The sequence below is a fragment of the Xiphophorus hellerii genome, chromosome 23, assembly GCF_003331165.1.
Source record: "Xiphophorus hellerii strain 12219 chromosome 23, Xiphophorus_hellerii-4.1, whole genome shotgun sequence".
In the NCBI taxonomy this organism is placed as follows: Eukaryota; Metazoa; Chordata; class Actinopteri; order Cyprinodontiformes; family Poeciliidae; genus Xiphophorus; species Xiphophorus hellerii.
Window position 1 is genome coordinate 29,017,991 of NC_045694.1, and position 72,089 is coordinate 29,090,079.

Below are 72,089 nucleotides of genomic sequence, written 5' to 3' on the forward strand. Positions count from 1 at the left end.
ATCGTAAACTATTGCTAATATGGATAAGATTAATATATTTTTTTATATTTTTTGTTAATAATAATTATCAATAAAAGTTGGTTATGAACCAACTTTTATTGATAATTTTTTTTTTTTAATTGATGTTGATTTTACATTATGTCAAAACAATAAGATACGACATGACGATCAGGACCCGATGGAACCACAGTGCATCAACACTTAGGGCTGCTTGATGGCAAAATATGTACTGTAATTGCGATACTGTTGCTGATTATTCTGATTACAACAAACCCACATTTTCCAAACTCTCTCTTTTTCTCTTTTTTTATGTCTTTGCTCTTTTTCCCAGTGAAAGTCTCTCCAACAAGTGAAATATATTCAAATTTCCATTCATCGTACTTGAAATGTCATAGACTATTAAATACTCCTTTGTGGCTGCTATATTTCACACATTAATGTTGAGATGATCATAGCTATTTATTATACTGTGCAGCTCTGCAAGATGTTGTTCCAATTATAAGGCCAAAACCAACTGACCCTATTAGGTTTAACGAGGAAGTCAGTGAAGGCTGTGATAGCTACCATTTATTAATGCAACCAACCTTCAGTCTGTCATCTGATGATGAAAAATATTCTCAACTTCCAATCTTTAGTCATCATTACATAGTTGACTTATTTGCATGCCACAATTATGTGTGGAAATTTTTAAAATTTGCATAACAATTTGTAGCTGGAGTTAAAAAAAAAATGAATTGAGGAATAATTGTCTTTAGGGAACTTTCACATTTTCCTAAAAGTCTCTTTGAGTCTCTTCCCAGGGGCAACTGGAATCCCAGGGGACCAATCAAGGGATTCAGAGGAAGTCTTCTTGATTGGTTTCATCTCAAGTTACCCCAAAGAAATAGCAAAGAAAAGAAAATGAAAAGTTTTGCAGTCATTTTTTGCCACAGTATCTTTGGTATACCTGGTTTTCTTGTGACACATAAAGGTCAGGGCATCTCAGTGGAGCAATATTATCTCTGAGTGGTGACAGGATGACATATTGCTCAGAAAAGAAGTTACAATAAAAAGGTTCAGTTTCTTGAATATGAAGCATCAATAGCACTGTCTATTATTGGATTTTATCTGCTCATTTTACCTGAGACTGAGTCATAACACAGAGCAAACGTTGTAATAACAAAGACGATGTTTTGTGCAACAACATGTTGGGTTGGGTGGTCATACTCTGGTACAACTACCTGGAATGTGAGGTGGATTTAATGGCACATAGCTCACTGGGTTTGACAGCAAACACTACTTCTTGTTTTCACAAATGTTAAAATTCGTTTAAAAAAAATTGTAACATTTTACATAAACTATTTTAAGAATATTTATTTAGTGAAGACTGATTCAATTCTGGTTTTAAATAAAGCATTTAAAATTCTCACTAGAATTGCTCAGATGCAGTCCAGAGTCATTGATAAACCTTGAACAGCCGTTTAGCGAGACGCCAAAAATAAGTTTGACTTATTCCATCTAGGCTTTGGACATGATGACTAGTCTTGCCTAAGGCCACCTGGAGTAAACCAATCATATAAACAACCAGGGGAACAGTGAGGAGAGATGATAACTGAGTGACAGTGAAGGCAATGGCCAGGGTTGGTACAACAGATACACACACTGCCTGGGAGAAAAAAAAAAAAAAAGAAGTCACCACCTGGGATTTCTGCCATTGAGCTCAATTTCTCAGGATGCATTTAAACCCGGCCCATCAGCGAACATAAGAAGGAGGAGCTGTGAGCGGTGATGTTGATGTTCTGCTCTGTTTTAGAATTGTAGTCTGCCTCTATATGTAAATATATATAAATGTATAGGGTGTAGTTTGGCAATAGCATTCAGTCCGTGTTGACCACACTTCCAAATATTGGGCAACAAAAGTCGAGCAAGAAGAATGTTTATGACAACTTATTGCTGCTAAAGACATGGCAACCCTAATCGCCAAACCTCATCCTAGCACAACTTTTTTTTATAAAAGAATTTGAGTTTTTTTAAGTTGATGGGTGTCCATTAAGCAAATGTAGTTTTGTACTTTCAATTTACACAACTCTATGGTTAATAAAAAGGCAGCTGTGGTCCACGTCCCCAGCTAGCAATCGTATCTCAACAGCCGAGGGTCCAGACCCCTCGGTACGAAGCAAAGCGCAGAACCAAGGAGCTGGTTTCTACCAGGCTAATGTTTATTCAAATAAAATAACTTTAAACCAAAAGCTAAGACCATTTTGTAAACAATTTGAAATGATGGTCACAAACAGGGGCCATGTTTTTTCTGTCCCTCCCCTCCGTCCTGCTAGAGTCTCCTCCCTAAAACAAACTCCTCGAAGTAATTCAAGACAAGATAACGCTGCTGTAATAATTTTCACAATGGCATCCTTTCTGTCCTGCCAGACTGTAATTAAGTCACCTTAAATGTCACTACACACAAACACACACACACACCCCTACACAATGGTTTTTCAGAATTAAACTGAGACCAAACTGGGCAGATTTAATACTAACCTGACCAAGCATTACTTTACTAAGACAATAAAAAGTTTGTTTTGCGGTGACGCAGCAGTTTGGTGGTGCTGCAGTTATTACTCAGCACCACCAGAGTCTTTTTTAGAGATTTACAGGAGGAATATTCCCAGTGGGTGTTCTCAGCCCTCACAGGGAGAGCAGAACACTGCTGACACGCTTTCCAGGTGGAGAACTCCTTTTGCTCTCACGTGATGTAAAATGAGCCGAGGCCCTGCGGAGGAAATCAAAAGCAAAGAGGCGGCTGAAAAAGAGACAGGATCACGGTGCGAAGCGATGCGGGGAGGGGAAAAAGAGGAGTGGGAGAGGGGGGAAAAAACCCCCCGAAGAGACAGAACAAAACGGGATGAGAGTTTTAGGGACAAAAATCAAGAAAATAGAAACGAAACGAGAAAAAGACGCAAAGGAATGAGGAGCGATAGGAAAAGAAAGGAGAGAAGCATTAGGGAAGTAAGATGTTATTATCGTCTGATTAGGAAAAACAAGCAGTCTGAGGAGTCATCATGTGGCTGGGCCAGAGCATGGACACACACACACACACACACACACGCACGCCCACGCACGCACAGCCATGATCATCATGGCTGTGTGCTTCCAGTCACAGGGCTGGGCTAATGATGCCCACACTGCTGGCAGGACAGAGGGCCAACACGTCACACCTGATGTGTGTGTGCCTTAATGAGAAGTCATCGGTTCTGTCTGTGGGACATTAGAGACACTGGACACACAAACGTAGGTTGTACAGCAAAGCTGTGAGTCTGGACTGAATAGTGTTTCTTTCCTTTGTTTTTCTTGTCAGATTCTTGTCGGTATTGTATAATAATAATAATTAAATTGATATTTTATAATGTATCAATAAAGCATTTTGAAGTTGTACTAATACTGAATTCAGTGTTTTCATAGATATACAGGGTTTCTGCGTATTCTAGACATTTAATTTCACAATTTTCCAAATGTGTGGAAAAGGAAAGCTGAGAGGAGGAATACTTGCATTTCCAAGCTTTATTCCTTCACCTATTTTGTTTTTTCTTTCCCTCAATTATTTTTTGTTTATGTTCCATCCTTCCTTCTCTTCCACCTCCATCTTTTTTCTTTCCTTCCTTGATTCTGTATGTTCTTCCTCACTTTAGTCCTTCCTCACTGCCAATACTCCCTGTTGACTCTATCTATCTATCTATCTATCTATCTATCTATCTATCTATCTATCTATCTATCTATCTATCTATCTATCTATCTATCTATCTATCTATCTATCTATCTATCTATCTATAATGTGTACAAATTCTTTATAGTTTGATTTTATGAAGAGTTACAGGTAGCTTTATTTGTAGCCTATGCTACTTACACTGGGGAAATAGTTTGACAAAATATGGATTATATATATACTGTACATACATATATATATATATATATGTTTTTGTTTTTTTTACCCAAATAACCAATCCAATAAAATATGCCAATATGTATCATGTACTGAACCATTGTTTGATACTTTTTTTTGTTAAACCATAGTTTTAGTCAAAAACACCCCAACTAGTTTCTATCATTAGAATATTTCTATCATTTTGTTTTTAGTTTTTGTTTTTATGTATATAAAAAACACTCATCAAATGCATTTATTAGGATCCAGTTGCTTGTGGGCGGGGCTTGATTCGACTTTGTTGCTGGGAAACGTGGAACGTTTAGCTATTCCATGACATTCATTGATATACGTGACATCATAATGACAATATGTTTATATTCAGAAAGATCTGAATATAAACATCTTGTTTATTGTTGTGAACGCATCTTTTGAATCACTTCTGTCCGTTCAGATAAACACAGCTTGAAGAAAAATCGTTCCTCAAAGAAACTTTGTGTTGAAAAGTAAATCTTTTAACTATGGAGTCTGTCAGCAAAGACTCACCTGTGGAAGCTAGCAACTCCGTTAGCAAATCAGATGAGTGTAACCTTGTAAACACTTTGGAAGAATTTCCAGTACCGAGGAGAGAAGAGTCCGAAGACCAAGACGGCAACATGTCAGCGAAACCTAAAGCAAAGACTGCCAGGAAATTCCTATTTGGTCCGACGATGGCAAATGCTCCTGAAAATCCAGCTTGTGATCAGGTCATTGAAGGCCACGACCAGCTCCCAAAGAAATGCCCAATTTCCGAAAGTCTTCAAAGCGACACGCCCGTTGGAGGAAACCTTTCTGATAACGCCGGCGCTGTTCCTACGATGTCAGAGTCTGAGTTTCATGACATCTTATGGGCCAATGAAGACAAGATCTTAGAACTTCAACAGGAAAACACAAGATTACTAGAAACCATGAATAGTTTCGCATTCAAGGTTCGTCAACTGGAGGCAGTGTGCCAGCAGGCCAACAAGATGGCTAAGCAGCTGGAGTCTGAGCTGACCGATGTAAGGAAGAAAGCCCTAAAAGTCAAAGCTGCGTCCGTCCACCCACACAAGGAAGACCCAGAGAAAAAGGCTTTAAGAAATGAAGTGATGAAGTTGAGATTTCTTTTAGAGGAACGGCAAGCTGAACATGAAGATGCGCTCGCCGCTCTGTATCATGAGCGGATCATGATAAACAAAGACTGTCGAGACGCCGTCAGAAGGGCCAACCAGCTGGAAGCATCTCTGACCGCCATGAAGAACAAGGCCAAGGAGACGGACATCGGTTTAGGCCCGAGGAAGGAAACGGAATCTAACCAACAAGGTCCAAGACGGAGAACTGGAGATGGAACTTGGAAGAAGAAGGGAGGGGGAACCAGTTAGTCGTCTAGAGAGACTCCAGAAACACCTGAGACAGAGCAGCAGACCGGAGTCACAAACAGCCACCAATGAAGATCAGCTGGCTGCTGAGGAAGAATGGATTCAAACGGACGAGCTGTAAAATGTGTTTGCATGAAATAAAATAAATAAACAAATAAATAAACAAACAAACAAACAAACAAATAAATAAAATACACACATGCATACACGCACACACTCACACCCCTACACGCACACAGACATAATAATCCTGCCACTAGGGGTCCACAGTGGTCCTTGTGCTGGTCCCAAGCCCAGATAAAAGGAGAGGGTTGTGTCAAGAAGAGAATATTCATATTCATATGAACCCCACGCATGTTATTGTTTATATACAGAAATTTCAGGCATGTGCACAACACTGGACTTTTCTTTTGCTTGTTATTTATTTATTTATTTACATTAAGCCATGTTGAATTACATCACTCATCTGTATAAATATTAGTTTTATGAACTTTATCTCTTATGGTTATATTTGTATTATTAATAAAGTATTAAATTTAATACCTTAGATTTGTTGACAATTGCTTATTGTCAACAAATAAGCAATTTCCCCTTGTGGATCTATAAAGTCTATTCTATTCTATTCTATGACAGGTCATCCCGCCGCGCTGCCGCTGTAGAATAATTCTGTTAGCGAAATGAAACCTGGAGATGGAGGTGTTATTCATTTTTTCATTCATTTCTGTGTCACAGAAAGGCAAAATTAACAGAAAAACTGTTGAAGGATAACTCAAAACCACTTCTGTGTGCCGGCTACACTATGCACACACACCCACACACGCACACACACACACCCCCACCCACGCACACACACACACACACACACACACACACGGACTCGTTGCCATAGTAACTGACAATAACACCACTTCAACACCAAAAAAAACCACTCCAATATTTCCCACACAAAGAACAGAACATTCAGTCCATCACAGTAATATGTTTTTAGGCTTGATTATTAATAAGTGATAGCTGTGGTAGATCAGCTAGCGCTGCTACTAGCTAATCTAACACAGCTAATCTAATTAGCTCATTAACCAACTTCCACATCACATCTACATGTTACGGTCATCAAAGTCAAGTTAGCATAACTGAACTACTTCCCTCTCCCACGCTATTTTTTTTCCTTAATTAAAACATTTTTTGACCTTGTTATCTAGTTGTCATAGTAGCAAAGCCCTGCATCTGTTTTTTGTTTATATATCAGACGTACATTTAAGATTTAATGCAAGATTTGGAAGAAACTTTGTGTTGCAATAGAACAAGTAAATCTTTGAACTATGAATTTAAAAGATTTAACTCTATAATTAAATCTTTTGTGTTTAATTATAAAGTTAAATACTATGGAATATTAGTATTTTTGTTGTCACTGGAAATAAGCTAAAAATGTAAATGCTGTTTCTAATTTCTCAGTGATTCTTGAGAAGTGGGACAAAATGGGTTTAAATTTTCCCCCAAAATTCTTAAATTATTCCTCGAGCTCATGTATACAAATATGACAAATAATGTTTCGGAAATGTAAAGATGTTAAGGTGCAAGCTCCCAGTTGCAACGTTTCTTTTGAAAATTGCATTTTTAATGGACCTGACCCTGAGCTTTGTCATCACCATCTGACAAAAATAAATCTAAAATAATTTTTTGATGATACTATTAGTTTAATTTTTACGAAATGAGCCAAATATTGCAAATATTTTCAAATTAATTCCACAAAAACTTTGATTTTTATTGCAAAAAATCACAGAAAGTATCACAAAATCCTGGAGAGACTGAAAAGACGTTCAGTAATAATATTTAATTTTTAAGAATTCATTGATATTTTAACAGAACTGGTTTTATCAATACATTCTGGCACAACTGGCCCTTTAAGAGCCTTCATGATCTTGATTTCTGTTCTAAAGTATCAATTTACAGTAAAACATTCAATTTTATAAAGCATCACAAAGAAGTTTTCAGAAGGGTGATGACATTTCAGTAACTTTTTCGATTTCATTACTGCAGTCCTGCCCTCAAACCGGAGGCCGACGCCCCAAGTTCAGGTTGTATAATAATAAAAAAGTCACAGAGTTTGTGCCTAATGCTGGCAGAAAACTTTGAAAGTGACTCGCGAGTCAAAGTGTTCCCCCACCGCCTCCTGCTCTTTCAATATGCAAACAAGTTTGGTGACTCATGACACAAGACTGTAGAAAAACAACAAAAAGAAAAAGTTTGTCGACCTCAAGAATATTAAATATGGGCAGTGGAAGGCGCGCTGAGTGACTATCAATACTTCACAGGAAGTTACAGCAGAGCTTCAGCATCAGGGGAGTTTAGCTTCAGCCAATTTACTGAAGAATAAGCAGCTGTGGGAGAAAGAATTATTTTAGTTTATTAGTCAAACTGACATGTTTCAGACCGCCATATATTTGTATTATTTATTTTAAATGAACAGAAGCTGAGTAATGCTTATGCCATCATGATTTCATTGTTGATTATAGGCTTTCTAACCAACTTTTTAAAAATATTTCCATACTTCACAAAATCGTGAATTAACTGGGATAAACCTTTTTTTTTTTTCAAAAGCTGTCAATAGCCACCTTACTATCAGACCTGGATAATACAGAAATAAACATAAAGTTAGGATTTGAAGTCGTTTGAACTGTTTATGTTTTGGTTTCGATGACTTCTTATTTGTTTCTTTTTTTATATCTGAGCATTTTTTTCATCCTTTGCGTCAGTTCATTTATTAATCTCTGCTTGTGATTAAAAAAACAAATCAACAACGATTTGTTTTTGTTTCTTTGTCTTTCCCTCTTTTCTCTTCTATTTTGCGTTGCGTATCGTTCCCCTGCTCCTTTCCCAGCTGCATCCTGTAATTAGTTCTTTTTGTCACTTCCATCTCTTCCTCAGTATTTAAACTCTCCAGATCTATTTTTCTGTTTGCCATTTTTCTGGTTCCAGCCCCCAAATCTGACTCTTCCAAAAGTTTTTGTAAGTTTTCTTTGTTTATTAATGATTACAATCTTTGCTGTGCTGCATAGCTCTCTGCATTTTGTCCTTCCTCACCCTAACTATGTCAGCGTTTATGCTAAAAGACTCCATAAGCAACATATCAAAACTCAGTTTAAAAAATTAACTGTTTGGATCCATCAGTCTGGAAAAGGCTCACAAAGCAGTTTTTGAGGTTTCTGGACTCCTATTAATATCAAGTAAAAGCGGGAAATAAAAGAAGACGCATTCAAGAACCTAAAAGAACACATTACAAAACATTTTTTGGAACTAACTGGTGTTTTAAATACAGAACGCCGTGGGGACAATCGAACATGGTGGAGGTAGCGTTACCGTACCGCGTTGCTATGGTAACCCAGAAGGTATGCCCCATGTCATACAGTTTGAAAGACAGTTTTATCTGATACTGACCAAATGTATGTAAACTTTTGAATTTGAGGAAAGTTAGAAAAAAAAAGTAAACAAATAAAAAATTCTAAAAAAAAAATATTCTCGCCAAGTTTTCTGCCATTTAAGTAATCTGAATCTGGAAAGGTTTGGTGTGAGTTAACTGAGAAAAATAACACGTCTTTTTATTTAGTGTACATATCTGGTTTGTTTATCGTCAGGTGGTTTCTGTGACAGCACTCAGAAAACAACACACAACTGTACCAATATTAGAAAATGTAATTTATACTTTTCAATACTTGAGTATTTTTAAAAGTAAGTACTTCAGTAGGTAAACATTTAGCTGTAGATGAGTTAGATGTTACCATAACTCACTACTTTAGTCAAGTTCTACAGTTGAGTTCTTCAGGTGATTTCATTACCACCAAATATAACATGTGATTTAAAAAAAAGAGCAAAGAAGAAGATATTTATAAAGGAGGGAACCATTTTTAACAGATGTTTATCTTAATACAGTTGCCATGGAGATATAGAGTCCTGCCTTTGTTAAACATAACATTGATTAGTTGCTAAAAGCTGATTCCGCACCATTCGGTTTTGTCGACTTGCATTAAATTCTGAATTTGTTTCAACTCACTCAGCTTCTAAAGTCTTCCAAAGATCCAAAGACCTGTAAAGGTTTACCACTTTGTTTGGAACGACAGTGTGCTTTGAGGACCCCCTCTCCCCCCTCCTGCTTTAACGTGGCATGAAACAAGTCTTTTTTCCCTAAAAAGGTTGAAGTAATCATCAGTGGTAATTGTATGTTAATGAAGGGCAAAGAGCCTGCAGGCTAAACAGGAACACAGCAGAGCGTCAGGAGGTGAGCCGGGGATCTGCTCCCCATCTGCTCCGCCACTCAGAGGCCGCTCACTTCCACCGCGGTGGACAAGGAAGGACGGGGGAGCATCTGGATGTTCCTCCACCGCCAGTCACTTCCTGTGTGTCTGGCCTGAGTGTGTGTCACGGAGCCAGATGCTTACGCAGCGGGAGCCCCGTCCCCTGACAGCCAACAACTTTCGCTGCTTTGAAAACCTTATGGCCGACAGAGCCGGGTCACATTGTTAGTTAAATACTTCCCAGTTCTCTAGGGGTGCCCTCTTTAACCTGCCCCACATGCTGCAGGGACGCCTTTAATTGGCTTCCTTTAGACGGGGCAGCCAGAGCCGCTCGACGCAGCCAGCACCTCCACTCAGAAAGGCTGACAACGTGTTCGCTTCGGTTTTATAGCCGACGCTGGTTATCTTTGAATTCTGTAGGTTCTTGGGTTTTATCAAGACATTTTTATCGGGTTCTGAAATGATTTAGGTCCAACTCCAGGTTAACAAATACACAGTAACATCTTCTAAAGCAAGGATGAGGCCAGTATACTGCATGATTCAACAGCCTGTAGGAGAACCTTTAGCAGCCATGACCTGAATGACTTTCACACTTTGTCAAACTGTGTCAATGTTCTGCTGATGTCAAAAAACACTTTCTTTGAAATTACGGTGATTTTAGAAATGCAATTAAAATCCCACGTGAATAAGTTTAACACAATGTTATCAAAAATCATGCCGCGCCGTCATCCTGCATCTACTTCCTGTTCTCGTTTTCTTTGTGGTTTCTGCCAGTGGCAACATCCAGTTGTTGATCATGTGATGCAGAAAAAGTGTTTCCGCTGCAGTTGTGCAAAATAAAGTAATTTTGATACAGCAAAGCTTATCGCTTTTACAAAACAGTTTTTTAAATCAAAATTGGCATGTTTCTGTAAAGCAAATAAATTTTAAAAATGTAACATTTTGCAATCACATGGTCAATGGAAACACAGCTACCGTGTCCCATTCTTCTTTACAACATTGCTAAAGAAATTCACAACAGCAATTCACACAGAATCTTTTCAGCATGATCTCACAGACAGACCACTGCAGAAAAACAATCCCTGCAAACTACTGTCAGGTTCAAGTCTGAACTTTGACCCAACACTCAGCAACAAATCTAGAACAGAAAACCTGAAATGGAATCAAACCAGAGTGTTGGACTGGCCTAGACAAAGTCCCGTTTCAACACCCCGTTCATTACAAACTTCAGCTCTTGTTACAGTAAGTACATACTGCAAAATAAATGTCTTATTTTAAGCAAAATGATCTGCCTGTGGAGTAAGAGAATTTCACTTATAATAGTTCACAGTTATAAATAAAATAGTTTCAGAATCCATAAAATCTCAATTGAAGTAGTAATTGCTTAGATTTAGTTTTCATAATGAGATTTTTTAAAACTAATTTATGATCTGCTTTTGCTTATTTTGGAGAATTTCTTTTAATGGGGATGAAAAACAATATAGATGTGCTTACTTCCTGTACACTACAAATCATATGAGGGAATAATTCTTAAATAGAGAAGGCTTGATTTAAGACGGTCTACAATTAATTTTGAAAAGACTGACCATGGGAAAATAACACCATTGAGTTGATCACGAAGATCTCAGAGATGAGAAACGGATGACTCCAGCTTTGATATTTTGTTTTATTTAAACCTGTACATTAGACCCATAGTCAGAAACAAAACAACTCAGAAATGCACAGATTTTGACGTTAATGTCAGTTTTTCTACCTTGGTTTGATAAGCAGAGCAGAATGGCTTTATCTTCCTGGAGTCGGACCAGGGATTTGCTTTTGTGTCGTTTTATCCGACTCCCCTGCAGAACAGGAACAAGGCTGAGATGGTTGGAACGGTCCGCGCCCTCACACCAATCATGTTTGCTCACTCGGTCGGCAGAGTCCAGCTGAGCCCGGCCGCGGAGCCGAGAAAAGGCCGAGGTTGTGACACGCCGCGATCAGATACGGCTCAACCATCAAGGCACCAGACGCTGACTGGTTATCAGGACTGCGCCTCAAGGTCAGTAACTTATTGTAACTCAATCTTTGTTTTTAAACAGACAATGACAACATAGAAAAAATCTGACATTTGAATCTGAAACATTTTCAACCTGGTCTAAAATCGTTTGTTTTTTTAGCGTCCGTTTGTTTGTTTAGTCTAATTTTGAGGCTAAACAAAATTTTCCTAATTTTGGAATGCCTAACTTTGAGAGTCAGATTTAGCTTAATCTTTGCCTTCCTTTGTGTAACCCAAGAGTGTTTCTTTCTACACCAGTGAAGCCAAGAGCGATTGGCACCAGGTGGAAGCCACAGAACTGATCTTCAGGGTTAAACTACCTCAGTGATCTGGTTTAAACAAACAGCACAGAGTTATTTAATCAGTGTGTGTGTGTGTGTGTGTGAGAGAGAGAGACACATCTGTATGCAACAGTCTGTGCAGGGCAGAAAAACAGAAACTACAGTCACAATCATGAGTAACAAGTGGTTAGCCTTTGTTAAGTCTTGTTTTGTAAAGTCTTTTTTTTTTTTGTCCAGCACAAGCACAGAAAATCGTCACAAATTATGCTAACAGATCATATATATCCATAAGAAAATTTATAGCTTATCAAAATATGACTTTAAGCAGCGTAAAATGCAGAGCAGCTTCACCCGCTCCTACCTCCACCAGCGTTTTGCTGGGGAAAGGATCCCTGGCATGCAGGTACGTCAATGTACCAGTAGGTGGCTCCAAACAATCAGCTGACCACTAGTGCATATTAGTTTTGCATGAAATTCATTAATTGTTTTAGCTCATACATTTGCTTTTTGGTTCAGCTCTTTCCTTCCCACAACAGACTGAAGCTGAACACATATTACTGCAGACAAAACGCAAATCCGTCTGTCCATCTACGGTTTATTATTAGTATATGAAAAATTTATGAAACTGTATGTTCCCGGATCCCTTTATAATAGCGTCTTCAGAGACCTGATTCACTCAAAATGATCCTGCAGTCATGATCTAAATGTGTTTGTAAGCTGATTATGGAATTTGTTTGTTAAATCGAGAGAATAAAGTGAAAAACAGGAGGAATTCCATCCTGACGTCTCTCATTAAAGCCGAGGTTCCCAAACCAGACACCCTGATGAACACCACAAAAAACGATCGGTGACAACGAGCAATACACAATATACTAACCATACTCTAACCCCACTAACTGCAGCTTTAAGATGCTTCACTCTGTAATAATTTACATAAAACATTGTTTCACTTCTGCTGATAGAAAGAAGGCTATGAAAAATACTTTCAAGGTTCTTATGTTCTCATATATCGCAAGTGTCAAACTCAAGGCCCGTGGGCCAAATCTGGCCCTCTGTAGCTTTTTACTTGGCCCCGTAGATTCTAGACTAAACATTAAGTGAGCATAAATATTATGTTTTCAATCAAATCAATCCAGTTTTAATCTGTTTACTGCCAAATTATATCAGTCAATCAATCCCTCCAGTTTTTTGCGAATTATCATGGATATTCAAGCAAAACCAACAAATCACCGCACTTTTTTCTGCTAATAATTAGATGTTTATTGCAGATTTTTCTCAAAATTGTCAAAACATCGTTACAAGTAAAGCTGCCTCAGCTTTAATTGATGTCAGATTATAATCCTTGAGCTATACAGCGAGTAATAAAAAGTCGCATTTCCTGTCATAATAAGCGCAAATATTGCAAATAATTCCAACACTTTGATTTTTATTGCATCCTGAAATCCCAGAGGGACTGAAAATTTGTTCAATAATGTTATTAAATTTTAAGAATTCACTGATATTTTAACAGTTTGGTGAGCAGGTGTTATCAATATATTGTTGCACAACTGGCCCTTAAAGAACATTTAAGATCTTGATTTGGCCCACAACAAAAATGACTTTGACACGCCTGTCTCATATCAGAGCTCTTAAAATGAAATCAAAATCGTTTAAAAGTTTTACGCCACCCATAATGGTCCCCACATTCGAAATTAGAGTAAAAAAAAACCAACACATTTTTATGTGGGAACGAAACAGATCAACGCTGCATTTTAGAGAAAAAGAAAAGTAACAGTAGCCGTTCTTATTTGTGCTGTGAGACTCCAGTGACGCCATATTTCATTGTCCTGCAGACGTAACGGGGCTGCTGGGGATCATGACAGCTAATCTTTGAGCAGGTGTGGGTTTTGGACATAGAAACGTAGTAAATCAGTTAAATCTTGCCGTCCATGGATGATGCATGACACAACCAGAGAGGTACATCACTCAATCTGTCGAGACATTCATTTGAGCCAAACCCACTCACACTCACTTCTGCTGTTAAACTTTTAAGCCATGGCTGACAGAAGAGCCCTGAGGTGTCTGAGATTTGTTGTCCAGTTTCATTTAGGCAAAAGTAAAATCGGGTGAAGGGGGAAAAAAAACAAAACAACAGCAGCACCCTCATACCACAAAACCTTTACCGCTACCAACATATCCTTCTGAAAGACGAGGCCTATAAAAGCTCTCAGACGTTTTTTTCCCTGGTCTACACTTCAGCTGTCACACCACTCACAATGTAATTTACTGCATCACCACTGCTGCTGTCAACATACATCACCTGGCAGCTCCACCTTCACTCCTGCTGCAGCCTTTCAGAACGCGGCCATGAAGCTCTGCTGAAACTCAGCAAAAACCAAGTCAATGCTGCAGGTTTTCTACATCAGTTAGTCCTAAATGTGGCTCAAAGAAAGCTTGACATTAACATTCATATGCTGAAATGAGAAAACACCACTTTCCAACTTATTTAATCAACAAAGTACGTCAATATCTTTAAGTGGAACGTTAGTAAATCGTGTAATATTGATATTAAGAGTTGTAGCTTGAAATAGGGGAACCAGTGGGATTTATAATTGCTTGGCTGCTAACTACATTTAACAATACAAGTCAAACACAAAGTATTCCTCTCCATTTTATTCATTAAAACGCTAAAACAAAAATCTACACAGTGAGATATTTTACAGTAAAATGTGGGCTGTGGTGTCAAGAGATACAGAACTGCTCATAATTAGGGAAAGAAAGCATCTTTTACCCAGCTGTTTGTCTGGCAGCCATATTGTGCTACTAAAATAACATTTTCAATACTAACCAGTAGCTGTGTTTACATTTCAAATGTGATCAAATCTCTGTGGATATTCTGCTAATGTAAAAAAACAACATGTTCATAATTGTGGTTTTTGTAGTAAATAAGAAATGAAATTAAATTTTTTTTCTTTCGAAAAATTTTTATTGTTACTGTAAACATTAAAAATTACATTATTGCAGTTATACAGAAATTTTTCAGGAACTTACAAAATCATTAGTTCAGACTAAAAGAAGCTAAGAACAAGAATATAAAATACAAAATCTCTGTGGATTAAAAGTTGAGCAGGACCGGGGTGACTCCTTCCAAAGTCCGGGGCCGTCCCGTCCTTCCAGACAGCACTTGGTGCTCAGAGGGGAAACCTGCCCTGAAGCTCCTTCCCTCCTGCCTCACCCGGAGAGCCAGGCCGCCGCTGCTTGGACCTCTGCTCGTGGAGCGCCGGCTCCTTCGTCCACGGAGGCGCAGGCGATTCTTCTTGGTGGCTGTGTCCTTGGCGCGCCACCTGCAGCCCTTGATGTTCCTCTTTTTGCTGCCGCCATCCGGATCACAGCCACGGGGGGCATCTGCCTGCGCCTGCTCACCAACAAGTTTCTGGAGGTCCAAATGGCGTCTTTGATGGTGGCGAGGGTGAGCCACATCTCAGCAAAGTCCTTTTTCTTTATTGTCAGCTGGCTCACCCCGTACAGCACTAGCTGTGATTCGAGGACCTCCCTTGCTGGCAAGTGTGGGAATTGCAAGGAGCCGGCTTTCGCCCACAGGTCCACAGCAGCGCTGCACTCCCACAGCAGGTGCCTCACCGACTCCGGCGCGCCACAACCGGGTCGGGGGCAGATGGCCGTTGCAGACATGCCGCGGGAGTGCATGACGGCTCTGACCGGCAGGATCCCATGAGCCACCATCCATGACAGGTCCTGGAGTCTGTTTGGAAGGACGGGATGGCTCACGTTGCACCAAACGGTGGAGGCGTCTCCATACAGGAGGCCGCGCACTGGAGTCACTGGTTCCCGGTCCTGCACAACAGAAATAATAAAACGATGATTAGTTAAAATCTTGCTCTCTTCTCCTTCTAGTTTAAAACGTTCTAAAAATTTCCGTATAAAAGCATATGCAGGAGGGAGGTTAAAAGCTACTGGAGTTCTAAAATCACTTTTTATCATTTTTAATTTTCTAAGATAGGACCCGCACCAGAATCTGGTCATCTTGTTTGTTTTGTTGTTACTGGAAAGGTTCATGGCTTGTTTCAGGTGAGTACTTGTATAGTGGCTGCCTAAAAACAAGTAAAGGTCTGGGACTCCTTTTCCTCCTTTTTCTTTGGGTTTGTACATTATTTCTCTTTTTATCCTTTCCCATTTAGAGTTCCATATGAAGTAAAAAATGGCTCGTTGTAGTTCTAAAACCACTCTCCTAGGAGGAATAAAAACAGCACTGGTGAGTAAAAACACTGGTAAAATCACAGCTTTAACTATTAAAATCTTTCCTTCTATTGTAAGGTTCCTCATCCCCCAGAATCCCAGTCGCTGTTTTACTCTTCTTGTTATTTCAGTCCAGTTTGTCTTTCCTTCTCCATGTTTGTCAAATTTTACTCCCAGTATTTTTTGTTCTTCTTCCGTTACTTGAAACTGACATCCTAATTTTTCATTCTCTTTCCATGGTCCATAAAATTGTGCTTTTGTTTTTTCTTTGTTTAATTTTGACCCTGATGCTTTCCCGAACCAATCGGTTAATTGAAAAATCCTATCTATTGATAAAAGATCTGTACATAAAATGTTAAAATCATCCATGTATAAAAGACATTTCGCTACCTGCCCTCCACTCCCCGGTATCGTTACACCTAAAATCTGTGGGTCCCTTCTCAAGATCTGCGCCAGCGGCTCGACGCAGGCCACATAGAGAAGGGCGGATAACGGACAACCCTGACGGACACCGCAGTTCACTTTCACTGCTTTTGTCAGAAACCCGTTAACCATAAATCTGCTGGAGATGTCTCGGTACAGCAGTCCCACCCACGCTACGAACCTCCCAGGAAAACCCATTTTTTGCAGTACCTGGAAGAGGTACTGGTGCGAGACCCGATCAAACGCTTTCTCGAAATCTAGATTTAGGACTATCAGCCGAATGTTTCTGTCTCTCGCAAAACAGATGGTGTCTCGGATCAGTACCAGGCTGTCCGTGATCCTCCTTCCCGGGACGGCGCAGGCTTGATCCGGGTGGATTAGATCCCCCAACACTCAACGCATCTTGGCTGCTAAAAGTCTACTAAAAATCTTACAATCAACGTTTAAAAGGGTAATCGGTCTCCAGTTTTTAAGATCTGTTTTGTCTTTGTCTTTATATAAAAGTGTAACTATTCCTGTTCTAAAACTATCGGGGAGTGTGTCTTGTTTGCTAAAATCAGTAAAAACAGTAAGTAAATCCGATGCTAAAATGTCCCAGAATGTTAAATAAAATTCTATAGGGAGTCCGTCTGAGCCTGGAGATTTTCCTCTTTTAAAACTTTTCAAAGACTGTAAAAGCTCTAAAAGGGTAAAATCCTGCTCTAAAAAACTGCTGTCTTCTATACTTTTCTCAAGGAAGTTTAAAGTTTCTTTTATATTTTCTTCTTTGACCATTTTTTCTGAGTATAAGTCACTATAGTATTTTTCAATTACTTTTTTCTTTTCTTCTATGTTAGAAACAATGTTTCCATTTTCTGACTTTAAATCAGAAATAAAACTTGGATTGTTTATAATTTTCTTAAAAAAGTATCTGTTACATTTTTCTCCTTCTTCTATTTCTCTTTCTCTGCTTCTTAAAATCACTCCCTTACTCTTTATTTCTGCTAAAATGTTCATTTCTTTTTTTACTTCTCTTATTTCTTTATTAAAATCCATTCCCTGTTGGTTTAAAAAGTAATATCTTTGTAGTCTTTTCTGCAGCCCCATCATGCATCTCTGTTCTTTTCTCTTTTTATTTTTCCCTGCTTGTCGAAAGAAAGTCTGGGTCCTACCTTTCACCATCTCCCACCACTGTGCTCGTGTTTCGTACAGGTCTTGGAGGGTCTGCCACTCGTGGTACCGCTCCCGGTACTGGCCGACCAGAACTTGGTCCTCCAGCAGGGAGCGGTTGAGTTTCCACAGACCTCTCCCAGTCATCGCACCTGAAGGAAGTGAAAGCGTGCAGGACAGAAGGAGGTGATCAGAAAAGAAAGCCGGTGACAATCTAGCATCAGTTAGGGCGCAATCCCTGATGAAGAAATAATCAATACGAGAGGCCATAGAGCCGTCACCACTGAACCAGGTGTGGCCCTCCTCTCCAGGATGCATAGTTCTAAAACAGTCCACTAGTTTAAAATCCCTAACGATTCTTTGTAATAAAAGTGATGTTTTGTCTACCTTAAAATCCTGTCTATTTCTTTTCCTATCTTTTCTAGATAAAATGCAATTAAAATCCCCCCCAATTATTAAAGGTTTTGTTCCCAGCATGTGGGGCTGCAGTTCCTCTAAAAAGTCATACCTGTCGTGTTTGTCATTAAAGCCATAAATATTTAAGAGGTTAAAATCCTGTCCGTTAAAAGTCAGATTTGCTAAAAGTGCTCGTCCCTCTCTCACCACGGTGCTCCCCTTCACCAAGATGTGCGGGTTGTTTATTAAAATGGCCACGCCGTCATTTTTATTTCCATTGGAGCCGCTCCATATAGACGGCCGTGGCCACAAGTCCTGCCACCGGGTGTAATTCTTTAAAAACGGGAGTGAACATTCTTGTAGTAAAAACACATCTGACTGTACGGAGCTTAAAAAGGATAAAACACTCTGGGCTCTAACTCGCGACTTCACACTTCTAACATTGATGGTTGAGAAGGTGAGAGTCATGAGTATGATGGCTAAAATCAAGTACGACATTTTAAAGGATTAAAACAAGATAAGACTAAGTTCAAACCATGTTAAAAAACGGGCGGTCGTTAAAACAAGGCGGGTTCAGAGACTGTCCTGTGAACAGAGCTCTTCCTTCCCACATGGTGGTGCAGGTCGGGCTGGAGCTCCATTCCCCCTTCGGACTCTCGGTGCCGGCCGTCTTTCTAAAGCCGTTACCTTGTTTGGGTCCTCCGGGGTTGATTGGTGAGCAAAATCTAGGAACGAGACCTCATTAGATGAGCCAGCGAGGAAGGCTCTGGATTCCTCTCCGAAAGAACCGAAGAGTTCCTCGAGCCTTCCTCTCTTCCCTACCTTGGGGGTAAGGTCGGGAGGTGACTCAGATGCCGGCCTCTTAGCCAGCTGGGCGTCGGGGAGGGGGGCATCATCGCTGCTGTCAGTCTGTTCTTCCTCAGAGTCCGAGCTAGCTCCGCCTTCGGTTAGCATCTCCCCCCCCTCACTGGATGTTTCGGTCTGGGGGGGGGCTTCCTTCCCCTCCCCGCTTCCCGCCCTCTCCTCCTCTCCTCCAATCAGAGGACCTGGCGGGAGATTTGAATTTTCCGACCCAGCTGCTTCCACTCGCTCATTAACCGTTTCCGTTAACGTCTCTTTTCCTCTTTTCAATTTATTTGCAAACGATTTTGGACAGTCTCTGAACAAATGATCCTGTCCACCACACAAATTACATTTCCGCCCGTTCGTACATTCATCAAAAGTGTGTCCCACTTCTCGGCATTTACCGCAGAAAACTTTTTCACAAGTTTCGGCCAGATGACCATGCTCGCCGCACTTCCGACACAGTTTGGGTTGGCCTTGATAGTGAATGTAGCCTCTGTTCTCCCCCAGGACTATCATTGAGGGGAGATGCTTCAGGCCCTGGAAGCCTTGGGGGTCTTCCCATTGTTTAATGGGGACCCGCCAAGCACAGTTCCAGATGCCGTCCACATCCCGCACCTTCATAGCCTGGCCTCTCACAGTGCAGTATCTACCCAGCCATATACAGATGTCTTCAGCACTGACAGTCTCATTGAACATCCTGACAATCACCGTTTTCAGGGAGTTGTCAGTCAGTTTCTCGACGTCAAACGCTGAAAACTGGGTCTTAGCATTTTCAAACCGTGTCCAAAAATCCTTAAGAAGTGCGGCAGAGCAAAAACTTACGTCATATCCCTTGTTGAAAGGCAGGGTAAGGATACAATTCAGGTCATCTGGCCGAAACTTCAACACCTGTTGGATTAGTTTTCTGGAAAAGTCCAATCTTGTTACTCTATTTTCTTCTTCTCTTTCCTTAAATAAAAATCGAACACTGTGGTGCCTCCGCATGCCGGCATGGCTAGCCGCCATGGTGGAGGCACCACCAGTTAAAGGTTTAAAACCTTTACTAAAACCAATAAATAGTTAAAAAACACCAATAAATACAAATAAAAGGTAAAAGATATTTTCCACTACTTAGTGGTCAATATCTCACCTGGGGACTAAATTTACTGAACCTCTAAATCAGTGGCAACAGCCAAGTCACAAAGACTACCGCTCTCACCACCCAATGGAGGGGACCGCTGTCTTAGCCAAAAGGCCGAGAAGCGATGTGATTTTAATGAAATTAAAATCACATGTTAATAAGCTTGTTTATGTGATAAGTCAATAAAAGACGTGGCAGCAAGGATGTAAACAAATACATGAGATACAGTCATGTTTCAGTTATGGTGCTACGCTAATCATCTATCAGCCAATCAGAGGAGTCGTTGGCATCATATTAAGGCATTGGAGCAACAAATTTTGGGGAAATTGTAGTTGGTGATTTATAAGAATTCAAGTATCTTGGGGCGTGCTGTGGTGGCGCAGGGGGTTAGCACGCCCCACGTTTGGAGGCCTTAGTCCTCGACGCGGACGTCGCGGGTTCGACTCCCGGTCCCGACGACCTTTGCCGCATGTCTTCCCCCCTCTCCTCACCCTCCTTCCTGTCTGACTACTGTGAAAAAAAATACGAGCCACTAGCGCCGCAAAAACTCTTCGGAGAAAAAAAAGAAAAAAAAAAAAAAAGAATTCAAGTATCTTGGGATCTTGTTCACGAATGAGGGAAAAAGGGAGCAGGAGATCGACAGGCGGATTGGCGCAGCGTCTGCAGTGAAGCGGCTACTGTACCGGTCTGTCATGGTGAAGAGAGAGCTGAGCCAAAAAGCGAAGCTCTCGATTTACTGGTCGATCTACGTTCCCACCCTCATCTATGGTCATGAGCTTTGGGTCATGACCGAAAGAACAAGATCGCGGATACAAGCGGCCGAAATGGGTTTTCTCCATAGGGTGGCTGGGCTGTTCCTTAGAGATAGGGTGAGAAGCTCAGTCATCCGGGAGGGACTCAGAGTAGAGCAGCTGCTCCTTCACATCGAGAGGAGCCATTTGAAGTGGCTCGGGCATCTGGTCAGGATGCCTCCTGGACGCCTCCCTGGTGAGGTGTTCCGGACACGTCCCACCAGGAGGAGGCCCCGGGGAAGACCCAGGACACGCTGGAGGGACTATGTCTCCCGGCTGGCCTGGGAACGCCTCAGGGTTCCCTTGGAAGAGCTGGAACAAGTGGCTGCAGAGAGGGAAGTCTGGACCTCCCTCCTGAAGCTGCTACCCCCACGACCCGACCCCGGATAAGCAGAAGATGGATGGATGGATGGATGGATGGATGGATGGATGGATGGATGGATTTATAAGAGCCATGGATTCAACATGATGGAATGACACACAACTTTTTGTGAACTGTGATGCTGAGGAGCTCTGGAGGAGTCGCCTGACCATTGTAAAAAAAAAAACTTTCATCCTCTTACTGCTTCTCACTCAGTAACATGTTTTTGTTTAGACCTTAGCAAAAACATGGAATGGAAACATGGCAATTAAAAAAAAAGTATGTTTTTTAATAAGTGTTGGGATGAGGTGTTTTTTTCGACCTTATCAAAATTGGTTTATTTCACAAAACTGCAATGGAAACTTTTTTTTTTTTGCATCACAAGTCACATGATCAACAACCAGATGTTGCTGGTGGCGCAAACCACAAAGAAGAAAACCACAGGAGGTGGTAGGAGGATGATGGTGTGGCATATTTTTCATATGAACAAACTTATTCATGTGTGATTTTATTTTTTTTATTATTATTTAATGGAAATACAGCGATTGCAAAGTTGTGTGTTTTTTTTTCCACTAGCAGAATACAAACAAAGTTTTGCGCACATCTGTAATGGAAACTAGTTTGACTTTTTCTTTTTAGAGCATCCAACAGACTGAGCAGTCTTGACTAAATGTTAGAAATTGTGTTCATAAAATGAAACTGGAAAATGTTTTGAGTCTTAAAACAATAAAATGAGCTGCAGTGACTTTGAATTAAAATTGTTGTTTGGTGACAGAATTCTGGTTTGTACAGAAAAGCGATGTAACCAGAACCTCAATGCATCAGAACCTCAATGCATTCAGAATGTTAAGATGATTGAGAACCACTGATCTGGACAAACACTTTTTTATATATTTTTCCGGAGTTGTCCAGGATACACAGAAGGATGAACTGCAACAGAAAAAATAAAAATGAAGAAATCCAGAAGAACTGTGATACAATGTTTTATGACAAACTCCATTTAAACAGCTTATGTCCTACATAACGTTCTGCCTGGTATCTGTGAGCTGAGTGAGTGGGAAACCCAACACGACGCCTTTCTTTCCTCCTGTTCTGACATACAAAATATATTTTTCATTTTTCACCCTTCGGCAAGATATTAACAGGAAGCATGTTAAAATATTTTGTGGTGTGTGTGTGTGACAGCCTGTTTGGTTAGCGTCCCAGCTAAAGCTAGCGGCGCTGTCAGGTTGGCCTCTGGGCGATGGGCCGCTGCAGGACGGGACGGCTCAGCAGACGGGCTGACAGGCTGGCAGGTGTCGGCTCGGCGGGATCCGGCTCCAGCCAGACCGCTCATTCGCCGCGGCGCTAGGAGAACAGGTGGCTCCTGCCGACTCATCACTCACACACTGCCGTGCAGTCACACACAGAGTCATGGTCGCAGGGACAAGTATGAAACACGCCTTGCTTTAAGACACACAGTGAAGCGTGAGGGAAGGTGCAACAAGTGTCCAAGCGCGGTTGTGTGGCGTCAACATTATGTTGGACAGGATGAGAACATGTGACTTTTTATTTAGCTTCACGCGACGGTGATGCTGCCCAAGCATGAACGATATGTATTTTGTGTCTGGTAACCTTCGCTTGTCATAATGTGAGCCATCTCTGATATCGTCTGACGACTGTTGTAGAGGAGCTAGTCTGTAGGAAACTAAATCATTATTTTCCAAAACAGACCAAATGGGTTCTCACAACCCTGCTTAGTCCGCTTTGATCAAACTCTGGTTTGTTTTTCTAAAAAGACCAGAATGTGCAATCACACTCTGATCCAGACCAAAAAAACAAACAAACTCTGGTCCAGCTAAAAACCTCGGTCTGGGTTCGGTTGTGGTGAACTCTGTTGCAGTTAGAATCCATTTGTGAATACCAAGTGGACCAGAAGCCACTCCAAAAGCACACTGTAAAAAAAAACGGCCTCATTTTACGGTAAAAAACTGGCAGCTGAGTTGCCAGAAGTTTACCGTCTTTATACGGTAAAAGTCTGGCAACCAAAACTGCCATTTTTTTACCGTATTCCTAAAATACGGTAAAATTCTGGCAACCAAAGCTGCCAGTTTTTTACCGTATTTCTAAAATACGGTAAAATTCTGGCAACCACAGCTGCCAGTTTTTTACCGTATTTGCTAAATGCAGGATTTCACCGTATTTTTGAAATACGGTAAAATTCTGGCAACCACAGCTGCCAGTTTTTCACCGTATGTTGTAAATGCAGGATTTTACCGTATTTTTAATATACGGTAAAATTCTGGCAACCACAGCTGCCAGTTTTTTACCGTATGTTGTAAATGCAGGATTCTACCGTATTTTTAAAATACGGTAAAATACCGTACTTCCTAAAATATTTTAAAAAAAATAAAATGTGGTTTTGCCGTAGTAAATACGGTCATGCTGACTGAGGCATAATATCTACATGAGTGAAAAACACATCCAGACTGTATGATATATTGACATTTTATTGTAAACCCTCCCCCCCAAAAAAAACTTATGGTAAATTACTGGTCTCTGTTCCTACCAGAATTTTACCATACAAATTATAGTACAACAACCAAGGAAGTGTAACTTGTCAAGCATTTCTATACAGAAAGTTATAAAGAAAATAATTTCTAATTAAACAAAAATACAGATTACGAGTAATCCACTTAAAGAAACAATTTCTATTTAAAAAGTCAAGTTAAAAAAAGAACTGATTCTATTTTATGTCCAGTTTCCTCACGGTATTACTGAGATCTGGAAAACAAAAACAAAACAAACAGTATGTGTCCACATAAGAGATAACATATTGTAGAAGACAAAATGGTGATAAAAGGATTCTTGTTCTGGGTTGAGAGTCACAAGTCGCTGAGATCAGACGTTGCTCAGGATGGTTGTAGTCTTCCCAGTCACAGGTTGAAATTGAGACTCGCATGTTGTCAATCGGGTGTTTCCTCTCTGCTGGAAAACAAAAAGAAAAAGTTAGAAAGATGCACTACATGAACATCTTATTCGCTTAAATGTTTGTTTCACCTTTGTTGACTTGCATATGGACACAGGTACTTCAACCAGGTGGTGTGATCATTTCTGACTGAAAATTCAGTAGTTAAACCTTTGTTTGTTGTCAACAGGTGTGATCCTCTGGTCTGCAACCAGACAAAATACACAAACTAAAAACAAATATAACTGTTTTAGGCAATTTATGAAATAGATACTCACCATTTATCTGAGTCTCATGAAGGCCAATAGGTTGTCTTCAACCATTTATGTAAGTTACATTTCCTGCAAGCTAGCAGAAACAAAGCTGTAAATGTGAACACTTTTCATACAGGCAAACAAATTGATACAGCTGAGACAATTTATGCTAGGTTAGTTTTTCTCAGTCACTTTTGGTGCATTTCTCGAGTCATTGTTGGCATTTACAAAACAGTAAGCGCATTTCTCAAAACAATTTGTAGAAACAGGAAAAATAGCATTTGTTTGCTTTCAAAATCCTTAGTTCAGCTCTTAAAATCCTGTCTGTTAACATATCAGTGACTCAAAATAATAAGTTATAGTCTCTCTATGTACAGATAAGACAGTCAAATCGATTAGTCATGAGAAGAGACTACAAAAGGATCATTTACGCCAGTGTTTCTCAACCCTGGTCCTCAACGCCCCCCTGCTCTGCATGTTTTAGATGTGCCTCTACTCCAGAACAGCTGATTCAAATGATTGGATGACAATCAAGTACTGCAGAAGCTTGTTAATCATCCAGAGATACAATTCAGGTGTGTGGCAGAAGGGAAATACCTAAACCTGCAGGACAGGGTGACGCTGAAGACCAGGATTGAGAAACACTGATTTACGCTTTTGCTATAATTTATTCATGGACCATGCCATGGTGATTCAGAAAGAAAAAGACAGAAATGCAGAGAACAAAAAAAGTAGAAAAGGAGCCACAGGACAATCTCCTCAAGGAAAACTGTACAGTGCTGTAGAAATTACATTACATTTTAATTTCCATAGTCACTTTGTTCCTTAACTCCACTGAGGAATCTTTTTTCCTCAGTGGGGTTAAGGAATGAACAGTAGGGTGGGAGGACCTCCATCAGCATCATGTTGTGGGTCTCAGCCATGTCCTGATGTTGGACTGATGGAAACTGGCAGATGTCCTCAGCCTCTTCTGACTCTTCTTCTGCTTTCCTCCCAACTATTTCCTCCTCAGCCTCACTCCTCTTCTTCTCTCTGGCTGTTCACTCTGCCCAGATACTTGTTCATCAGTTCTCAGACATGTAACATTGTGTTGTGTTCTGACTATATAGAGCATAATGTTGCCAACTGATGGTTCACAAGATGCACCTCCAATCTGTTTCAGAAAACTGGTTGATCGTTGGTTGAGCTAATGGTTCATACACTGACCTGTTAGAGAAACTCAGGACTCACTTGGGAGCAATTTACCAATTCAGGACAGATTTAGAAAATAATAGAATATAAATTAATTAATATATGATTCACATTATGACAACTTTAAGACTTATGCATGTTAAGACTTACACAATGAACTGATGCTATTTTGGAAGTTGAGAATTCAACACAGACACGTTGTTGTCCTGTTGTCCTCATTTTCTGTATACACCCTTTATCCTCCGGGTCAAAATGACCCGTCTTCAATAAACCCCCAATATAAGCAGCTTAATTGAATTTTAAACACCAAATTCTATCTTGTATATTGTCACTCACCACAAAATGTGTGAATACTTGACTTTTCCCTCTCCACTTGAATTTCTATAGCTTAAGAAAAAAAATGTGCAAAATGAGTTTCGAATGCATTTTTATTCATCACAGTGACTAATTTTCTTTTACTTTTCTCCAGTGAACAAGAGGATGTACAATACAAAAATATGAAAAATAACATAACCCATTCAACTAATTGGCACATGTAGGGCAGTATGCAAGTGCACAGCCTTTGCAGATATATTTCTTACACCTGCAGCACACAGTATGTGTTTTACAGTCTGAGGGCAGAACTGACATCTCTTCCTCTTACTTGGCTTAGCTGAGGAAGTGGCTGTGGTAGATGGATCCTCAGGTTGATCAGGAGCTGCTGCACTCTGAATAGCTTTCACAACTGCTGCTGAGGCTTCTGTGTGGGGGACATGCTTCCTTCTTTCAATGAGTGGAGTTACAAGTGCCTTTCCTAGCTGCTCCAGGAACACCCTCTTCTTGTTGTGCTTATGAGACATCCAGGTTGGGTTGATCTCTATCCAAATCACAAAGGCATTGTAGGAGGACACATCAATGATGTTGTGGAAGATGACCAGGGGCCAGCGGGCAGTCATTCTTCTGCAGCTATATGCTCCAATCACCTTATCTAGGTTGTCCACACCTCCTTTGTTTCGGTTTTATTCCAGGATGATGATTGGCTTCCTGTCCTCACGGTCACTAATGTCGCCGTCTTTGTGCAGTGTGCTCAGAAGAACTACATTCTTGTTTTTCTTTGGGAGGTAGGAAACTAGAGTGGTGGTGGGTGTGAAGGCAAACTTTGAGGAGAAGACCTCTCTCTCCTTTGACCCAAGCAGTGCAGGTGGGAGCTCAGGCTTGTTCTTTTGAACTGTACCAACCATGGTGATCTTCCTCTTCAGGAGCTGCTGTCCGAGTTCATAAGAGTTGAAGAAATTGTCACATGTCACATTGTGACCCCTCAGTCCCTCTGTCACATCAAGCACAACTCGCAACCCCTGGTTCTTCTCTGGGCATCCACTGGTTGACTTCCCAGTATAGACTTGCATTTTCCAAGCATAGCTTGATTCAGAAGCCACCCATGACTTGATCCCATATTTTGCTGGCTTGCTGGGCATATACTGCCGGAAAGGACAACAACCTTTGGACAAAAGACATTAGCATCAGTGATTAGTATCAGTGTCACAGAAAACAGTCAAAGAAATCAATAGTGAAAATCACTTTTATTACAAATATGAAAACAGATTACCTCTAAATGGAACCAGTTGCTCATCCACTGTTACATCAGGCTCTGGATTGTAGAGGTAGGGCAACCGCTCCACCCACTTGTCCCATACCTCTCTTATGGCTGCAAGTTTGTCTGTCATACGTCTTGCTGGTCTTGATTCACGGTCATCAAATCGCATCAGTCTTGAGTAGGTGTGAAAGAGTTTGACTGGCATTGTGGCTCGGAAAATTGGCCTTCCACTCTCTGCTCACTTCTGCTACTGATTGATCTGAGACACAACTAAAACTTTGTAACATTTTATGGTTTGTAAATAACTCTGTGACCTTGATTTCAACTCCATTTGCCTCACGGGTCATTTTGACCTGAAGACCATCTTTGTACCTTTTTTTGTACAGCTTACATGGAAATGAGAATAAAAGCAACACTGAACTTTTTCTATTGTCTGGGCCAATCTAGGAAAAGTCTTAAAATCTCAAGTTAAAAAAATTACATTTAGGGGATTTTTTGGGGGGGGGGGGGGGTTTAACACAGTGGCGGGTCATTTTGACCCGAGGACAACAGGAGGGTTAACATATTTTGATCAAGACGATAAAAGCAAATTACAATTATAAAAGCATAGAAGTGTACATAACCAGCTACATGATGTACAAAAGCAAAACTTGCAAAACTAATTGTTTTGATGTGCAGAAGTGACACAGTAATTTGAAGATTGAACAGGTAGTTTTAAGAATTTCAATTCTGTTCTGAGAGATGCACCCAAACTGAGAAAAGCTGTAAAATATTAATATTTAAATTCTCTTATCTTCAAATCCTTCAACTGTCATGGACCCAGTGACTTTAGTGCAAGTATTTTGGGTGTGAGAGTCAAGAGGTCAAAGGAAAATATTAAATAATATCTCTGATGCCAAGCTTTATACTTCTAAGTATTACCAAAATATTGAAACAAAAGCTAACATGTTCTTCAGAGATTTAACTTGCATGCATGAACATTTCACACTCAAAGTAATTCAAATTAATTATTGAACCAAACTTGGAAAAAGTTGCTTCTGCCATTAACAATAACTTTAAGCACATGTAGTCTGAAGTAGACCAGAAATATAATCTATGCAGCCGTTCCTACAGAAACATTAATGGAAGTGTTGCATCTGTGAAGATTAAATGTTCCATATAGTAAAAATATCTAGCTGCAGTGCATGTACATAAACAGCATGGCTCAGAAACTACACATTTCTTTGTCAGTTGGTTAAAGTTAGCTAACTTCAGTTGAAACCGTGAAAGGGACTCACCTGTGATGTGTTGCCCTTCTCCTCCTGAACGTGCAAAAATAGCAGAAATTTGATTTCAAAGACAGTAGCAGCATCTTGACAAGGACCAGGCCTACTGGGCTCTCAGCACCCTAGTTAGCAACCTTAGTTAGCACAGTGACTTTACTGTGTTGAGTTCAGGACACCACTACAGGAACAGAGTTAAAAGAATCTTGCTGCTGATGCTGAAGGATCAAGCAGCAATGCAAACTAGATAATTATTTGTTTACATGACAAATAACAGTCTCCATTTACTGTAAACCCTACTATTTATCACAATAACAAAATGAAAAACTCTCTAGACCAGGGGTCCCCAAACTACGGCCTGCGTCATTTGGTCTGGCAATGCCGGATCTGGCCCGCCTCCTCATACCAGAGAGCATTCAGTGTATTTTTTCATATATTGTATTTTCTGGTTTGTGGATTTCTCTTCAACCACCAGGGGGCTCTTGAGCAGATGTTAAACTAACTTTCCCTCAAATATATACTAGTCAGTCCCAGTCACCGTTTCACTCACGGTTTTTTCCATTTCCATTCTGGGTAAAAATCTATCTAAAAGCGACCGCGAATGTGTCGTAGTCAGCAACCCCCCCCCCCCCCCCCCCCCCCCCCCCCCGTCGACAGTTTCAAAGACAGAACAGCCCCCCCCCCCCCCCCCCGCCGACAATAAGTTTCTAAGGTATCTTTCTCCAAAAACTAAGACCGGCCCCCGAGCAGAGAAAGGAACAGCTATGTGGCCCTCGCAGGAAAAAGTTTGGGGACCCCTGCTCTAGACTATTCTCTACTAATAGCACAATATTTAAAACCAAGTGTGGGATTTGTGAAACTTCAATGATGGGTGACTTTACAACTTGTATGATTTTGGATAACACTAGAATTGTTCTTTATTGAAGTTTCACAAATCAGATAAAGGTTTTACAAATCCCACACTTGGTTCTAAATATTCTGATATGAGTTGAGAATAATCTAGTCCAGATTTGAAGAGTCTAGGTGTTGTAGTTTTTTAGCTAGAGTAAATTAAAGATGCTGATTGCAGTGAAAAATTAGGTGGAATTGCCCTTTAGCCATTTCCCAAATTGGAAGCAGCAATTGGAAACCAACTTCAGCTTCATTCAAGCAAGAGGGGCTAACATACAGTTCTCTTAATGTTAATGATCAAATGCTCTCATAAATGATGGTGGCGTTGGCTGTAGGAGTTTGCTTTGCAATCGGTGGATCGCCAGATCGATGCCTGGTCTACTGCTGAGATTTCAGTTTGGTGTATTAAAGGCATTATTAAAAAAGAAACCAAAATATCACACCAGCATTCTGTTCTTTGTAAAAAATTATTTTGCAGTCTTGTTTACGCTTTTACATTGTAGATCTAAACATCAGCAAAATTTGTAATTTTGGCTGATTGCTACTGTTAAGTTTAGGGTAATTAACTGCTGGCAATATTACAATTTTTTAAGAACTTTACAATTACTTATATTTTTACACTATATTTCTGTATTTTCTACATTCGTGACTGTCACAATTATTTAGGATATATGTTTATTCAGTTATGATAATGCCATGTATTTTCTACGGCAGTATAATGCTGTGAATATTCTGGTCAGTAACTGCTGGCATTTTACAATTTTTTACCGTAAATTTACTGACTTTCTTTGCAGTTTCGACTTACGGTAGTTCCATGTAATTTCTACGGTAATGCAATGTTTTTGGATACGACGGTCAAAAACTGTTGGTTTTTTACAGTTTTTTACCGTAAATTTACTGACTTTTTTTACAGTGCAGGAAGTGGACTACAGCACAGGGCATTCTGGGTAAATACAACCAAAACAAACACACAAGTCTTACGCTAGCAGCAAAAACAGCTCATGATTTTTTTAATTTCTTTTTTTTTACCAAAAACAAAAGAAAAACAATAAAATCTGACATTTTTGTTTACATTTCATTTCATTGTCTTAATATTTCTTAGCATAAGGCTACAGCTTTACTGTTCGCAGAATTAGATTTTTCTCAAAAAGGGTTAAATTCTTTTTTTTCCTTCTATCTTGCATTTCCAGCATATTCTACGATGGCACTATGAATGTTTGTCAAATCAATGTGCAAGAACCTCTTTTGCATTCTTAAGGTAATAAAAAAAAGGAGGTGGGTAAAAGTAGTTTTACAAAAAGTTCAAATGTATCTTTTAGAGTAATTTATAAATTTATGAAATGACCTAAAGAAATGTTTTCTCAGGGTTAGGGAACAAAGACTCTTTAAAACAGTTAAAAACATAACAATAAATAAAACTAATAAAACCACACTGCTGAACTACAAGTAGGATGAAAACCTCTGGTCTGACTGAAAGTATGACTGATTCAACCATCCTTACTCCAAACTGGAGGAGGAAGACTTTTTCCCCCAACAGACCAATCAGTGAAAACTTTACTAGAATGCAATCAGGAGAAAAAGCTTCCACACCAGTGGAGATGGACTGCAGAATAAATCCTGTGTAATGGGAAATGGAAAAACGCTTGAAGGTGTCTGAAGTCACAATCAGTTGATGTTTAATTATCAGCAGTCATAGTAGAGATGAAAGACGTTGCTTTACTGTGATATTCTCCACATTGTCATAATTGGAGTATTTGGTTGCAGAATTTTGAGGAAAAATTACTTTGGAATCAGTCTGTAACATAAAATGTGGAAAAAGTGAAGCGCTGTGAATACTTAATGAAAATTACTTTAATATCTTTATAAGGTTAAAAAATATTAATATTATTATCCGCGTGTCCAGAACACAGTGAGGACTGACAGCTCTCACAAGACAAAATGAAGCAAGAGCACTATCAGTGAAAATGTTTTGCAATAAAACGCAAAAATAATCTATGACCTACGGAAGCCTGTAAAGCTTCAGGGTGGAGTCAAAGATACTGTGTACTTTAAAACGGTCAGGGCAGCAAAAAAGTTATATACACGTCAAAAAGAAGAATCAGACAGGGCCCAAGAGTTACAAAGCTCTGATTTTTTTATTTATATATTTTCAAAAAAGATTGCTCTCACATTTTCACAGCAGAATGATTCCACTTTTGTCAACCAGAGAGTCACAGTCACTTTTACATTTCTGCCTGGAGAGAACAAATAAAAGCCCAACAGGAAATCAGAATTACTGATTTTAAAGTCGTGAATACGAGTCGTAAAGTTAGAATTACGTGTCTTAAATTCATAATTGTGAAAATTCATAATTACAAGAATAAGTCATCATTCTGAGATACAAAGTCATAACTTCAACTATCAAAGTCACAATTATGAGATGTTGAAGCAACACGTCTGACTTTCTGTCTTATAATAATGTTGTGCTTTTTTAAATGGCGGAAATGACCTCAGTAATCAAGTGGGGAAAAACACACTGGCATTACTGCAATCAGTCTGTTGTAATGTTTCCACCGACCTTGTGACATTTTATGTTTGTGTTTTTTGAGGCTGCCAGGCCTTCTGGATCCTGGTTATTGTTAGGGAAACTTAAAAGGAGAAAACTCTCAGTGACAGGCTTTCATTTATTTATTTCATTTCTTTGACAAAGTCCCAAACAAACATTAGAGCCATTTTTGAAGTACATGCTTTAATCCGAGACTTTTAATTAAACAGAAAGTTCAAACTCGGCCGACATTAAGCCCGTCGCCGATGACGACGATCTTCACCACGCGGCTTGTGTCGCATCGCGAAGCTCAAACAGCTGCGCGTTGGGAGCCGAGCTGATGGGTCTCACTCCAATCAGCCTCACTGTGTTTCCTCTGTGTTGCGTTTTATGTTTGCGGCCCCGTGTGCATCTTGCGCTTAGCTTTTGTTCTGCGTTTCTTCTACTCGCTCTCAAAATGCGGGCAGCAAAGGGAGAATCAGGCAGACTGACCGAGTGATTGTGTGAGGTGGAGGTTGACAGGAGTGAAGTAAGCAGGCGGCGTGGTCGCCTCCAGGGAATGAACGGATACGGCTTCTGATTCATTTTAATGCATCACAAACTCCCTCTTTTCTCCCACGTTCTTCATGCAACTCTCCCTCTGGTTTTATTTGAGCCTCAGAGGGTTGTCCAATACTCCCAGCTGGCCGTCACGTCTCCTGTGGAGGCGGCCCGGTTTTTAACTCCCTAGGGAATCGGTTATGGTGGAGGAAACAAACGCAACAGAGACGTCTGTGAAGCTTGGCGACGGCTGCAGATCCGCGTTAACTCGATCTGGAGTAATTGAATATTGCAGGAAAATCTTTCACATGTTCATATGAGAACTTGGCGCAGATGTTCCCAGGGGCTAAAAAAAGCCACCCTGGCCCACTTTTCAAGAAGGTTGACTTTTGCACAAAGTTTTGACATTATTCACCGTGCAAAGTGACGTCATGGACGCGAGATCTCACCCAACGTCCTGCTGGAGGGCAAAGAGCTTCTCGCCCACGATGACTATTTGGTTTTACTGTCATGTGGTCGACATGACGCGCTAAATCTTAAAACTACACAATATACAAAAGAAAACGAGACAAAGTGCGACTAATTTGTCAACACTACAACAACTAGAACATTTTTTTATTTTAATATGTTTTTATTAGTTATTATTAGTGTGATATTGATTGGTTTCAGTTTAGTTTTTATTAGTTTTTGTAGCAGTTTTAGTTTTTTGATATCTTTCAAAGAGACGCTAACGGTTAGCTGCTGGAATCTCTCAGAGACCCGATGGAAACATGTTCAGTGGTTATCGCTCAACGTGTTTCCATCAGCCTGAGTGGCTTGAAGCTTCTGGACACCTAAGAAACAGAATCCTAACAACAATATTCAGAATACACAAATAAACAATATTATCAAACTTATACCATACATGGTAATTATCAAGAGTTACATGGTTCTTCTGTTTCCAGCATAACCCATGTTAGAGTTATTTATTGTGAGTAAATCACCTTCAAGTGACATCAAACGAGATAAAAGTGGCGCCTTTGCTCCATAGTTATTTTCTGCCCAAAATAGATACATCTTTGATACAAAGCATATAATCTATGACAATATTGATGGTTGTTCTAAATAGATACTCTATTGAGACACTTTATTAGCTGCATTTCCATTAACCATGTAATTGTGCAAATTTGAATTACGAATATAGAACACAACAATTTTGAAAAAAAATATTTGGATCAAACTTCTTTGCACTAGGATCAGATGGTTTTATTAAGCATGTCAAAACAGATGTATTTTGCAAAACTGCAAAATACATCAATTTTTGGAAAAACGTCTTTCCAAATCAAACGAGTTACATGATTAACAAGTGGATGTTAGTACTGATGGAAAAGACGAAGAAGACGACAGGAAGTGGCAGATGATGACAGGGCCTGTTTTTTAATGACTTATCATGTGAACAAACTTATTCACATATCATTTTATTTGCATGTCTTATTTAATGAAAACACCGCAATTGCAAAATTGTGTTTTTTCTACAGTGGCGGAATATTAATAAAGCTATGCGCACATTTGTAATGAAAACGCAGCTACTGTTAATATAGATGGTCTGGATGCTGTTCTGAACCGTATGAACAGTAGAACCATCAGCATGACCGTGACGTCAGGCTGGGATTTGAACCCAACACTTTTGTTGCTTAAAGACAAAAGGCTTGTTGTGTCCAAATGAGATTATTTTGGTGGAAACCAAAATAATAGTAAATAATTTAAAGTTTCTATGGGTTCTACAAAATCCCCCGAAGCTCTCATGGCTTATTGGCCTTCGCACTACACAAAATATATGTTGCAATATGTCATACTTTTTCTGTTGGTAAAATTAAGATAGGAAAAAATAGGGGTTCAGCGTATTTCTTCAGTACATTTTGATACATGCAGGGTTTGGGGACTGAAGCACAGATGTTTCAAGTGGAAAACAACAAGCAGCTCCCCGCTCACCTGTCAACAGGCAGGAAATAAAAGTGGATTTTACTGGGAGCCTGTAGACGAAAACAAGAATACTGGCAGTCCAATGAAGTGGAAATAGATAAACAGAAGAAAATCCTCAAAGGCACACCCCCACCCCACCCCACACACACACACACACACACGCACACACAATAGATAAACTTGCTATGAAGACCGATAAGATAAACAGGGAGACACAACAGAAGAAGAAGTGATAGGATGGGGGGGGGTTAAGGTGTACACAGCTGATAATGAGACACAGGTGAGAGCAATCAAGGCAATCCCAGGAGGTGGAGATGAATCAGGACGTTTCACTGACGAGAGACGATACGCTGTCCAAATAAAACGGAGGCAAAACATTAACAGGAGTAGCTAGGAATGAAAAGCACCGTGAAAATATAAAGGAGCGACTGAAGCATTAATCAAAAAAACAATCTTAAGACTGGAATAGATTAAAAAGGAATACGTATTTCAAGAGATTCAGTTCTGCTGGATTATAGTCAGAAAACAGGACTATCAGCTGATCGAACGTTGGACTCCATGAGGGTCAAAACGTCAACATATGTTAACAAATCAGGTTGTTGTGATTTTCTGGCAGGCATTCATACCAGAACCTCGTGATCGCAAAGGCAAAACGTCCTCACAGAATCCAACACATCAGCTCTGTGGCCGTTCCGATGTCTTAAACCTCTAAGAGAGATTTTATATTTCTTATAAATTATAATTTTCTTATATATTTAAAGATCTTTAGGATCCTCTACAGGTTTGGTTCCCAAAGTAAAGCAAACCAAAGCTCCAGTAAATAGCGGACGTATGACCTGATAAGGTCATACCTTGTGGCTTCAACCAAAACCTTATAAAGGTCTTTTTACCAAATGTGTTATTTACCTTTAAAACTTGAACAACGTCTGACCTTTAGTGTGCAGCCAAGAGATGTTGATTTGGTGAACGTTTAGAAAAAAAAGACGTAACGTAACATGACCAAAAGATTGACAAAAATCATGATTCCACCACAAAGGATTGATTTATTTCTCTGCTATCACATGAAAGAGTATTTAAAGATGTTCTTACTTGTTGCAGCTTGTTATTCAGACTTCCCCATTGGTTATTGTTCCGTTCTGTGAACTACTTTTCAAACTTTTAAGCCCTGTACGGGATCTGATTTCTACTTTCCTTGCTGTAGTTTGGATGCTCAAAGTCGATATAAACGTCCAACAAGATAACCACGTCGCCACACGTTCTGTGTCTGCTAAAACAGATTTCCTTTTCTTGTTTATCCCTGCGATGGAAGCATAACGTCGTACGGCAATCAGAAGCGCGTTGGAAGCATTGGAAGCATAATCTGTCTGCGGCGTTAAACCTCGGCTGTCGTCGGTGACACGCGCTGATCAGACCGAAAAGCGTCTGGGTCGCTGTCAAGCAGATGTCTGTGGATAACGTTCATCCCTCAGCTAAAATGTCAGAAACCAGGATCTCTTTGTACTTCTTTAAACTAACACCGTTGACGCGAAGCTCCAGTGGCTTCACCTCAAAACTCCGACTGCTTCTCTTCTGTCACACACATCCCTTGTCTTCCGACTGAAGAAAACTTTCAGAAGTCGCTGCAGACACTGAAACCTCTGCTGCACTCTGTCAGATTTCAAATGTTGAAACAAAAGACGGAGGTAGGGGTGATAACGCAACAACTTTAACAACTTTTGAAAGAGTAGCACACAGGCCTATGTAAGCACGTTAAAACAGTAAGGAATCAGTTCTGTGATATTTTAGTGCAATATGAATTTGTGGGTTTTAATAACAGCTGATGGGGTGAACAGAAATGTCCCTGCTTGGTGGTGTCTGATTTTCAGATACATAGTTGTGCTAACCCTAGCAACAGTTATAAACATTAGTTCTGGTAATGCTAATTCACTATGAAATAGTATTTAGCAGAAGCTAATGCTAAATAGCTAAAAGGCTAACTTAAACCATGTTGATACCCACCATGTGTCTGTTCCATTAACCACAAAACTGCACAAATTGAAATTACAAAAATAAATATATATACGTAAGAAGTTTTTGCACTATGATGAGGTGGTTTTTCATCTGTATCAAAATAGATCAAAACACTTTTTTGACATGACATAAGTCCCATGATCAACAGCAGGATGTTACTACTGGTGGAGATGGCAAAGACGACAGGAAGTGTTAGGCAGATGATGGTTTGTTTTTCTTTTTACTGACAATGTGCAGCTAGCTCCATCAGAGCTCTCACAGCATCACATATTCATAAAAAGTTGTGTGTCATTCCAACGTGTTTAATTCATAAAGTTTCTGTAAAATCAGCAACTACATTTTCCCCATACCGCCACATACACAGCCACTCCCAAGTAGGCGGGGCTTGTCGCTCTGAAGCCTGAATAAGACGCAGGTGTCTTCTCTGATTGGCTGATAGATGATTAATGGCTGAAGTATAAATCCCATAACTGTTTAAATCTGTTGCTGCCATTATTTTTAATGACTTATTGCGTGAATAACCTTATTCTCATGTTATTTTAATTCCATTTCTTATTTAATGCAAACACCACAATTGTAAAACTGAGTTTTGTTTGGTTTTTTTCCAACACCAGCAGCATACAGACAAACATTTGCTCACATTTGTAACGGAGCCGCAGCCGCAGACTACCTTCCTGCTCGGAGTCTTCATCAGGAGCGGGTCGGGCATCGTCTCTTGAATTTCAGTAATCAGTAGACTTGGGCTCGTGCCAGTAAGACTCTTCTAATTTAGACAGTGTGGCGTGTAAGTGACTAACTATGAAGCAGCTAAATGTGTGATCAGATGTGGCGGTGTTTAATTAGGACTACGCGGCTCCGTCACAAAGCGCCTGAGAGAGAGCATAAAGGCTGTGTTGTTGTTGTTTCTGGGCTCCCTGTGGTTGCAGCTCAGTAGAACGGCTCATCATAAAGGAAAGGCGGATTTTATTGCTGTCATTTAGCTACATTAGATTTCTATTCAAGCTCCAACTTTCTCACCGCATTGCAGCAGCAGTCGCAGAGCGTCAGGCCGGCCGGCATCATGAACTCATTTAGTTCTGCCTTCTGCTCCGCTCCGCACATCCATCAAACCAGTGTCAAACTCATTTAGTCAATTAATAATCCCTGTGTTAAAGGGCGTGTGGGTGTGTGTGTGTGTGTGTGTGTGTAAATGTAAGAAATTCCTTTCAGCTAATCACGCAGAATTGCAGCTAGAGTTTCTGTTTGCGTTTTAACTTTCCTACTTTTGCTTCAAATGATTTGAAATTAAGGTTTCATTTACTTTATCTGATTAACTCATTAAAGGCTTTCACTTTGGGTGACACTTCCTGTGAAAGATGTTTGGCGTTTAATCGGATTGCCGTAATTAAATCTATGACCCCGCTCATGTAATATCACACATTATTAGGAGTATAAGTGGCCTAATAAGTACGGGCAATTAATTTTATTTCTGGAAACCTAATGCCTGTAGGACCGTACTTCAGAGATGAAGGGTAAAAAGACTCAGGCATTTGAGAGTTTTTCTCTCAACTTTCAAAAGTGATGTGATCTTCTCATAATTTCACATCAAAATGCTTAAAAATGAAGAACTTATAAAAGTTTAATCAAAATTAATAACGCTAATTAGATTTGCAAATTTGTCACGTTCAAAGACAATTATTTCTCCTCCCCCAGAACCAAAGAAGAAAAAAGATCTGTTTAATCTGGTTTAGTTAAAGTCCGGTGCGTTGTGGGAAGTGCGAATGCCTAATCAAACCTGCAAACCTCGGTCTCAGTTCTGTTGAAGTGATCTCTGCTGCAGTTCGACTTCATATGGACCAGAGACCGCTGGCTAAAGCAGGAAGCAAACTACAGCGCATAGAATTCTGGGTAAATACAACCAAAACAAAATGTGAGTCTAACATCAGCAGGAGAAATGCCTTGTCGTTTTTTACCAAAGACAAAAGTGAAATCTTACAACTGTTAAAATCTGACGCCACTACATTTTTGTTTACATTTTGTGAAGCAGAAAGTTGCGTTCAGTGTTTTTATGTTGTGGTTCTTGGTGCAGCGCCCCCACAGGCGAGGAGGGGGAACAGGTTGTTCAAAGGTTTTGCAGTTTGACAGCCAGCGAATTGCACCAGGTGAAAATGTAACAAATGCTGCAATTTTGGTCCTTAATTGAACTGAGTCTACCTGACCATCAGGTGAGAAAACTCCCTGAGATGTACTAAAACTATTTATTTTAGTGTAACTCAACTTTTGCAGTCTCTGTTTACTGTTTACTTTTGAGACATTTGAGTGAAAAAGAAGTGGCGCAAAGTGAGCTGCAAAATATCACCAACTGTCTTACAGTAAGTTAAGTTAATAAGTGCTATAGAGCATAACAGTGTTGACCAAAACATGCAGATAAAACTTTGTTGCACAGTAGGACAGGAGTGTTATGGGGATCATTTAAAAATTATAATTACAAATACATAATTACAAAGTTGTATTATCAATGTCCATTTTTCATAATAGTGAATAGACATCGTGTTATCAATGTATTATCAATGTCAGATAAGACATTGATAATACAATGTTATTACATGTAGGAATCAGATTCCTAAACGTAATCTGACCCGAAGCTCTAGAGAACATTCAGAATCATTGACTTCATCCATCCTGTCTGTCTGTGAGGCTTTTCACTGAAGGATAGCTGGAGTGTGAGTCTTCTCTCTGGATTGAAAATTAGCCATGTGTCTCATAAGTGGTCCCATGTTAACATTTGAGCTGTAAATCCCAGCTCAGCTCGTGGTGGAGCCTCCGTCTCCCAGTCAATATGTGTGCTGTGTGTGCTCCACATGTTCAGAGCAGCTTTTGTTATAAATCTCTGTTCTCCTGGGCGTGTGTGTGTTGTGTGTGTGTGCAGCAGGCCAAAGCTTTGTCATCTGACAACACACAGACTCCAAACACTCCTGTCATGTCCTCCCAACCAGGACAGGCTCATGGGACCAGTGAGCATCCAGCTCCTTCTTCTCCTTCCTCTGCAGACTCTTTGTTTTCTTTATTAGTTCTGCTATAAGAGCAATTAAAAGAATCTAAAAGACAAACGCCCAAGTGAGAAGCAGCAGAGCAAAGCCTCTTCACTTTACTGTCCAGAGACCAGATTTGCAGAAATAAAGGAAATGTTATGAGACATTCAGTTGTTTTTTTATTATTATTATTTTACCTCAGCGATGAGGCAGTGAGTTATCTAAATCAAACGTTCTGAGGCTGCATCACTGCTGCCACCCTTAATTACCCCTACACTGTAAAAAAAAAAAAAATCGGTACTTTACAGTAAAATACTGGCAGAACTTTATCTAATTGTGCGGCAGAATTCTAGCGACCACTGAAATTTACCGTATAAATACACATTTTACCATATTTATTTATATAAATACAAATTTTATAAATTTTATAAAAGATTTCTAATGAGATTACAAAATTCTTTGTATAAATATAAATTTGGTCTTATAAAATTTGTATTTATACAAATTAGAGACGTAAATTAGGGATTTTTCCCCCCTTTTTTTCACATTGTACGGTCCAAAAAAAATTCACATTCAGAATTTAATGTCTGATTTTTGTGATCTTGTCTGGGAAAAATATTTAATTGCAATTGAAGACAAAGAAACAAACCTTGTAAGACTCAACAACAAAAAACTAACTACGAAACAAATGTTTTAAGCCAATATTGATAATAAAACCACCTCATCCTACCGCAAAAACGTTTTATTGAAAAACAAGTTTTTTCAAAATTGCCATGTTTCCATTAAGCAATTACTGTATATACTGTATATATATATAAAAACAGCTACTAATGATAAAAATCTGCATGAAGGGGTGAAGGTTTAAAAGTCAGGGGTATGTTGGTTTTTTGTAACATTTCTTGCCCCATTCTGTCAAAACGTTATGGGGCATAACACACACCATGATGGTATAACCCCCTCTGACTGGCCCCCCGCTGAGCTCAGCTTTTATTATTTTAACTCCTGAAAAGTCACCCGGATCTGTTTAGTCGCCTCTGTCTTCAAGCCTGATACTCTCACTATGCTGCTCACCGACTCCAGCCGCCATGTTGGAGAAATGGAGCCATCAGGATGCCACGGCGGCTGAGATGAGTTGAAGGTGAAGCATGGGGGACGTATTATTGACTTAATGGAATGTGAGCGGAAAATGAAGACGGACAAGCCCGTCCTTGTAATGAAAAAAAAAAAAGAGAGAAAAAAAATTGGGTTATCAGTGAACCCGGCCGGCAGAAAGGCTGGCGTCCCGTCCTGTGTCTGCAGCGCCGCACGTTCGCTGTGGATCTCTTCCTCTCTAATCCACCCTGACCCCCAAAGCCCACTTTCACAGGTCAGCTGCCATTTTAGATGGATGGAGCCATCAGCAGCTCCGACCTTTTAGTGGAAATTACAGAGTCCTCGCTGGCTGGTTGACTGCAGGGTTACAGTGTGTGGATGCAAAGCGTTCCACCTTTCTCTTGCTTTTTACTGTAGGTCTCATTCGCAAAAGTCCAACCTCATACAAATTACTTTGTTTGGCATCTTCTTTATTTACTTTATTTAAGGGGTGTGCATAAGACTGACATGACACTGTCATAATCATAAACATGAAGGAGTCCTCATGAATGTTTACAACTGTTGTTCTGAAATGTCATTCAGTAAATGACACTTTTAATGGAACTATCTAATAAAAGTGTCATTATTTACCGAATGATACCTTCTGACAACGGTCATAAACATTTATGAAGACTCTTTCATGTAAATAAATCATTACCATGTGGTTTTACTACCTTTTGTCCCTTTTTAATGCTTCCTGGTTTCATTTTTTACGCGCCCTCCATTATTGATTCTGCCCGCTGTAGAACTATCTGCTATAAATCCAGTGAACTTTAGTTCAGGGAATGTTGAAGGTCTGAAACATCCGTAAACAGTCGGGTTGAGGTTTTTCTGCATAAGAAGGATCTGCTGTGCCTCCATATCTGTATCTGATAACTGTTTAGTTTTCCTCTAGCCAGAACCTGTTTCTGTTTTGCTGCTCTGCACCCTGACAGTCAGGATGAAGGAATCTTGAAACGATGAACCTTCTCCGCAGTACAGGCCTCGTTTACAGGTAACTGGAAAACTGGAAGAGCAATCAAACCTGGGTTAGGAGAGGAATCAGAAAGAACGCGTAAAGATTTTTAAAGTTTAACACAACATACCCACGACAGATAAGCAGGAATAGAAAACATATGAATGCATAACTTCTAGAACCTATTAGTAGAGACATTTAATCATTAAATGAAAGTAGGGTCAATTAAATAAAGGTATAAAATTACATCAAATTATTTATTCTTTAACAACTCTGTTTCACTTAGAACAATTAAGTGACAGAATGCTTTCCTAGCTTGCGTTGTACCTACTATTAGCAAACAGATTGCAGATTAAACAGAGGTAACACTAAACCTCAGGACTTGCCTTTATAATTCATCTAAGGTAAAGTAGAACCTCCAAGTCAAACAAAAATGTTCCACGTTTTCATTTATTTATTTATTTGTTAAGATTTGCGTACGAGGGCAAAAGTTACATGAAGCAGTGATCAAGTGGGGTTGAACCTCATGCGAACTCTCCTGGTAGAGTTTTTGGATGATACAGTCTAATTACCACAATTAGATTTAGCTGATGACTGTCTGATGGGATCTGGGGGTCAGCTGATTACTTTGTTACTTCCTCATTTCATACCTTTGCAGTTTTATTTATTTTTTATCCAGTATTTCCTGGTACAACATGCTGCTGTTCACCATGGGATGTTTTGTGTCAATGGAATATCAATTTGTACCTGCCAAGCAAATATTTTGTACACACTTTGACGTTCAACGATATAAGTAACTTTCTATATTCTACACACACTCTTACACACGTAAGAGTGTGTGTTATGAGTCCAATGAATAAAACGTAACTGGGTAGATTGAACTGCTTTTACCGGTAGTCTTCTCTGACATCTACAAGGGCAAAGAATTATTATATTTTTTGCTGTAAGTTATAGAAATTCTCCACAAGTTCCACTCAAAGCACTGATGACTACTTTTTCACACATGTAGACCCAAAGAAGTAGAAAAGACCAATAAAAAGAGATACTAACACCATCTCTCTCACTGATATTTAAGTTTATTAGTTAAAATTTACATAGTTTCCTTGAACTCCCTCTACCTTTAAGCAAGTAGGGGGGATTTTCATACTTATGTTTTATTTATTTTTTTATCCACATGCATGATTTGATTCGTCATCACATTTTCAGCTCCATTAATGCCAGAGAGCTAATGGCTTCGGGGCCCTCAGAGTGAAGTGGAGCCGTTTCTCTGTATGAAAGGCACAGATAAAATGCACAAAGTGAGCAATAATGAATGAGTCGGGGGTTTTCTCTTTACAAGGTGATTAGGCTAATGGGCTTTTAATTGGAGAAAGGGGACTTCTTTTGTTAAGGTATGCAGAATTGGTGCAATGAAGTCAACAGGAGGTGTTCAGCATCACCCGTTTCATACAAACATTAAAAAGACATCATATAAAGACGGCAGGTACAAATGATGTCAGCGGGTGCAAATTAGGAATTTGGAGAGCCATCGTTTTTAATTCTGTGTTCATCATGCAGATTCCCTCTCAGCATCTTTGTTTGCTTTCTCTAAACTCAAATTTCCTCCATTTCCTCAAAACTAAAGTATGTGCACTCCACATGATCCTTCCTGCCTCAGTTAGCACTCAGAAGTTAAAATGTGAGACGTATTTAAAATACACATACTTACCCTAATCAGGCCCATCTAAGCACATTTCTGCTTCACAAGAACCAAAGAACTTTGTAGCAACACGCATATCTTCATAGTTGACCTTTCTCCTACAAAGACTCTTCACTCTGCTGGCCAACTGTAGCCAGGCTTGCTACGTCCTTTGATTTGGCCAAAATAAACCCTTAGTTTGGCCGTAAGAGCAGTTATATCAAACTAAGCTGGTCATCCCGTAGCTGAGCCAGTTGACACAGAAATAAAGATGGCAGAGCCATGCCAGAATGGGAAAGAGAAACAGTCTAAATAGATTCTGGTGTGGGATGCAAAATACACTCTACACGGTTCTGATTTGATATATAAACACCCAAGAAACTGCTTACGCTTCACAACTTTTTTTAAAAATCCAATAATTTATGAAAAATGTAGCCCTTTATACAAAATCACGTTTAAAATCACGTTTATATAAAATCACGTTTATAGGAAATTGGCAAATTATCCGTTAATTGTTTGTTCATCTATGTTCTGGGTAGAAGCATTGGCTAACAGAGACGGGATGCTTGTTTGACTGTTTAACAATCGAAGATGTGTAACTTTATTCTGCAACTCATTCATTATTCACTGTCCTGTTCTTCTGGAAATCTCCTGAAATAAAATGCCTGTGTCTGTGTGAATAAAATTACAATCCACGTTTAAATAAATCAGTCTGAAACTGCTGCTGTCATGATTAGAAATTGTGGAGTAAATTGTGAATTTTTTTTCTTTTTTTATATAACTTAGACAAATTATTTTTGTGAGAAGCAGCTGCAGCAGGAAAAAAAAAAGATCAGTTTGGTTATAAATGAACTTCCTCATGAGAAAAAGGCTGATTAGCCTGATCAGCAGGTGCCTGGGAACCGGCTACAAACTGGTCCTCAGCAGACGGGCAGCGGAACGGGCAGCTGTGAGGTCAGAGAGGCGATGGAACACCACAGTGAGGCTATTTTGGTTTTTCTTCCAATGTCATAGTCTGTCATACTTAATTGTTCATTTACAGATTTCTATTTCTGTTTCATGACTCTTTCAGAACAAATAGGTTTTATTCTCAAACCAAAACAAAATGCAGTTTTCCTATGATTTCATTTATCAGTGAATAAGAAGCAAATACAAATGGAAAATATGCATAATGTGATGAATAATGTACGATTCAGACCTTCTAAGTTGTCTTGGAACTAACTTTGAGTTCATATAAAAATATAAACCAAAGTTCATATGTGTTTGTTTTCCGAAAGTCTGCTGAAGATTAAATGTGTTATGTAGCTTATAGCTGGCTAGCTAGTGGTTTGAGTAGCTAAACTCTAACTTTACATACAATATCTGGTAACTCTGAGTGAACGTTGTGAATATTTTAAAGAATTAGAACAAAACAGATTTTAAATATATTTTCAGTTTCACAAAATATGGTTCAAATAAAGAGTTTAAAAGCCCTTCGGACTCCTGGACCGTTTGTTTCGCTCGCTGTCCAGGTTGTGCAGTGAAACATAACTGAGGGCAGAAAATAAACTGTTAAAGCCAAAAGAAACTTCAGGCTTCTCAAACACGCTTGAGTAAAACTCCAGTTAAAGAGTCAGAATATATTTTAAGGAGCAGCTTAAACGTCTTTTTTTGCTATTTTCAAACTTTCACCAAACTTTATTTTTCCTCTATGAATTTAGTTTTAGTTCATATTAAGCAAAACTGGAATAAAATTAAATTCTCCCAGGACCAGACTATAGGTGTGATTGTAGTAAAATTAATTGATAATAGTAGTAGTAATATTTGGTGTATGTATGACTTTAATAAATGCTTAATAAATAAGAGGCTCTCTGTCCAGTTTCTGGATAGTTCTCTCTGATCTTTGCATACACGACTGATTTTTAATCAGTTCAGTGTTGCTAACCCACTGTGTTGGCAAGGTGGCCCAGCGGTTCCAGCTCTGTAATTATAGCTGCTTTCAATGTGCTGCTAATTATGTTAGCATGGACATCCAATGCACTGCTTTTAATTCGGATTGCCAGCTTCACTGGATCATAATCATTAGACCCAATTACCAGAGGAGAAGAGGCCACATATACATGTATCACAGCGATGATGGCAATGAAGAGGGGAGTGTTTTAAAACGCCTTACCTCGAAGTTCTTAGAGAGAGAGAGGAGAGTTTGGACAACTGTGATGCTGGAACTTGTACTCCATCAGTTGTTTATCCTGGCAAAGAAAGAAATTTAAATCTGTATCTAAATGTCCAACATGCTGGACGGACAAAACAGAACAAGAAAATGAGTTGCTAGCTCATTTTCTTGTTCTGAAAATAAACAAGAAAATGTAGCTAAACACCTAGTTTAGCTAGATGTTAAACTGATTCATCATTCACTGATTTGCTGCTGCTGTCTGATACTGAAGGCTGAGTCTTCATGATACAGATAAATAATGTGACAGCGGTGCTTAAAGGTTAAATCTATACATTTATTATGTAAAAAATCATTTGCGAGGCTCTGCCTACAAAATGCTCAGGAGTGTTTTGTTTAGCAGCTCCTGTCTTCCTGTGAAGCTCTTCCTCTCTGTGGAGGCTGGACGTCTTCCTGATGCGTGGAACTCCCTGAGGTTTTCTTTCTAGTTAACTTATGAAAATGAATTTAATTATAAAGCCTTCATTTGACTCAAAAGAGCCAGTAGTGGGTTATGCAATTATTACTCTGTACGTCATCCATCCTTGGTCATGGATCAATGTGGTATTTACTTTTAAGCAATATGACATCAGGCAGCAAAACCTTTTTATTCTCACGGATTTCACACCATCATGCACTGAAAAAAATGTTTCTTTGAACCAACTTTAAAAAAAATTACTCTAATTTGTTACAGCTAATTTTCTTAGTTTTGCTGAAGTTATGAATCCTGAAATTTTAATTATAGGCTTGAGCAAAGCTAATAATAACAGTAATTTTAAAAAAAGAGTACATTTTTTAAAGTTGTTTCAAAGAAACATTTTTTTCAGTGCGTCATCGAGTGCAAGAATTTTTTTCAAACTTTTAATCACATGACTTTCTGAAACATTTAGACTAAAAACTTTTCAATACTAGAAAACTCAGACTTCTCCTCCACTCCACACTCCCACCGCTAGGTGGCGCTACTAAGCGTTTTGAATTACGCATTTCCTAAAAAGTTGTTCACCCCTTAGGTGTTTAACCCTTTTATGAATCTATTATAACCAACAAACTTTGGCTTTTTTTTTGACAAAAAGAATAAAAAACTCTGACATCTAAGTGTAAAATTAATTTCTACAAAATAATAACAATTAAGTAAAGATAACATCTGGACTCATCATTTTAAAGGAGGGTGAATATACAAACCCTTTAATAATGTTATTTTTTAAATTGCCATTATTTTGCATGAAAAAAAAATTGATCTTATTTTAAGAAAGTTTTAGTTTACTAACAGTCAACCTGTTAACCATTTAGTTCCAACAGGCGTGTCTTTTCTAAAACTCATCCCAAACCTTTAAAACTATTTTTAAACAACCCTTCACTACTCTTTACCTTTTGATCAACTTCCCACCCTTTTTCACTTTCTGCTTGACTTTGCGTGCGTTGCTCACGGTTACGGCCAGGAGAAGCCATTGCCTTATATTCACCTCCAGGGCACAGAAAGCCTCTTGCTGCGAGAGAAAATTAGTTTACTTTCAATTAGCATATTACTCCAATTAGTGCATTAGTCTTGAAGTCATTATCGCCAAGGTCTAATGAACAAAGTCTAATTAAAAATTTATCAGCTTCTTTTTTTCTATGTTTGGTCTTCAAATGACCTTTGAGCACCAGCATAGGATAAAAGATTTAAGTTAAGGGGGAAAAAATTGAATCTTTAATTCTTTCAAAGTCGGATTATCATCCCACATGCAAGAAGAAGAACCTATAGAGCTGCAGTTCTGAGCGCCGGTTGAGAATTTCAGAGTTTCTGGACGTAGAAAACCTGTAAGTTCATTGTGTCTTGCAGCAGGTCATAAACTTTTTAAAGCTTGTTGGTAAACGGGGCTGTGCTGAAGGACACATTCAGCAAAGGAGAGTTCTAAAATCAGCATCAGGAGTGATTTATGCTGAAACCCGTTTCATGAGGTGGTTCTTGTTGTTTGTTTACAGCTTGTAAGAAAGAGATTTTATTTCTGAAGCTGACAGTAGGAAGAAGGCATCGCCACTGTTTGTGAGAATGTTCTGATGTGATTAAGAAAGTCACAGTAATGAAGATAAAGTAGAGCTAATTGTGCAAACGAATGAAGCAGTAACATGCGAGCAGCAAACACTCATTTTTACTGCACTTGTGGACACGTTTCATGTTATTGTTTACATCCAGAAATTTCCCGCATGCGCACAACGGCGGAGGGCAAAAAAGACGATTCTTTGACATGCCATCCATAGCCGCGCTGCCGCGATAGAACAACTCTGCTAAAATGAAACCTGGAGATGTAAGTATTATTAATTTAGTGCAATGTGCCACAGAAAAGGGAAAAATAACGTAGAAAAACCACTGGAGAACAACTCAAAACCACTGTATTCTTCTATTTTTTCGCTCTCTGTGTCGGCTACGCTACACACAGACCTGTTGCCATAGCAGCTGACTGACAACAGCTCCCCGAGTGAATAATTCAACACTAAAAAACATAACACTTTCCACACAAAGTGTCCGTTACAGTTTTATGTTTTCCGAATCGATGTTTATTCTGCGACTATTAATAAATGATCGTCTGAACACAGCGGTAGTTAATTAGTTAATTTAAACACCTGCTCTACTGATGGTCTGTTAGAGAGTGGGTGAGTGGGTTGCCTTTTTCTTTAGCTAAACTGAAACACTTCTTAAGCTACTAGCCCTATGACCCAACCCCGGATAAGCCGAAGAAAATGGATGGATGGATGGATGGATGGATAAACTGAAGCACTGAATTCCACAGCACGTCTACATGTTAAGGTTTTCAGAGTCAAGCTAGCATAACTGACCTACTCACCCTCTTAGGCATCACTCTTTTTTTAAATAAATCTTTTCACTGGCCTGTGACATGTGACACCTTGTCATCTAGTTGTCATAGTGTTGATCATTAGTAGTAAAGCACTTCGTCCCTTTTTCTTTTATATATCATACGTACATTTAAGATTTATCGAATTATCTTGATAACTTGAACAGTTTTGTTTTTACGTTCAGGGAGCTGTGGGCGGGGCCTGCGTGTGTCACTTCACGTTGCAACGTGTTTGTACATTCTAATGAAAAAAAAGTCTGGTTTTCCTGCTTTACTTTTGGAGATATTCGTTAAAGTTCAAAGGTCACATACAGTCAGATATTTTGCTTGTTTAGTAGCAATCAAACATCTCTATTGAATCTTTACAGCACATATATTTCTCTGTATACTTTCCCCCTGCATCTGAACATTTTATTTTTATCCCTAATGCCTATCACTCCATCTCAACCCCTCTAGTTAGTTATCTATACTTGTCTCAGCTCCCAGTCCTCCCTCACTCCAATCATATTTCTCCAACTGTGCGTTTATTCATCCTTCCCTCTGGCCGTGCATTTTTCTCCACCGGCAGTCCCCGATATCGTTCAGTCTAGAGATTATATATTGCAGGCTCTCGGCCCTAAGTGCGCATAAAACTTTGTGCAGAGTTGGAAATTTGCCCTGTAAGAGATAATGAAGAGGAATAAAGTAAGATGTTTAGACCTGAGAAACTAAGGAAAACAACTATTGAGCAGCAGTGAAGACCTAACAACACTGAGCTGAAAAGAGATAACAGGAAACACTGCAGGACAGACTGTGCAGATGTTGGTGCTTATTTTTATTCACTTTTTGCTACTATTGAACTTAATGGTGAAGCTTTTTGGAATGCTTCAGACTAAAATCCTGATATTTCCTAAAGAGGAAGCTAAAATATTATGTCTGTTTGCTGCTGCTGTGATTTTGAAAGTATTCTGTGTTTAGTTTTTTTATAGTAAAGTTCTATAAAAGTTTTTCTTCTTTAATCTTTTTTTTTTGTTGCTGTTTTTTAAGAGTTTTTTTCACACTTGATAACACTGGGTTCTATTGGGGACCAAAATTTCAAAATTTGTTACATGTTCAGTTGTTGCAGTTCTCTTTCACACTGCACTGTCAAATGATCCAAACTCTTTGGAAAACCTGTTCCCTTCCTCCCCTGTGGGGGCGCTACACCAAGAACCACTGAAGAAAATGACACAAAAACTTAAGAAGAAAACACTGAGCACAACGTCCGTCCAGCCGGAACGTAAACAAGATTAGAATGGGGTCAGATCTTAGCGGTTGTGGGATTTCGCTTTTGTCTTTGGTAAAAGACCTCAACTCATTTCTCCTGCTAGCGCTAGACACACAGGGAGCTGTGTGTTGGATTTACCCAGAATACTCTGCACTTTACTCCGCTTCCTGCTTTTGGAGTGGTCTGCTTGGTGTTCACATATGCATTCAAATTGAACCAAGAGGGAACTACACCAATCACCAGAGTTCACTTCAACTGAATCAAGACTGAGGCGTGTGGGCAGACCAGAGTTCACTCTATTGGTCCGATGACTCATTCACACATCACCAAGTGAACCAAACTTTCTACACAAATGAACTAAAACTGACTAAATGGACTAAACACAGCTGGTCTGAATGCAGCCTTACAATCTTTTGTCACAGTAAGGCAAGTGTATTCATTCATACCAAAGGGCTTTAGATGACATCAACAGAATGAGGGAAATAATGTTGTTTAAGGATATCCGTGAACAAATAAATGCTGAAATATACATAATAAAGTAAAGTTTGAATTCAAATCTAAACTTAATTGTGAGTTTCACACTTTAAACAGACGGTTTATTGGGAACAACCTTTTGGCTGATTTATAGAAAACTGTTTTCGCACATCTCAGGTTTTCTAGGAGTTTTTTTTTTTTTTTTCATTTTCAGAGTTGAGGAGCATAAAGACAAAATGCTGGGGCGTGCTGTGGTGGCGCAGGGGGTTAGAACACCCCACGTTTGGAGGCCTTAGTCCTCGACGTGGACGTCGTGGGTTCGACTCCCGGTCCCGACGACCTTTGCCGCATGTCTTCCCCCCTCTCCTTCCTGTCTGCCTACTGTCGAAAAAATACGAGCCACTAGCGCCGCAAAAACTCTTCGGAGAAAAAAATGAAAAAAAATATAAATAAATGCTGCCTCCACTTCTTTAGATCTGCTCCTGGAAAAATCGTGAAGGGTCTACACCAGTCACACAAACCAATTCAGAAATGAATTTGACACTGAGACCATTTAGAGCTTCATAAAACAACAGTACAACTTTAAAACCTACTTCTTTACAAACAGGGAGCCGGAGAAATGACTATAGAACAGGCGTGATTCGATTTTTACCAATAAACAGAAATAAAAAGCACATTTGTTACTTAAATGTGCAGCAAACACATTTCTTTTCTTCGACTCCTTGACAACAAAAAGTTGGAGAAAACTCCAAAGGACTCTCTAAATGAAACGAAGCTCAGATTTAAATGCAGCCAGTACGTTTTGCAGAATAAGCAAATGACCGGAAGCTGCTGATGTGACACTTCTCACATTATTATATCAGTTGTGATTTATAACTGGCTTCCAGGGGGCTTCAGGTGTACTGTACACTGCTGAGGCAAAATGAGCGCCGGCTTGACTTCATTACAATAAACTACAAGCACAATGGCACCGCCTTACAGGGATCGACCCCATGGGTCGCAGAAACAATTCACAGGAAAAAAATAATACGTGCCTGGATGAATTTGCTGCAATCTGTTCTGGTGTTACTGTGGGGAAGCTCGCAGTGTTCAGAAGGGACGAATGAAACTCTTCAAAACTTAATTCAGCTGCAGCAAATCTGTGGAGCGGTGTGGCTGGATAGGTCTGGCTTTAGTGTTGGTCTCTCTTATGTTTATAGTGTCGTACTTGCAGCTGTAAATAAACTGTGCAGGAAGGAGATTCTACTGGAACACGGAGTGGAAGGGAAGTAAGGAAAGAGGCACAGAGAGGAAACAGATGGTCGTCAAACTAAATTTGGTTGTGTTGTTTTAGTTCGACAGACTGAGTGTGATCCTCTGAATTCTTCTACAGATCAAATGGCCCTAAGGAACCTAGAAAAATATGTATTATAGTTGTCCTGCGATGGGTGATTTTTAGCGCCCTCTACTGGTTGGCTATAAGTGTGATAGAAAACCGGAAATCCCCCAGTCTGTCTCGCGCTGTGCTCTGGTAAGTCACAAGACCGGCATTAGAACACCTGTTCTCTTCCGAATATTATAAAGTATGTTAAGAAGATAACGTGATATTTGTTCTAATACACACAGTCATGTAGCAACATTGGACATGCTAGCAGAGGAGCTAGCCACATTGTTTGTGCTCTGAACCACTCATTTGCACGTAATTGTGTTAAACTAAATGTCAGTTATGTTTGTTAGTTCGACGATACGACGTGGCCTGCTATATTTTATGTGAACCACCAGAGGGGGCTGTAGAGCAATTTAATAATTCATTTTGACTGCTGTCTGTATTTATTTTTGTAATTCTTTATTTCAATTATAAAAAACTGATTGCATCAAATTCATTTTAAATATTTAATGTTAAAACTACTATATGATCACATGCTTCAAAGAATATTGTCAAAAGCTATTGTAAGAAGTATTTGGAAATTCTACACAGTCTGTCTAGCTGTCTGCTGTGTCATGTAGCAACATTGGAGATGCTAGCAGAGCAGCTAACCACATTGTGCTCTGAACCACTCATTTGCAGTAAAGTACTACCTCATCCTTCCCATTGGCCTCAGAGTACTTATGACGTGACGGATATACAACTGTTACATATATATATAGCGCAAATCTTGTTCTGTGGACAATGTGAAACATGTATTGTTCTCTGATGAGTCCACCTTTACTGTTTTCCCCACATCCAGGAGAGTTACAGTGTGGAGAAGCCCCAAAGAAGCGTACCACCCAGACTGTTGCATGCCCAGAGTGAAGCATGGGGGTGGATCAGTGATGGTTTGGGCTGCCATATCATGGCATTCCCTTGCCCCCATACTTGTGCTAGATGGGCGCGTCACTGCCAAGGACTACCGAACCATTCTGGAGGACCATGTGCATCCAATGGTTCAAACATTGTATCCTGAAGGAGGTGCCATGTATCAGGATGACAATGCACCAATACACACAGCAAGACTGGTGAAAGATTGGTTTGATGAACATGAAAGTGAAGTTAAACATCTCCCATGGCCTGCACAGTCACCAGATCTAAATATTATTGAGCCACTTTGGGGTGTTTTGGAGGAGCGAGTCAGGAAACATTTTCCTCCACCAGCATCACGTCGTGACCTGGCCACTATCCTGCAAGACGAATGGCTTAAAATCCCTCTGACCACTGTGCAGGACTTGTATATATCATTCCCAAGACGAATTGACGCTGTATTGGCCGCAAAAGGAGGCCCTACACCATACTAATAAGTTATTGTGGTCTAAAACCAGGTGTTTCAGTTTCATTGTCCATCTCCTGTATATACATACAGTACAGACCAAAAGTTTGGACACACCTTTCTAATTCAATGGGTTTTCTTTATTTTCATGACTATTTATAAGGCAAGAAATCCCACTTATTAACCTATGAAGTGAAAACCATTTCAGGTGACTACCTCTTGAAGCTCATCAAGAAAATGCAGAGTGTGTGCAAAGCAGTAATGACAGCAAAAGGTTGCTACTTTGAAGAAACTAGAATATAAGGGGTATTTTCAGTTGTTTTACACTTTTTTGTTTAGTGCATATTTCCACATGTGTTATTCATAGTTTTGATGCCTTCAGTGTGAATCTACAATGTTAACAGTCATGAAAATAAAGGAAACTCATTGAATTAAAAGGTGTGTCCAAACTTTTGGTCTGTACTGTATATACAGAAATTAAAGAAAATATGGGTTAAGAAGCAATCTTATCATCATCCAGGAGATGAAAGATACAAATAAATTACTACTACTTTTACATGAGAAGTATTTGGATTCTGATGTTCTTCTGTTTATTTCATACACCACCCTATACACTGTATTTCAGGAATAAACCTCAGCTCCCTGCTGTGAGGAAGATGAGCTACCAAATCTAACTTTGAAGTTAAGTGTTATGGGTGATGGCGTAGTGGAAGTCACGGCACTAGGAAATCGGATTGAGCAAAAGAATCCCAATAGCAGGAATGAGTTGCTGCTGTTATTTTCTTTGAAAGTTTGGTATTCATGCTTCAGCGTGGCGTTTAATGTTTCATCGGCCCTGAGGACGTTCCACCCTCAGACGATCAGTGCTGAACGCTGCAGACAGATTCTGCTTCCAACAGACAGAGTAGAGTGACTTTTACTCCTGAAGCCTCCAGCTGATCTCTATATGTTCATCACAGTGTTTTGTTTGTATAAACCTTTTGTTTCAAACCCACAGGAGAAAATGTGAGATGAGAAAGTAACACTCCAACATGTACACTCGCCGCAGGTGAACAATACACACCTGCAACTCAAATGTCGCATCAGCAACTCAATATCATAACTCAGAGTGTATCCACACCAGGAAGGCCCTTTGGTCAGCTTGTTTGGTTCGGATCAAAACTGGACTTTATTTTTTTCAGGTTTTGTTTTTTTTTTTTTGCAAGCAGGCTTGGAGAAAAGCAAGTCCATCTTTAGATGTAAAGCATGAGTTGATGGATGGTAGAATGGCCGCTGAAACGCAAAAGAAAAGGTCAGGGAAATAGAAAGTATAGCGGGTTATTGATAATGTGTGTGATAATTGTGTCAGGCTTCTGTCTGAAGAACTGTTTGGCCTTTTTATGAGTAGGACAATGGAGCCTCTGACCAACAATCAATATATGGTTGTATTTTTGTTGTGCAGATGGCCGTACTTGTTGCTGCTCCATCTTTATTCATTGTGTCTGCCCAGACAGCAGCAAAAGTTGGGTTAGCTTGGCTCTAAAAGCGCTTTGGCTTACGGTGTTTTCTAATTTACATGGATAAAAGATAAAAACACAGATCAAGTGAAGGATGATGATGATGATGATGATAATTCTGCTTATGGATCAGAGTGTGGGTGTGCGATATTCACCTCAATCTACAGGCGCCGCGGCTCTTTGGGGAGTGAGATGTAAAACGGAGGAGTGGAGGGTGATCAGGACAGAGAGACAAATGGTCCGGAGCTTTTAGGTTTGGGAGAGACTCGGCTGAAAACGGAGAGAAATGGCAAATAGATTTAGCGTTTTATGAGGCAGAAGGAAAAAAGGCGTAAACGGCACACGTCGTAACGGAGCTTCCAATTCTTCGTCATTAATTCACCCCCTCCCACCCTCAACCCATTTGTGACTCACCGCTTTCTTTGCCGACCTATTTTCCTGACTTTGCTCTGCGCTCCCTGTAAAGAAAGGCAGAAAAAAAATATATATATATTTTTTAAGATCTGGCTGCTGTTAGCGCTTGAAACAACAAATTGTTTGTGAGACCAAAGGCACGCAGTGGTTCCAGATCCTCGGCAGCCTATTATAACTTGCCTTTGAGGAAGGAAAGGCGCGTTCAAGTTTATTTTAAATCACACGTCGGCTTCTCTGAGTGATCTGCCCAGGTTTACACACTGCGCTCACATTAATCGCTAAAAGATTTTCACAACAATGTGACAAGTTGTAGAAATTATGACAGAGATACGTTTCCTTTTCAGGAGAGACTAATTGCTTCTTCTTCTTCTTGATTTCCCAAATGTTTTGTTCTTCCACAGAAGAAGAAATAAGATGTGTCAGCAGCATATAGTAGGGCTTCAACTCCAGACTTGCAAAAAATGATCAAAGGTTCAGCTTATGAAAAAACTTTAAACTACTCATTAAAAAATTGTTTCTGGGATAAACCTCCTGAAAGTAGAGCATTACTATTAATTAGAGAAAAAAAATAGATGGCTGTATTTCAATTTTAATAAATGAAAATCTAAAAAGGTGATCACCATTTCTATCCAGACCCTTTACTCGGATTCCAGTTGTGCTGCTAGAAAATGTCAGCAACTGACCAATCAGCGGTCGGAATTTGTTACCATTCCGGTTTTGTGAAATGTACCAACTTTGACCCGAGTAAATGAAACCACCTCATCCTAGTGTCAAAAAACGAGTTTTCAAAATTACCATAAAGTACTTTTTTTTTGTTGTTGAAATATCACATTGTGCAATTATATGGTGAATGGAAACACAGCTATTGACTGTTTATGATTTCTTGTTTGATCCCCACATCAAAGTTTCAACTTAAGCTCTTATTTGATGTAAAGAATTCCAGTAAAACTTACAGAGACAAACTAAATCAATCCATACTTGGTCAGTCAAATGAATAAAAAATGAACAAAACAGACCTATAACAGATTGAGAATGCAATTATAAATGATTATTGTGAACCAACCCAAGTGTATTGAGCTGCAGCAGGAGAACGGCGCCATGTTTTATAGAAAGTAGGGTTGTGTAGCATGGTGGCTATTTTCAGCACATTTTACGTTACATTTTAGTCACAATTGACAATAAGATCCTAGAGGTCCAGTCATAGTGCGCTGCCTCATGTTTTTGTCTTTTCCATGCTACAGGAAGCAGCTTGTTTCCAGAGGAACCTATAAATATGTATTGGGGCCACAAATGGGACTTATCTGCTTTTTAAAATTTGCTGCATATTTAACGAGGCGGAGACTGAAGAGTCTGAGTCACAGATGAAACTCGTTGTGATGAATCATGGGACAGAGCTCCGAGTCAGGGTGACTGGATCTCCTGAGGGCCCAAACTTTCTCCAAGATTAATAAAGAGAAACTTCACTCTAGATCTTTTAGACACAACGGCCAGATTAAGGCCTGGCTGGTGCTCAGGGTGGACTGTCATGAAGATTGTTTCATTTCTAAAAACAAAACAATATATCATTTTCCAGTTCTGTACTAAGCTCTGTTGGAATATCTTGTAAAATCCCAGTATAAAATACTGAGTCTGGTGGTTGTACCGTTACTAAATGCAAAAAAGTAGAAACTAACTGATTTTTAAAAATATGTTTATATGGTTTTAAAATGTTATTACATCTACATACCAAACTCTCATTGCAAGTTTCAGCCATCAAACACAATATAGACTAATTATTTCTCAAATTTTTGAAAATTAAACATGCTTTTATGCTTCATTATTTGGAACAAGCTCCCAGAAAACTTTAAAACAGCCGAAACACGGATTTCCTTTAAATCAAGGCCTGTTTGAAGCTGCCTTTGATTAATAACAACAAGAACATTGATCAATATATGTGATATATATTTGATGATTGTTGTTTTTGACAACTTTGATGATGGCATTTGACAAAATCTAATGTTTGTTGCTCTTTTTCTAATTTATATTGTAGCACACTTTGAACTGCCCTGCTGCTGAAATGTGCTGCACAAATAAACTTCACCTGCGTTTCATGTTATGCAAAATGCCAAAACCTAAAAAGAAGAAATAACACTGCTGACTGGAAATATTATAAATCTGTGTCAGCACCCAAAACGAGAAGAAATCTAGTTTATTTATTTCTTTATTTTTCCCGTGGTGCTTTGCGCTTGATATTTAATCCCATTATTTGCTGATAAACCCTTCTGGTAGAGGCTCAGAGACAGCAGTCTGCTCAGCAGCTGCAGCTCAGTAGGAAGTCAGTTTGGTTACTCTGCATAAATGAGAATGAGGAACCTAAATAGTAAATATTTCTGTCCTCCTGTGTGGGAGAGGCTGCTGCTGGTGTGTGTCCTTAATGGGAGGACACACACTCCCATTAAGTCACATCAACAATGCATCGTCCTGTCAGGCACACAGGGCTCAACATGCCTGTGTTCGCTTGGTCTCTTCGTCTCACACACACACACACGCACACACACACACACCCAGACACGCATCCATAGTTTTGCAGAATTTCAGCAAATGTCCGTTTTTAGAAAGTTAAAAAAATTTTGTTTTGCCTAACCAAACAACCACCAACATGGTGGTCGATTCGTTCCAAACCAGAAGATAGAACCATGATGTTTTCTCTCTCTCTTTTTTTTTTTGTAACATTTCAAAAGTTTGCTTCAAATTCACATGACATTTAGATGGAAACATGGCTACTGACACTAAGGGTTAAAAGAAATCCAGAAAAATGTCAAACTTGCCCACTCAATTTATGTAAAAAAAAAAAATTAAATGAATAAAAAAATCAACCTGCAGTCCAAAAATGAAATGTACAGTGTCCTTTTTTCTAAAACTATATATAAAAAATTGTTACAACAAAAAAACAAAAAAAGATTTTTAGTGCTGCATGATTGTTTTCACCTAGAAAAAGTAATGATGTAGATAAACCCTGTCCATCATAACCAACTTTTTGAGTCTAGAAATATAGGGAAGCTATTTAAATAGGATAATATAAAGCTGCATTAAAAAAAACTGCTAAAGCATAAGACAAGTTTTGGTGCATTACCCAGAATGCAGCTAGCTGTGAAAGTCGATGAAGGACGAGCCAAGAGGTTTAACTTTCTCTTCGCCGTCCATTTCCTCTGACCCGTGTTTTCTGCTGCTGAATTATGGAAAAGACTAAAATCCTGCAGCAGTGCCTCCCTTCTCTCTGACTCAGCTGCTCAGTAGTTGGCGGCTGGCTGCTTTCGCTTCCAAGAACTCCCGCTGTGATGCTAATGCAGGCAGCGAATGCCTATTTTCTGTGAGTTCATGTAGAGGCGGCGGCGGCGCCAACAGGAGCTGTGATGCAGGTAAACGTGTGCTGATTGTTTGGGTCTCCAGGTGCAGAACGTTCTCCTGTGGGAACAGCAACTCCCTCCTCCGGACTCTGTCATAAAAGAAAGGGCTTCAACCACTGCTCAGCTTTCTAAATGGTTTTAAATGTGAACAGTTTTGTATGTATTACAGAGAATCTGTGTTTGATTCTTGACACTTGGACATAGAGTGATGTCCTACCTACGTTTATCCTTTTTTTTTGTCTTTAAAATATTTCTGCAGCGAGTGAGGAGTGCCAAATTACAATAAATAACTTGTAATTTATCAATTAGATGTGTCGATATTTTCTTTAAAATACTTTAAACTACCTTCACCATCTTAAATTGTTTGTAAAAAATGTTTTTTTCTTTTGTAATGTGCTAGTTTACCAGCAGGTCCAATAAGACGGACTCTATTTAAAAAGTCCCAATTTTGTCTCTTCAGTCCACACACATTTTTCTCCTAGATGTCTTTGTGATCATTAAGGTTTTTTTTGACACGGGTCACTGTATTCTTTTTGGTCAGGGATGGTTTTGATCTCGGAAATCCTCCAAAGATGCCATTTTTTTTCCCAGTTTACTCCTTATTGTTGAATCGTGAACTCTGGACTCATCTGAAGTGAGACCTGCTGTGATTTTTGGATTTGTTTTGGGTTCTTTTGTCCTACATAAGCCATCGCTGCAGTTTTGTTCACCAGTTTGTTTGTTTTTTCCATTTTTTGATTAAGATCTTGTGCCCAACTTCATTTTGTCAAACAGGGTTTTGTAATTCCACAGGTTTCCCTGCACACTGGCCTGGATCAGGGTTGCAATGCATCTTCCAGAACAATCGCTGAGGCACAAACGCAAAAGAAAACACAATCTCTGAAAACAGACAGACATTTTTCATATTTTTCATTTCCTACTTCCATCTAATTCTTGCAACCAAGCCATGTAAGCAGCCCAATAATTGGAGGCAGTGCTTCCTCTAATAGCGTAAAGCCTCCCTTGAGTGTGTGACTATCTTTAGCTTTGACAATTGCAGGTGGGGACTGACTGATGCAAGTTTTCCCCTCAGGCTTAGAGGATGTGCTTGCTGCATGAGAAGCTGTTGATTCAGTTAAATAAGAATGAGGCGACTGGAGGCTCACTGGGGGTCTCTGTTAATTCCTGCTTGTGGTGGAGTGGAGGTTGGTAGAAGTAGTATGATATTGCAGCTCAAAAGGTATTGATGAGGGATGTTCTGTGTGATCGGCAATCTATCGTCAAGACGGATGTAATGGATGAGCTGAAGAACTGGGACAATGAGGAAGTCGGAGATGTTACGGGGTACAAATACCACATAACTGCAGGTGGACGAGGGAAAATGTCTTTTTATGGTACTTGGTGCTTCTAGGGTGAAATAGAAGCTAGTAATGGGTTCCATGGATGATCAGAATTAGGGAATAACCGTTTTAACGTGCAGCCTGCTTTAATCACATTCTAGTTCATGTGCCTAGAAAGTCTGGTTCGTTCATGGAGGTGTGAATGTGTAATTGAACTCTGATGTGTGAACAAACCTCGGTCTCGGTTCAGTTCAAGTGAACTCTGTTGCGGTTTGAATACCCATGTGAACGCCAAGTGGCGTAAATTGGTATTGCACCAGAAATTAGTCAAATCATCTGGTGAATATGAGTCAGTGCCACACAGCATAAACAATCAAAACACAATCAAATAAAACAAAAAATGTTGATGGAGGTGACTTTAAATAGTTGGACAGTTCTTCGTTCCACATGTGCAGTGTTAGTTTTCCACTAAATAAAATGTTCAATGTCTCATCTCAGTCTCCCACATGTCTACTGTCTCCTCTAAACAGCAAACGGAGCCTCTTCTGACTTTCTCTAAACAACGACCTTCCTCTGGTCGTTCCTTTAAATAGGCCATTTACCAACTGGGTTCTGAAGGTAGTGTACACTTCATTAGTCCCAGACTCCCAGCTTCCATCATGGGCAGAAGGAGATTATCTTGACCATTGCCTTTAAAGCCCTCTTTAATCTCACTCACAGCAAATCACAGGGAGTTATTAGGAAATTCAGCTGAGTTGTGTCCATTTAGAAGTAAGAACAAGAAGCAAACTAAACGACAACAAAGGGTGATTTGTACCTGAGCCACCAGGTTTGTTTCCAGGCTGATTAATACAAATTTGTTCAAATTGTATACGGACACCCTGTTTAGAGTCAAATAAATTCCAATAACAGCACAAATCTCTCAAAGAGCAGCAGATTTCCCTCTATCCTTGGGGTGTAAAACCAGAAGAGAATGCTGTGAAAGCAAGTCATTTGAATCTAGACTTTCTCGTTTAGAGATCGGATTACACTGCAGAATCCAATCTTGAGTCTTGAGCAATTTCCTCATTTGTAGGGTGAAGCTGAGCCCTGTGGGAGACCCGATTTGGCTCGGTGTAATGAATCAAGTCCACACACTTATTTGTTTGAGTGGGACTTAATCTATATGCACAATAACCATGTCATTGGGAAAGGCATTGTTTGTGTTGGGTGTTGTAGCAGAAGGTGGGAGTGTAATAATAGATGTTAAATGAAAACCTTTAATTGGTTTTAGAGGTGAAAAGAGAGCAGGGTTAGGTAATAATCAATTTTAGGAAAGATGGCCGCCTTCACTGTGAAATCACTTAAAGGCACAGTGACGGCAAATCACTGAATTGACTAAAACTGAAACTGTATTGGCTAAAGCGTCATTACAATATAATAAACGATGTTTACACTACTTAACGGGGGGTGGGGGGGAGGGGTCCCAAACACATCATACCCATTTTTGAAAAAAGAAAAAGGAAAGATCAAATTTACAGAACTGACAAAGATCTTTGTAGGAGAAATAAAAATGAAAGAAAACTGAATTAATGATAAAATGACACAGCAAATGTTTCAGAAGCATTAATTTAAAATCCTGAGTCTGTTCAGAGTCCAAATATTAGAATAAATTTGTATGAAATAACAGCAACAATAATTGAATAATAATTTAACTAAATAGCATATTATCTATGACAACGTAAATAAGGAAATAAAGTGAAATTCATAATTACAATAAAATATCAAATAAGTATACTGAAATTGTGATTAGACAAAAAGTATAAAAATAAGATGAAATTTGCAATAAATAATCTCACTAAAAGTCAGCCACCAACCATTAACAGAACCACTGAAGACATGGTCACCGTCTGGGTGGAGGGGATACTAAATATTTATCATGACATCATAGTTTTACCACAAAGCTACAATGTTTTGTGGTCATTTTTGTGAGATAGGAACCAAAGTGAAGATAAAATCCTGATTACAATTTCATTGCAGTGTTTTTCATCCAAGTGTGTTGCAGTGATTGTGCACCAAAACAATCAGAGCTACACAAACACAAGCATTGCTCTTAAAAAAATACAAACTTTTCATCAGGCGTCTCCAGAACAACAGATACATTTAAAGGAATTCAACTTGTTGACTCTAATCTGCAGACAGTAACAGCATCTGATCATGTTTTCTAGTGTACTGGCATTTATTGATGCTCTAATAGAACAAACAAGGAATAAATGGCATAAATAACAATTCTGATCTTTTTTTTTGAGTTTCTAAAAATTAATTGGAATTCATCATTGTCTTAATAAATCAAAATTCTTCCTGTAGCCTAATGATAAAGAGCCATACCTACCACCATCTTTATATTTTTGTGAGAGTATTTTGGGTAGACAGTCGAAAATGAAACGTTAAAGATGCGAATGATTTGGCACAGCAATACAACGGTTAGCTGCTAACAATGCTAAAGTTAGCATCTGCTTTGTTGGTTGCAAACTAACAGTTAATTTCCAAAGTTATCCATGAATCTGAAGTTCGTTTGATTATCTCTAGTTCAAATGTTTTTGTCATTCAAATTTGACCACGATGGAAATGTTATTTTGTTTGCGTATTTTCAGTGCTTTGTGGCATTTAGAGCACTTTGGTGTCACACATTTGATTGGGAGACAGAATATTGTCACTGCTTGCGACAAACATGAGACATACCAGTGTGTCATATTTGATTCTACGTTAGGCTTTTTAGGTTCCAGTTGGCGGTTGAAATGCTATCCTGACCATAAAATAGCGAACCGAACCGCAGCAAACGAGTAATGATGTAATAATGAATGCATTTTAGAGCTGGAGGATGTAAAAGCCACTGACATTTTCCACACTGTAACAGCAGGTTTTACACAAAGAGAGGAACTGAAAAAAAATGAAAACAACAAACTTAGTAAATCTAACCCATATGTAAATAAATGACAGAAATTTTCAAGCCTGCCAGTGAAGTTGTCAGCTCTGCTGTAGAAAATCAAGTTGCTCTCACTTACACTCCAGACTTGTGTTTGCGCATTCAATAAGCGTTCTATACAGAAATGAATACTCTTCCAATGGTAAAGCATTTAAGATGAGTTCATTTTCATTGCCTGGAGAATATTTCATACTTGCACACCCTCTATGTGAACCTAGAATGCACTCACTCAGCAAATACTATGGAATAAATGATGCATCAGTTCAGCAGAAGCATAAAACAACTTAAATTTCATTAAGTCGGAACTCAGAGAAACATTACAGCTACTGTAGGAAGATGAAAAATGTCAAACATAGGAAGTTTGAGTTGGATTACTTGAGATAAGTCAAGGCAGCCTGAGCAAAAACAATCTGGGAACGGCCTCAGGGGAAGAGTATTGTCAAAGGAGGTACGTTTGCTACAGCAAATAAAAGGTTGTCCTCAAGATTCTCTTCTGCATATTTGCATTTATTTTTCCCCCAACGATCTGATTTCTGCTGGCTTCTATTTGCCTTCAGAAAAGATCTATCATCTACCATCACAACATCAGCAGAGTTCGCAAGGGACACAAAGTTTTGAGTACACACAAGTCCCATTACAAAGTACCTGGCATTGACCCACAATTCCTGCCACTCGGTTCCGTCGGACCAATACAACCAATTCCCTTTGTGTCCCCATGCAGACCATCAACACCACACAGAAAATAAAACCTGATGGTTCTGTTGACTCCTCAGTCCCTGAACATCCGCGCAGACAGAGTCTCTTTGACCTGCTCCAAAGCAGAGCTGACAATCGCAAATGAAAGACAATGAAAGATGTGCTTGAAGAAAAAGTCAGTTTGAAAACGTGGTGTGAACGTGTTTAGGTCATGAAACGCTCTGCCAGACCACTGGAATTGGTTTGAAGTGCTTCACTTCCATGTCTTTCTGACCAGAGAAGAAAACCCAACAGTTTTTTACCCAACTATAACCCCCCTGCATGTTATTGTATAAATTTGAAAAATGTGCGCATGCATCCCACAGCAAATGCAAATACAGAAATTATGTCCAATTCAACACCAAAAACCATTTAGGGATACGTCTTTCTCACACAAAGAACAGAGTTACAGTGTCGTGTTTTTATGTTTATTTTGTGATTATTAATAAGTGACTGCACAAGCCATGTACTAGTTTTGATTGTTGTCGTTTCCTGTTTCCATGGTGTTGATATTGGGACATCCTGTTAACTTTACCAACGTGAGTCTATGACCCAGTGAAATCAGATGGGACACAAATGAATGTACTCCAAATTCTTTATGCTATTTTTTCTGAATGAAACTTGACTGAAATTGATAACCTGTGAATTAGTTTGTCCTAGAAAATATGTCTCAGTCTGAACCCTGACCCTGAACCAGGGGTCTTCAGGTCCAGTCCATGAGGGCCGGTGTCCTGAAATGTTTACATGTGTCTCTGCTCCGAACCCAGAACATATTATGCAACTCCTGCTTCCCCCAGTAAACACCTCTCTGTCTGAGCTCAGATGTTCCAGTACTCAATCTTGATTCCTCCATCCCTCTCCGGCCCACACCGCCCCTCCTCCCCCTCCACTCTTCATCATATTTGTTGCACAGCTTTCCCTTCATATGTCAGAGCTGATCTCCAATCACTTGCTGAGAAGCAGACAAAATGTCAAGCCAATTCCATATGTTCCTCCTTCCTCTTGCCCCGCTATTCCCAAATCCCAAGAGAAATCACTCTTTGTCATGCGTGTCTAAATAAAGGTGCGCCTAAAGAAAAAAGGCCGGGTTGAGGTTCAGGGGTTTGGCGTGGAATGAAAACGGTAATCTTTTCTGAACATGTGTGAGAGGCAGACAGAAGAATGTAGAGAGATGAGAGAGAGAAAGGAAGCAGGGCGAGTTAGGATGCAGGACGTGATGGACAATCTGGGAGGCGACTGGAGAGGCGCTACGCCTGGGATCAGTCCTACTGCAGTGCTTCCTGAGGCTTCAATCATGGAACAACAGTGCCATCATGTGTCTTGTCAAGGTTTGACAACATTTCTCTGTAATATCAAAGACTGCAGCTTCAGGAAATGAAGAAATGGAGGATCTGGGAGGCTAAGTCTGGGAAGATGATCAGTTTTTCACGCTGCAGTCCCTCATATATAATTACCCAGCTCACCTCCGGAGGACTGCAGGTTAGTTATCCAAATTATCAGATTCTGTTCACTCGACATGTTAGTAGTGCAGAATTTTAAAGTAGAAGGAATTTTCGTAAATGCAAATTCTCTTTTAAGCAAGAGCTAAATCCAATGAAGTATTGGAGGTCGGACTTTAACAAGGCACTCGACGATCCTCTCCATACAATCTGAAGGAGCATGAGCTGTTTTATTTAAAACATGATCAAGACCTTCAGTCTGTAGATGTGTCCTCTGCTCCCAAAACAACTGCAGCGCTACATAAAGTGAAACTATTGACTCTGAACATAATGCAGATACATTATGTTCAGATTAAACAAATTTGTGTTATTGTTCTTCCTCTTCACTACTTTGTATGTCACATAAAAACATAAAAGTCCAATAATACTGTTGTGCAAGTTTAAGGCAGGACCAGAATTCAGACAGGAGTTCAGAAACATCGTAGTAAAGGTTTTTTTTTTTCTTTCAAGGGTTTTTCCAGCTCTAGTCTCCTTTACTCAGTGGTCAGACAGGAAAGCGGGTTGAGACAGAGGGGGAAGACATGCAGCAGAGGTTACCGGGCCAGGACTCGAACCTGTGACCGCCGTGTTAAGGACTGAGGTCTCCGTATAAGAGTCTTTCCCGCTGCACCATCGCCACGCCCCATGGTAAAGGTTTCTTTAATAAAAAACAACAGAAACATGCAGGTCTTGGTGCGTGAGCAGAGAAATGGGCTTTGGACTGACAGGGAAACTCATCGTCTCATGGAAGGAACCAGCAACGACCAACGAAGCCAGAGAGAAAGAAATTCCCTCAGGAAGGAGAGGAGAAGGAGAGGTATCTGCTACACCACAGAGCCTGATTGGATTTTCTGTTGGAATTAATTCCAAAAGTAAAATTCTTGCTTTTCACATCTTGGCTCACAAAAAGTTGTAATTTTAGCTGATCTTCATTTCAAATTCAAAAATACTTTATTGATCCCAAAGGAAAGAAATTAAATGTTGTTGTAGTTCATTAATTCAAAGTCTTCAAAGAGTTACTGTAGATAGTGATGGCTGTGACAGGAAACATCTCTTGTAGCAGTCGGTGTTACAGAGAATCTGAAGAAGCCTCTGACTGAAGATACTCTGTTTTCTCAAGACATTCTCATAAAGAGGATGTTCAATAATTTCCTTAATTTTATGAAGAATACTCCTTTCCATCATTATCTCCAGAGGTTCCACAGTCGTCCCCAGAACAGAACCAGAACAGAACCAGCCTTCTTTATCAGTCTGTTGAACCTTTTTAGGTCTCTGGCTCTGATGCTGCTGCTCCAACAGATGATGAAGAGATGACGCTCTCCACAGCAGACTTAAAGAAGATCTGCAGCATCTTGCTGCAAACCATAAAGGATCTCAGCTTCTTCAAGAAGTCCAGTCTGCTCTGTCTCTTCTTATAGACGGCTTCATTGTTGTGTCTCCAGTCCAGTCTGTTGTCAAGGCGAACACCGAGGTATTTATATTCCTCAAACACCTCCACTTCCTCTCCCATGATGGAAATAGGGTTTGAATTAATCCTGTTAATTCTGAAATCTACAATCATCTCCTTTATTTTGGTCACATTTAATATGAGATTATTGTTCCCTCCATGCCACAAAGTGGTCCACCAGATCTCTGTACTCAGCTTCTTGTCCACCTGTGATGAACTCAAAAACTTCAGAGTAATCTGAGTATTTCTGCAGATGACAGAACTTAGTACACTGCCCAAAAGATGAAAAAATTAGGACATGGCATCTTTCTTCACCTGACCCAGACCTCACTGAGAACGCGTGGGCTCTTCTGAAACGGGGAAGTTAAGGTGAAAGAAAAGAGTTTGCATATTTGAATAGTATCTGGGAGGCTGTGGTTGCTGCAACACAAAGTTGATCAATTTTGAATTGAATATAAAAGTGAATCTTGTCTTAAAGAGAGATGACAATGGGTGGATGAAACAAGTTGGAAACAAAATTCATATTTTGCTATGAATATCGTTCTGAGCATGTTAAGACAAAGACGGCAGAGGAAGAAATGGGGCAACTGAAAACACTTCTATTTGGCAATCATAAGGTCATTGGTGAAGTTTTGTCTTTGTTAAATATTTGTTTAAGATCATGGTTTTCAGAAGAAACACATGACAGATTACGGGCTTGTTCTTCTGTTTTAGAGAGTGAATTGGGGTCATGGTGGGCGGATGACAGTAAGAGACCGATGAAGGTTTTGCAAGTATCAATTCTTGATGTTAAAACACAGCAGATCACATTTGTCTCGATTAAGGTCAGTTTTTATGATTTAACAATAACAATTTGACTGGCCTAAAATAGCTTCCATAGGAGTGTTCCAAGATAATAATAATAATAATAATAATAATAATAATAATAATAATAATAATAATAATAATAATAACAACAACAAAAAAATCCAAACTTTGTGTTGATCCCCTGAAACAATCACTACTCTTCAGAACTAGGGTCTTCAAACACCTTTAGGGATGAAGCAGGACAACAACCCAGAGGACACCAGCAAGTCCACCTCCACATGGCTTAAAAAGGGTTTTGGCATGGCCTAGTCAAAACCTAGACTTGAACCCAACACTTTTCATGTTGGAAAACCCTCCAGTACGGCTGAATAAAGACAATTTTACAAATACAGTGAACCAGAATTCATCAACAGAGATGTAAATGACTCACAATGTGTAAGAAAAACAGTTAGTAGGTTAGAGTAGAAGCTACTAAGCAGCTCAAATCTGGAAAAAAATGTTGAAATAACTTTCTCTTTAAAAAGCACATCTTGTTTTGACTCATGTTATCTTAGCATGCTATTAAATTGATCTGATACATGACAAAAAGCAAAAACAGAAGGAATCTGTACAGAACACTTTTCCTCTGCAGCACTTTAGCCTACATCGTTAGCAAAGCCACAGGAACATGGCTGCATTGTTAGGTATTGAAAAACAGCCAGAGTAAACTCCGGAGTATCCAGCATAAGAAGCTGCAGGCAGTGTCAAGGACAGACTCCAGTAGGGAACAGTAGGTATTTTGGGATCACTCTTACAAGGCAAACATGACAAGAACGTGGCTGAGACTGTGAGAGCAGTACTATGACTTGGCAGCCGGCGGTCGGAAGCAGCCAGGTTCTGGTGAAGCAGGTGGGCGGTGAGCAGCAGCAGCTCACACTTTCACATTAGGTACTGCTTCTGCAAGTAAACACACTCAAAGAAGGAGATAAAGAGAGACGGACTGCCAAAGCAGAGGCAGTCTCCAAGACAACAGAGTGCTCTGATGCTCTTGTGTGCCGACTTTACTGACTGTGTGTCCTGTGCAGAAGTTAAATATGGTCACTGTAGTAAAGGCACAATATAAAGGAAATACACATTTCCTTTATATTGCTGTGTGTTAGCTTAAAAACACGGCATTTAGCTTGGAAAAACAAAGAAAGGTCTGATGTTGCTCTGGTGTTACTATGATGTATAAGTGGAGGATGACATGAATTGGAAAATATTTGAGCTGCATGTTTGTTGTGACTTCAGTAATCTGCTGTGAAACATGATAATCATTTCTTAGAAAGGAATGTGGAACAGCAAAAAAGATTTTAATTGGATCCACCAGTAAACACTGAAGACTCCCTCTAGTGGTGCATTGTAGCTTTCCATGGAAACGTAATTTGTGATTTAGTATTTGACGTGATTAAAAGAGTGTTGGGGCGTTCTCAAGTCCCCAGCAGCTGCTGCTGCTCCTGGAAATGTCTCCTATGCGCGGCTTCATAGCAACTCCTGTTGCTTCGGTCTGTTGCCATGGATTACAACACATACTCTTGTGTTTTAAATAGAGAACAGAATAAAACTCCAATGGCATACGGGAGATCATAGACCTCCTGTAAACACAAGCTGATGAAGACATATCCAGCTGACCTGTTGAGACAGACAGCAGCTGCATTTCCATTACAAATGTGAGCAAATCTTTGCTTATATCACATGTGTCAAACTCAAGGCCCGCGGGCCACATGTGGCCCGCTACGTCATTTTATGTGGCCCTCTCCCCCCCACCACCGTTTTACATCCCCATTGACTGACTTCAAATAAGTTTTGAGCACGAATTGACTACAAACTACATCTCCCATAATGCCTTCCGATTCTTACCAGCCAACATTACGGCTTCTCGCCACTAGAGTGCAGCAGAGTCACCTCAAGCTGATTATTAATTTTCCCAGCGAATAAAACTGAAACGTCGACAAGCCAACAAGCTAAAGAGCGAAGTTCCGTGATGTTTCAATCTTTTACCGTCTACTGCCCCCTGATTTGATGCCACAGCTGTTTTGTCCACGTTTGGAAGCACCTATCTGTGCGAACAGATGTTTTCAAAAATGAATTTAAACAAGACCAAGACCAGATCGCGCATTACTGACGAAAACCTACACGCCGTTTTGCGGATTTCCACAGAATAGAACTAAAACCAGATATCGACGAACTGACCAGGGGAAAACATTGGTAAGCACGAACAAACTAAATTTAAATAGAATGAATGTAAAACCAAAACTCAGTATACTGGAATATGCATATAGTTTATTGATTTTGCTTGTTTTGTGTTTATTTACAGAACACAACACAATGAGGATGTGTGTGAGTTGGTGACAGGGTGAAGAGGAATCAGCGTTGTGTTCAAGGACAGGCAACATCACCTCATTGTTTTGTTCTTATGTGAAATACATGTTCGTTGTGTAATAAATAACAAAAACGTTTTGTGAATGAAGTTGAGAGTTGATATCAAAACTTGTTTTTATTCTTTGTCTGCTTATCTTTAAAGCAGACAAAGATTAATTTTCCCAGCGAATAAAACTGAAACATCGACAAGCTAACAAGCTAAAGAGCGAAGTTTAGCTGAGCAGTTTAAAAATATTGTAATTTTTAAACTGAGCAGTAATTTTACATCCATGCAAACTCAAATGTAATATTTAAAACTTGAATACATAAAATCAGTTATTTAACAATATGAGGTGTTGTTTAATTGGGGCCTGCCATGCAAAGCAATGGCAGGAACCTATTACTATTGTCGGAGAGAAGCGTCTCTTTAATATTCTTTATTCTTCCGTAACCGTTAATGCGGCTCATACCGCTGCGTGCACACCTACAAATGAGGTATCAAAACGTGCAGAAAATTCACGCCATTGGAGCTATTACTTCTGGTGGGATTTGGGCTTAACGTGGCGACATAATTCGCAAAAAACTACGAAAAAAACCCCATTATAAGTCAATGGGAAAAATCCTAGAAATACCCTATTTTTGAGGATTTTCTGTGTCGTCACAAATTCACCTAGAAATGCCATTCAAATTTCATTTTGTAGATACGTCTGTGATCTCTTCGAAAGTGAAGACGGCTCGTCGATACCAGTTACGGTTTGTCCACAATTTGTCTCTAAGCGACCCAAAGTTTCTCATTTTTCCTAAAGTTAGAGTGCGTCTCTGGCTGCTTAGAGTGAGAGATGAAGACAACTTTTTCAGCCCAAATCATTTTTGAAATCGCCATCACGCCCACAAATATCGCACGATTAGTATCAAAATCGGTCCTGACATTGATACGCCTGTCTGCTCCGGTAAAATGTTGTCGAAATTTATCTAGACCGTACGGTTTTCTGTCACGGTGCTTCAGAGCAAAGTCATGCGACAGGATTTTCTGAGGCTCTCAGGCTCTTTCACTAACACTTCACACCTTGGTGTGAAACTTATTTAACATAGCAACGGATCTCAAGAGGCTATTGGCTGCTGATTTGGACTACAAATACGCATCATTGTAGTTCTAACTATCCTCAGTTGAAACAGATCAGGACTGAACTGGCCTTTAGAACTACGTGCTGCTATGGGCTGTATATAACTGATTTAACTCAGTAACTGTTACACATGGGATTAGTTTTGAACTTTAAAATGAAGCTTAACAAAAATTTCACAATAAAAGCCTTGAATATTTTTACATCATGTAATTGCTCTTTTTGGCTTTATTTGACTTTTTCATCCAAAGCACTGTTACACATGGGATTAGTTTGGCCCTTTGAAATGAAGCTTAACAAAAATTTCAAAATAAAAGCCTTGAATATTTTTACATCAGAAAATTGCTCTTTTGAGCTTTATATAACTGATTTAACCCAGCAATTGTTACACATGGGATTAGTGTGGCAATTTAAAATTAAGCTTGATGAAAATTTCAAAATAAAAGCCTTGAATATTTTTACATCAGGTAATTGCTCTTTTTGGCTTTATTTGACTTTTTCATCCAAAGCACTGTTACACATGGTATTAGTTTGGCCCTTTGAAATGAAGCATACTGAAAATTTCAAAATAAAAGCCTTGAATATTTTTACATGACGTAATTGCTCTTTTTGGCTTTATTTGACTTTTTCATCCAAAGCACTCTTACACGTGGTATTAGTTCAGAACTTTAAAATGAAGCATACTGAAAATTTCAAAATAAAAGCCTTGAATATTTTTACATCAGCTACTTGTGTTTTGAGCATTATATAACTGATTTAACCCAATGACTATTACACATGGGATTAAAATAGACTGTTTTGCATGAGCAGCAGATAGATCCTCTATTGCACATGTGTCAAACTCAAGGCCCGCGGGCCACATGTGGCCCGCTACGTCATTTTATGTGGCCCTCTCCCCCCTACCACCGTTTTACAGCCCCATTGATTGACTTAAAATAGGTTTTGAGCACGAATTGACTACAAACTACATATCCCATAATGCCTTCCGATTCTTACCAACCAACATTACGGCTTCTCGCCACTAGAGTGCAGCAGAGTCACCTCAAGCTGATTATTAATTTTCCCAGCGAATAAAACTGAAACATCGACAAGCTAACAAGCTAAAGAGCGAAGTCCCGTGATGTTTCAATCGAGGACTTTTACCGTCTACTGCCCCCTGATTTGATGCCACAGCTTCGACTCCATGCAGCTCGTGTTTTGTCCACGTTTGGAAGCACCTATCTGTGCGAACAGATGTTTTCAATAATGACTTTAAACAAGACCAAGCACAGATCGCGCATTACTGACGAAAACCTACACGCCGTTTTGCGGATTGCCACAGAATAGAACTAAAACCAGACATCGACGAACTGACCAGGGGAAAACGATGCCTGACATCCGGCCAGAAAACATTGGTAAGCACAAACAAACTACATTTAAATAGAATGAATGTAAAACCAAAACTCAGTATACTGGAATATGCATATAGTTTATTGATTTTGCTTGTGTTTTGTTTATTTACAGAACACAACGCAATGAGGATGTGTGAGTTGGTGACAGGGTGAAGAGGGATCAGCGTTGTGTTCAAGGACAGGCAACGTCACCTCATTGTTTTGTTCTTATGTGAAATACATGTTCGTTGTGTAATAAATAACGAAAACGTTTTGTGAATGAAGTTGAGAGTTAATATCAAAACTTGTTTTTTATTATTTGTCTGCTTATCTTCAAAGCAGACAAAGAATAATTTTCCCAGCGAATAAAACTGAAACATCGACAAGCTAACAAGCTAAAGAGCAAAGTTTAGCTGAGCAGTTTAAAAATACTGAGCATATTTTTAAACTGCTCAGTTTAAAAATACTGTAATTTTTAAACTGAGCAGTAATTTTACATCCATGCAAACTCAAATGTAATATATAAAACTTGAATACATAAAATCAGTTATTTAACAATATG

The 72,089-nt window shown here is 39.4% G+C and overlaps 1 protein-coding gene and 1 long non-coding RNA gene across 2 annotated transcripts; one reads left to right on the top strand and one right to left on the bottom strand.

The window, feature by feature from the left end:
* Positions 1-14,842: 14,842 nt before the first annotated feature.
* On the bottom strand, positions 14,843-22,594 carry LOC116714903 (uncharacterized). Its single transcript, XM_032555702.1, has 3 exons — positions 22,400-22,594; positions 18,921-19,736; positions 14,843-15,728 (listed from the first exon to the last, which is right to left on the bottom strand). Exons 1-3 carry the CDS (start codon positions 22,592-22,594, stop codon positions 15,108-15,110), a joined length of 1,632 nt encoding a protein of 543 aa, XP_032411593.1. The 3' UTR covers positions 14,843-15,107.
* Positions 22,595-29,217: 6,623 nt separating this feature from the next.
* Positions 29,218-47,781, top strand: LOC116714061 (uncharacterized). The gene is made up of 3 exons (XR_004337989.1): positions 29,218-29,228; positions 33,123-33,131; positions 47,690-47,781. It is a non-coding gene; the product is annotated as an uncharacterized LOC116714061 (long non-coding RNA).
* Positions 47,782-72,089: the final 24,308 nt, after the last annotated feature.

Coding starts and splice junctions, on each gene's coding strand:
- LOC116714903 (XM_032555702.1), bottom strand. CDS start 22,594: ATGAGTCGGCAGGAGCCACCTGTTCTCCTAGCGCCGCGGCGAATGAGC. Junction 19,737..22,399: donor GGACGCTAACCAAACAGGCT/GTCACACACACA, acceptor GCACTTCTTAAG/GATTTTTGGACACGGTTTGA. Junction 15,729..18,920: donor CTCCCGACCTTACCCCCAAG/GTAGGGAAGAGA, acceptor TCTGTTGTGCAG/GACCGGGAACCAGTGACTCC.